This window comes from Entelurus aequoreus, linkage group LG10, assembly GCF_033978785.1.
Source record: "Entelurus aequoreus isolate RoL-2023_Sb linkage group LG10, RoL_Eaeq_v1.1, whole genome shotgun sequence".
In the NCBI taxonomy this organism is placed as follows: Eukaryota; Metazoa; Chordata; class Actinopteri; order Syngnathiformes; family Syngnathidae; genus Entelurus; species Entelurus aequoreus.
In genome coordinates, this window is record NC_084740.1 from 75988440 (window position 1) to 76060528 (window position 72089).

General features: G+C 36.7%; 1 protein-coding gene across 1 annotated transcript; it reads left to right on the forward strand.

Moving 5' to 3' along the window:
* Positions 1-9569: 9569 nt before the first annotated feature.
* Positions 9570-45184, forward strand: shox (shox homeobox). Its single transcript, XM_062061715.1, is given in 7 exon segments — positions 9570-9877; positions 13621-13808; positions 13810-13833; positions 20580-20637; positions 20770-20858; positions 40198-40410; positions 40751-45184. Coding segments are annotated over 7 exon segments (918 nt in total). The 5' UTR covers positions 9570-9624; the 3' UTR covers positions 40844-45184.
* Positions 45185-72089: the final 26905 nt, after the last annotated feature.

Sequence of the window (72089 nt, forward strand, 5' to 3'; positions counted from 1 at the left end):
GCCGATATCCGATATGCCGATATTGTCCAACTCTTTAATTACCGATACCGATATCAACCGATATATACAGTCGTGGAATTAACACATTATTATGCCTAATTTGGACAACCAGGTATGGTGAAGATAAGGTACTTTTAAAAAAAATGAATCAAATAAAATAAGATAAATAAATTAAAAACATTTTCTTGAATAAAAAAGAAAGTAAAACAATATAAAAACAGTTACATAGAAACTAGTAATTAATGAAAATTTGTAAAATTAACTGTTAAAGGTTAGTACTATCAGTGGACCAGCAGCACGCACAATCATGTGTGCTTACGGACTGTATCCCTTGCAGACTGTATTGATATATATTGATATATAATGTAGGAAGCAGAATATTAATAACAGAAAGAAACAACCCTTTTGTGTGAATGAGTGTAAATGGGGGAGGGAGGTTTTTTGGCTTGGTGCACTAATTGTAAGTGTATCTTGTGTTTTTTATGTGGATTTAATAAAAATTAAAAAAACAAAAAATAAAAACGATACTGATAATAAAAAAACCGATAATTTCCGATATTACATTTTAACGCCTTTATCGGCCGATAATATCGGCAGACCGATATTATCGGACATCTCTAATACTTAATGATGTTTTTTTCATTATTTTAACAATAGGCTAATGTACAGTATATTACTTTATATAGATTCTACAAGAGTGATGTGGGCATTTTCTATATGAACAAGTCCAAGGACCGCAAGCAAGGTCGCGGAGAAAATGCGGACTGGATTTTGAGTGATGTGGGCATTTTCTATATGAACAAGTGGAATGGATTGGATACCAACGCACTAAAGGGGCTCTCTACCTTACGCTATGAAGTGAGGGGAAACTCATGAGTGAATAATGACAGGTTATATGATTATTTATTTAAACTCATATTTGGGCCACTTTATAATGAATATGTCGACATGTATTGGTAAAAAAAATAAATAAAAAAAAATATAACACCAAATTATTTAGGGGGGGTTTAAGAATATTTTAGGGGGGCATCATTTTACTGATATATAGAAATAAAAACAATGAATAATACCATTTTTAATGTGTTCATCTTTTTCAGATGGTTACAAATGCTGCTGCTCGATGCGCATGCGCGGCACTAGTCGTGCTGAGGCGCATTCAAAAGATGTCCAAACAACAATTCCAGCCTGCAATTAAGCGCAAAGTAAACCGAGAGGACATTTTGTCAACTTCTTTGCATTTTCCTCAGGAAATCCCTTTTGGCGACGAAGCTGCTGCATGCGCGTCTTTAAAAAGGGGATTTGACGTCGATTGGCAGCGGCGCGCGTCCGTGGTGTTGGCCGCGCGCACGCGCGTCGGTGATGTTGGGCGCGTGCACGCGCGCAGGTTTTGTCGTGCGTGCACGCGCACCGACGTCTTAAAGTGATGTCATTAGAGGGACGTCGCAGCCGCCATGCATGCATGCATGAGCGGGGGGCAGCGCGCCTTTCCCCCCCGGGGGAGAGAGCGCCTCTCCCGGTCTTTTATGTGCTTGTGTGCCGGCCGGTGCTCGGATCATAAAAGTGCTGATTTCAGCTTTATGGACTCCTTTAATTATTGCAAGTTAAATAGAAGAAGCATTTACTGTACGACCACCCCCTTTTCTTTTAATATGACACACATTTAAATAGAAGCATATATCAAATAATTCATTCACTCAAAATAGAAGAGCATTGGTACAGTTTTTTATTATCATAAGGCTCCTATTTAAACATGCAAGTAAATATAAATGCACTGCACATTTGCACTATAAATATTAAAAAGTGATTATGATTGGGTAAGACTCTGATTTTATGTATGAATTTAAAAAAAAAAAGTAATTATTATTATTTTTAATTTATTTATTTTAATTGTACTATATTTTCTGGGGCATTATACAAAAAAAAGTGAAATTAAAGTAAATATAATAAAAAGAGACGTTTTAACCTATATGGTAAAACATTTTTCCATATAATAAGCCCAATAGAAATATGTGTAAGGGTCCACCTGGTGGACAAAAGTGTATTTTAATTGAAAAAAAATAGTCCAATAAATAAATAAATAAGTAGACAAATACAAGACAGTAATATTTAACATAACATGTGAGCATTGGTTTTCTAATAAATGTAAAAAATAGGAATGATTCATATAAATCAATGCATGTTTTTATTTTATTTTTCATAAATGGCTGTGACGATAATGTAATCATTGCTATGTTGGAATTATTATCGATACTGATACTGTTGTTGATATTAGTCATTTGGATTGTTTTGTGTCATGTTTGTGTGTCCTCAATTGCTCTGTTGATCGCTATTCTGAATGTTGCTGGGCATTTTTAAATAAAATAAGCCCAATAAAAATATGTGTAAGGGTCCACCTGGTGGACAAAAGTGTATTTTAGTTGGAAAAAAATAGTCCAATAAATTAATAAACAAGTAGACAAATACAAGACAGTAATATTTAATATAACATGCGAGCATTGGTTTTCTAATAAATGCAAAAAATAGGAATAATTCATATAAATCAATGCATGTTTTTATTTTATTTTTCATAAATGGCTGTGACGATAATGTAACCACTGCTATGTTGGAATTATTATCGATATTGATACTGTTGTTGATATTAGTCATTTGGATTGTTTTGTGTCATGTTTGTGTTTCCTCAATTGCTCTGTTGATCGCTATTCTGAATGTTGCTGGGCATTTTTCCATATAATAAGCCCAATAAAAATATGTGTAAGGGTCCATCTGGTGGACAAAAGTGTATTTTAATTGGGAAAAAATAGTCCAATAAATAAATAAATAAGTAGACAAATAGAAGACAGTAATATTTAATATAACATGCGAGCATTGGTTTTCTAATAAATGCAAAAAATAGGAATAATTCATATAAATCAATGCATGTTTTTATTTTATTTTTCATAAATGGCTGTGACGATAATGTAATCATTGCTATGTTGGAATTATTATCGATACTGACACTGTTGTTGATATTAGTCATTTGGATTGTTTTGTGTCATGTTTGTGTGTCCTCAATTGCTCTGTTGATCGCTATTCTGAATGTTGCTGGGCATTTTTCCATATAATAAGCCCAATAAAAATATGTGTAAGGGTCCATCTGGTGGACAAATGTGTATTTTAATTGGAAAATTTTTTTTCAATAAATAAATAAACAAGTAGACAAATAGAAGACAGTAATATTTAATATAACACGTGAGCATTGGTTTTCTAATAAATGCAAAAAATAGGAATAATTCATATAAATCAATGCATGTTTTTATTTTATTTTTCATAAATGGCTGTGACGATAATGTAATCATTGCTATGTTGGAATTATTATCGATATTGATACTGTTGTTGATATTAGTCATTTGGATTGTTTTGTGTCATGTTTGTGTGTCCTCAATTGCTCTGTTGATCGCTATTCTGAATGTTGCTGGGCATTTTTCCATATAATAAGCCCAATAAAAATATGTGTAAGGGTCCATCTGGTGGACAAAAGTGTATCTTAATTGGGAAAAAATAGTCCAATAAATAAATAAATAAGTAGACAAATAGAAGACAGTAATATTTAATATAACATGTGAGCATTGGTTTTCTAATAAATGCAAAAAATAGGAATAATTCATATAAATCAATGCATGTTTTTATTTTATTTTTCATAAATGGCTGTGACGATAATGTAATCATTACTATGTTGGAATTATTATCGATACTGATACTGTTGTTGATATTAGTCATTTGGATTGTTTCGTGTCATGTTTGTGTGTCCTCAATTGCTCTGTTGATTGCTATTCTAAATGTTGCTGGGCATTCAGCAATATTGCAATCCTTTTGGAATTACAATTGTAATATTAATGTGTATTATTTTGTTGGACTGATTAATAATAAAATAAAATAAAAATTCTTCTTGAAACACTACTGTTAGGCTACATTCTCAAAATAATCTTACCTATCTCATCATATGAAATATAACTTACTTCACCAATTATTTATTTATTTTTATTGTGATTACTTATGGAGTGTATTGTGAATAAAATTGAGAACAGGAAGTGAACAAAGGTTTTGGCAACTGTTATGTAAAAGAAAAGGGGTGGGATTAAATAAGCTCTGCTTCTTCCTACTCAACTCAACTCAACAATATTACAATTAATTGAAAAAAACAAAATTAAGGATATAATTTAGCTTTTTTTAAAAATATATATTTTAATTGTGAAACACTAGATCAAATCAAAGAGTGTAAAAGACATCATTGCTATTGCAGTCAAATGATGTCATTATAAAAATGGTAATGAATGAATATTAAGAGTATAAAGAGAGCACACTTGTAATTAGGGATGTCCGATAATGGCTTTTTGCCGATATCCTGATTTTGTCCAACTCTTAATTACCGATACCGATATCAACCGATACCGTCATATACAGTCGTGGAATTAACACATTATTATGCCTAATTTGGACAACCAGGTATGGTGAAGACAAGGTCCTTTTTAAATAAAAAAATAATAATAAAATAAGATAAAGAAAGTACAACAATATAAAAACAGTTACATAGAAACTAGTAATGAATGAAAATGAGTCAAATTAAGTGTTAAAGGTTAGTACTATTAGTGGAGCAGCAGCACGCACAATCATGTGTGCTTACGGACTGTATCCCTTGCAGACTGTATTGATATATATTGATATATAATGTAGGAAGCAGAATATTAATAACAGAAAGAAACAACGTTTTTGTGTGAATGAGTGTAAATGGGGGGAGGGAGGTTTTTTGTGTTGGTGCACTAATTGTAAGTGTATCTTGGGTTTTTTATGTTGATTTAATAAAAATAAAAAAATATATAAAAAAAATGATACCAATAATAAAAAACCAATACTGATAATTTCCGATATTACATTTTAAAGCTGGAATTATTATTATTATTTTGTTGGACTGATTAATAATTTTTTTTTAAATATTTAAATGAAGGGAGTATTCTTCTTGAAACACTACTCTTAGGCTACAATATTAAAATTAATTTGAAAAAAAAATCAAATTAAGGACATAATTTAGCATTTTTTTAAAATATATATTTTAATTGTGTAAACACTTTAGATCAGGGGTGTCCAAACCTTTTCCACTGAGGGCCGCATTCTGAACAATCAAAGCAAGCGGGGGCCATTTTGATATTTTTTATTTTAAAAACCAATACAATATATGTATAAAAAATATAGCCTCCACTCAGGCTTGATCCCGGGGACCCCAAAGGGTTTTGGTCCAAAAAATATTAAAAATGTGTCATTATTCAGTATTATTATTTTTATTATTATTCAAGTTTTAAATCTCTAGATCAACATTAGGTCTATCTGTCAATATAAATGTTTTAAAGATTTAAGTTGCATGCTCTTTTTGTCAAAGAAAACCCTGTTTTTTTATGGAAAAAATACAAAATATGCAATATTTTCACACAATAAAATTTTTAAGTGGAATATTTGAGATTATATAATAATTGGAGCCTTAAAAAGGTCAATAACTCATAACAACATTGATTTTAATTCATTATTATTTTTTGAGCAATGACACTTAAAAACAAATCACACTAAAATTATCGGGGATCCAAATAATTACAGTGTTGAAAAATCAATTCTATTTTTTTTTTTACTGTTTACTTTTAACACAACAATCTCGAGATCGACTTCAGATCCATCCGTCAATTATACGTTTTATTGTTGTTTATGTTTTTCGTTTGTTCGTTTTAGGCCCTTCTTTATAAAAAAACAGCTCAGTTTTTTATATGGCAAACACAAAATACCGTATTTCCTTGAATAGCCGCAGGGGCGCTAATTAATTTAAAACCTCCTGTCACTCCGGCGTTTACCGGAAGCCTGCGGGATTGCCGTGCATGCGCTAATTATTTTAAAACCTCTTCCCACTCAGGCGTTTACCAAAAGGAATGCGGTAAATTTAGGCGTGCGCTTTGAGTGTGATGTAAGCATACCATCATGAAAAGCACATTTAATAAAAAAAAACGTTATTATGGTCTTACCTGTACTTATAAATGGAGTCCATTTGCAGCTCCTTCTGACCAAAAGCATCGATAACTTGTTTATAGAAGTCTTCCTTATTTTCTTTCTTCAGTTTTAAAAGTCTCTCTGTCTCGATGGAGATATTCCTTTAATTATTACCTCCTGCTTCCATTGAAAGTCCAGTTTAGAAAACTGTTTTATTTTAGATACCGGTATGTAATCCTCCATGTTAAAAGTTCAGGCGAGAGGGAAAAAAAGACGATCTGTTGCTGCTTGTTGTCACTTCTTCTGCAGTACCGGAAGTCGCAAGAAGGATCACTAGCGCCCTCTACCACCAGGAGGCGGGAGTCATTTAATGACTTATACAGTATTTGACACACGCAGCTACGGTATATTAATAAAACATAGCTGCTTACTGTTCTTTTTAGCATACCGTACCGGTATTCAATAGCTTGGACCTTAAATCCTACTGAATAGCTCTTTATCTTTTTTCCTTTGTGCGATTGCAAACTACTGAAATCAGCTTCCTCCATTTTGAAAATGAGGACAGGTAAAGCGTCACTCGTGACGTAACAAATTTGACCCGGCGGAAGTTCTAGCCATATGCTCAATATTTTGTGAAACGAGTTTGACCCGGCAAAAATTATAGACATAATAAAATTAATAGTTTGCGAAACGAATTTGATCCGGCGTTAATAATGAACCGACGATAAGGCCAAGCATGCGTTAATTATTTTGAAAAACGAGTTTGACCCGGCAGTAATTCTAGACGTGCGAATACTATATTCCCTGCGCCAATTCAAGGAAATACGGTATGCAACATTTTCCCCCCAAAATATCTCAGATGTGACGTAATTGGAGCCTTGAATAGGTCAATAATTCATAATGACATTGAAGAGAGAAACCGCCTGCATGGCAGCTTTGTGTTAATAGTAGAGATGTCCGATAATATCGGCCGATAAATGCTTTAAAATGTAATATCGGAAATTATCGGTATCGTTTTTTTTTATTATCGGTATCGTTTTTTTTTTTTTTTAATTTTTTTTTTTTTTATTAAATCCACATAAAAAACACAAGACACACTTACAATTAGTGCACCAACCCAAAAAAACTCCCTCCTCATTCACACAAAAGGGTTGTTTCTTTCTGTTATTAATATTCTGCTTCCTACATTATATATCAATATATATCAATACAGTCTGCAAGGGATACAGTCCGTAAGCACACATGATTGTGCGTGCTGCTGCTCCACTAATAGTACTAACCTTTAACACTTAATTTGACTCATTTTCATTCATTATTTTTTATTTTAAAAACCAATACAATATATGTATAACAAATATACATTTAGGCCTCCACTCAGGCTTGATCCCGGGGACCCCAAAGGGTTTTGGTCCAAAAAAATATTAAAAATGTGTCATTATTCAGTATTATTATTTTTTATTATTATTCAAGTTTTAAATCTAGATCAACACTAAGTCTATCTGTCAATATAAATGTTTTAAAGATTTAAGTTGTATGCTCTTGTTGTCAAAGAAAACCCTGTTTTTTTTAATGGAAAAAAACACAAAACATGCAATATTTCCACACATATGGTTATGTAACTGATTTTACATTGTTTCACTTTCTTTTTTATTCAAGAAAATGTTTTTAATTTATTTATCTTATTTTATTTGATTAATTTTTTAAAAAAAAAAAGGGACCTTATCTTTGTGGGGCGGTATAGCTGGGTTGGTAGAGCGGCCGTGCCAGCAACTTGAGGGTTGCAGGTTCGATCCCCGCTTCCGCCATCCTAGTCACTGCCGTTGTGTCCTTGGGCAAGACACTTTACTCACCTGGTCCCAGTGCCACCCACACTGGTTTGAATGTAACTTAGATATTGGGTTTCACTATGTAAAGCGCTTTGAGTCACTTGAGAAAAAGCGCTATATAAATGTAATTCACTTCACTTCACATCTTCACCATACCTGGTTGTCCAAATTAGGCATAATAATGTGTTAATTCCACAACTGTATATATCAGTATCGGTTGATATCGGTAATTAAAGAGTTGGACAATATCGGCAAAAAGCCATTATCGGACATCCCTAGTTATTAGAGTATACATTGCGACATTTTCTTGTTACATTTCACCTGTTTGCTCTTTTATACCGCTTATGTTTTTAATTGTTTTTAATCGTATTTTTTAAAATGTGCCGTTAAAAAATGACCCGTGGGCCACAAATGCCCCCCACCAGGGCCGCACTTTGGACACCCCTGCTGTAGATCGAGTAAAAGACATCATTGCTGTTGCAGTCAAATGATGTCATTATAAAAATGGTAATGAATGAATATTAAGAGTATAAAGAGAGCACACTTGTAATTAGGGATGTCCGATAATGGCTTTTTGCCGATATCCTGATTTTGTCCAACTCTTAATTACCGATACCGATATCAACCGATACCGTCATATACAGTCGTGGAATTAACACATTATTATGCCTAATTTGGACAACCAGGTATGGTGAAGATAGGGTCCTTTTTAAATAAAAAATAATAATAAAATAAGATAAATAAATGAAAAACATTTTCTTGAATAAAAAAAAGAAAGTAAAACAATATAAAAACAGTTACATAGAAACTAGTAATGAATGAAAATGAGTAAAATGAAGTGTTAAAGGTTAGTACTATTAGTGGAGCAGCAGCACGCACAATCATGTGTGCTTACGGACTGTATCCCTTGCAGACTGTATTGATATATATTGATATATAATGTAGGAAGCAGAATATTAATAACAGAAAGAAACAACCCTTTTGTGTGAATGAGTGTAAATGGGGGAGGGAGGTTTTTTGAGTTGGTGCACTAATTGTAAGTGTATCTTGTGTTTTTTATGTGGATTTAATAAAAAAAAAATAAAAAAATGATACCAATAATAAAAAAACAATACTGATCATTTCATTTCGTATTTTTAAAATGTGCCGTTAAAAAATGACCCGTGGGCCACAAATGGCCCCCCCCCCCCACCCGGGGCCGCACTTTGGACACCCCTGCTGTAGATCGAGTAAAAGACATCATTGCTGTTGCAGTCAAATGATGTCATTATAAAAATGCTAATGATTGAATATTAAGAGTATATAAAGAGAGCACACTTGTAATCCTTTTCATTCATCCAGCAGCCTCCATCAGCCTCCATCAGCCTCCATCATTGATTTGTGGGGGAGAAAGAAGAGAAAAAGATGGAAAAGTGAGGAAGATTGGATGCACCCCCCCCCCCCACCCCCCCACCTCCCCACCATTTTGCTGAAAGTTGAATTGTGCAAAAAGTGCAGCTGAGGCCTTTAATTGCGAGAGACGGCAGCGTGAGGATGAGGAGGAGGAGGAGGAGGAAGAGGAAGAGGAGGAGGCTCTTTTTTTTTTTTTTTTTTTTTTGTGCTGGAGGTGGTGGTGTATAAATAGTCAGCTCTCCTTCACACAACAGCAGGAGTGATCTCACCTCCACTCCTTCACACGCGGAGGCTCCACGCCGGGATTTTTTTTTTTCATTTTTTTCTACATTCTTTATTTTTTTTTTGGTATTAATATAAAGTAAGTGAAAGCGGAGGAGAAGGAGAAGAAGAGGAGGCCGCCATGGAAGAGTTGACGGCGTTCGTGTCCAAGTCGTTCGAGTCGAAGAGCGGCGCGGCGAGCAGCAAGGAGGCCGTCACTTACCGGGAAGTTCTGGAGAGCGGCTTGGCGCGGGCACGCGAGCTGCACAGCCCCGAGCAGGGCGTGCACGACTTCGCCGAGGGCGCGCACTGCCCGCTGCACGTGTTCAAGGAGCACGTGCACGAGCTGGACAAGGACAAGCTCAAGGACTTTAGCGTCACGAGACCCACGGAAGGTAAACCCCAATTTTTTGTCGTTTTTTTTTTAAACATATTATACTTTTTTTTTTATGCTAAAAATCCCTAAATACTACAAAATAAGAGTCCTCGGTGCGTTCAAATTAAATACGTGCAGACAACCTAATTGTTGTTTTTTAACGACATTATTTCCGGACATAACAAATAACCTTAAATATCATTATTTTAAATATGTTCTAATATTTACACACCAATCATTTTTGGGGGGCAATGAAAATATCATTTTCGGAAAAATGCTACAAATTATTGTTTTAGGTGTTTAAATCAATTAAATATTTCCATGGTAATTTAAACAGTAAAATAATGTTATTTCCAGACAAATGTTTTTAATGGTAATTTAAACAATAAAATAATGTTATTTCCAGACAATTTTTTTAATGGTAATTTAAACAATAAAATAATGTTATTTCCAGACAAATGTTTTTAATGGTAATTTAAACTATAAAATAATGTTATTTCCAGACAATTTTTTGAATGGTAATTTAAACAATAAAATAATGTTATTTCCAGACAAATGTTTTTAATGGTAATTTAAACTATAAAATAATGTTATTTCCAGACAATTTTTTTGATGGTAATTTAAATAATAAAATAATGTTATTTCCAGACAAATGTTTTTAATGGTTATTTTAAACAATAAAATAATGCTTTTTCCAGACAATTTTTAATGGTAATTTAAACAATAAAATAATGTTATTTCCAAACAAATGTTTTTAATGGTAATTTAAACAATAAAAAAGTTATTTCCAGACAAATGTTTTTAATGGTATTTTAAACAATAAAATAATGTTATTTCCAGACAATTTTTTTTAATGGTAATTTAAACAATAAAATAATGTTATTTCCAGACAAATGTTTTTTTTTTAATGGTAATTTAAACAATAAAATAATGTTGTTTCCAGACAAATGTTTTTAATGGTAATTTAAACAATAAAAAAAGTTATTTCCAGACAATTTTTTTTATAATGGTAATTTCAATGAAATAATGTTATTTCCAGACAAATTGTTTTTTTAATGGTAATTTAAACAATAAAAAAGTTATTTCCAGACAATTTTTTTAATGGTAATTTAAACAATAAAATGTTATTTCCAGACAAATGTTTTTTTTTTAATAGTGGTAATTTAAACAATTTGCGATGAGGTGGCGACTTGTCCAGGGTGTACCCCGACTTCCACCCGAATGCAGCCCCCCCACGCCCCAGCAACCTCAAAAGGGACAAGCGGTAGAAAAATGGATGGATGGATGGATTTAAACAATTAAATAATGTCATTTCCAGACAAATGCTACAAATTATTATTTTTATAAGGTTTACAACAACAAAATAATATTTCCACACACATTATTATTTTTCGGGTAATTTAAACAATACAATAACGTTATTTCCAGACAAATGCTACAAATTAATCTTTTATAAAGTAATGTAATAATATTTCCACACGTATGGTTATTTTTAAACAATAAAATAATGTTCTTTCCAGACAAATGCTACAAATTCTTATTTTGATAAGGTTTACAACAATGAAATAATATTTCCACACACATTATTATTTTTAGGGTAATTTAAACAACATAATAACGTTATTCCAAGACAAATGCTACAAATTAATCGTTTATAAGGTAATGTAGTAATATTTCCACACATATGGTTATTTTTAAACAATGAAATAATGTCATTTCAGGACAAATGCTACAAATTCATCTTTTACAGGGCATCAGAACAAAGAAACATTTCCACACATGATTATTTTTATGGTAATTTAAACAATGAAATAATGTCATTTCCAGATAAATGCTGCAAATTATTATTTTACAAGGTTTTAGAACAATGAAATATTTCCACACATATATTTGATTATTTTTAAACAAGAACATAATGTTATTTCCAGATAAATGCTACAAATTATTATTTTAAAAGGTATTAAAACCATGAAATATGTCCACACATATGATTATTTCTAAACAACAATATTCTTTTCAGACAAATGCTACAAATTATTCTTTTAGAAGGTACATAAACAATAAAATAATACCTCCAGACGTATATGTTACAAACGATTATTGTTTACTGTATTTAAAAAAATAAAATAACGTTATTTCCAGACATATATAGAAAGAGAGATTTTTAAAGAATGAATCATTTGGAATCAGATTGTACAAAATAACTATCATTAATCATTCAGCATGAACGTTATTACACTTGCACACTCATGTTTCCAGGCACAAAAGCAACATCTTGAACTTTTAACTCTACAAATGTAATACATTTCCAAACATAAACTAGTAATATCTACAATTTCCCTAATTGTGCACAATATTGTCCTTTTAAAATACAAAAACATGTGTTACTCAGCTATAGAGAAGCAACAAAATGATGTTTATTTATTTTGTTTTTTATTTATTTCCTACAGAATAGAATAGAATAGAATAGAAAGTACTTTATTGATCCCTGGGGGAAATTCAGCACCACAGTTTGCTCACAATAAACACTTAGGTATTTTTTTTTTTACATGTGAATAATATAAATACAGTCTATTATACAGCATTATTCACATGTGAATAATATAAATACAATCTATTATACAGCATTATTCACATGTGAATAACATAAATACAGTCTATTATACAGAATTATTCACATGTGAATAATATAAATACAGTCTATTATTATTCACATGTAAATAACATAAACATAGTCTATTATACAGCATTATTCACATGTGAATAATATAAATACGGTCTATTATACAGCATTATTCACATGTAAATAACATAAATATAGTCTATTATACAGCATTATTCACATGTGAATAATATAAATACAGTCTATTATACAGCATTATTCACATGTGAATAATATAAATACAGTCTATTATACATATAAATACAGTCTATTATACATATAAACACAGTCTATTATACAGCATTATTCACATGTAAATAACATAAATATAGTCTATTATACAGCATTATTCACATGTGAATAATATAAATACAGTCTATTATACATATAAATACAGTCTATTATACAGCATTATTCACATGTGAATAATATAAATACAGTCAATTATACATATAAATACAGTCTATTATACAGCATTATTCACATGTGAATAATATAAATACAGTCTATTATACATATAAATACAGTCTATTATACAGCATTATTCACATGTGAATAATATAAATACAGTCTATTATACAGCATTATTCACATGTGAATAATATAAATACAGTCTATTATACATATAAATACAGTCTTTTATACAGCATTATTCACATGTAAATAATATAAATACAGTCTATTATACAGCATTATTCACATGTGAATAATATAAATACAGTCTATTATACAGCATTATTCACATGTGAATACTATAAATACAGTCTATGATTTTAAAATGGACTTTGGTGATATTATCTGGCATGTTATTAATGCATTTGAAAATGTTCTATCAGGCACAATGTGCAACAAAAAAAAACTATACGTGCAAAAACATCCTTAAGATAATATATATATATATATATAATTTTTTTCCCCCATAATTTTTAATATGATTAATAAAAAAAATAGTATGCTTCCATAATGACATATATATTAAAGAATTTGCCAATGATTTTTATGTATGTTGCACACACACATTTTCTCGCACACACACACATTTTCTCGCACACACACACACACACACACACACACTAAAACTGACCTTGTGCTCCGTGCAGGCATCTACGAGTGCAGCAAGGACAAGAAGGAGGAGGTGAAGTCCGAGGACGAGGACGCTCAAAGCAAGCTGAAGCAGCGTCGAAGTCGCACCAACTTCACGCTGGAACAACTCAACGAGCTGGAGAGACTCTTCGACGAGACCCACTACCCTGACGCCTTCATGCGGGAGGAGCTCAGCCAGCGCCTTCGGTCTCTCGGAGGCCCGCGTCCAGGTGGGTCCCGCCTTCCTCCGGGTCTTGCTTCCTGGCTCCCTGTAGGTGCAGAAGGTGGAACAGGTGCAGATAATTGGCATGGAGCTGGACTAAATAAGGCTCAGAGTGGCACCTCTTGGCAAAACAAAGGTTGGTGGATAAATAGACAAAAAAAATAAAAATGAAAAACATAAAATAAAAGAAAAAATATTATCCATCCATCCATTATATACATATTTAATAATTTCATACATGACATATTTTAATTCAAAGAAATTATTCTCAAACAGACCGTTTGGTATTTGGCACTTTTAAAAGGTTATCTAATAATAATGATATATTTTATTTGTAAAAAGCACTTTACATTGAGTAAACAACCTCAAAGTGCTACAGTGTATTAAAAAATAAAAAATAAAATAAAAAGATAATAAAAAAATAAATACAAATAAAAACTATCTGTATTTAATTATACAAAAAAAAAAAATACCGTGAGATATGCAATATGAAGAAAAAAACGAACATTAATTGTGCCCGATAATAAGTGCTCTTGTTAACGAACACGAACGCATCATTATCTGCAATTAAAAGCGAGTGATAGGATTTAATAGGAGTGTTGCGTTCACGTACAGCAGGGAAAAGTGTGTTTATTTTATTTGCTGTGTGTGTGTTGTGCTGTCAATGCGTCGTGTAATTGAAAGTTATGAGCACACTCTCTAATTCACTTAAATGTGTGTGTGTGTGTGTGTGTGTGTGTGTGTGTGTGTGTGTGTGTGTGTGTGTGTGTGTGTGTGTGTGTGTGTGTGTGTGTGTGTGTGTGTGTGTGTGTGTGTGTGTGCCGGCGCGCTGCTAAATTAAATGTCATTATTCACTGTCTCTTGTCAAAAAAGAAAAAAAATTAGATTATGGTCGTTTGTGAAAAACGGTAATGAAGATCTAACATACTCTATAGACACTTTTATCTTACAACTGCGCATCATCCTCATAATAATATTGCTAAAAAGAAATCAATCTGAGGCCACTATTATGACGGCGAGGGACCGTTGTCCGACTCCCTCCCAATGACGTCATCATACCACTAATCCTCATCCTCAACACTAAGCCCTGTGAAGTCCAAACGATCCCTAATTCCTCACCAGTGAGATGATAATCATTCAAAAAAGGACGCTAATATAATAATTATTCACTACAAAAGGAAGCCTGATGATGAGCATTAATGGTCGTGACAACAATTCGTACAATGTCATATGTTCATGAACACGTCATGTAAACAACGTCTAGCACATTTACACGCTGCATACTCATTTTTTGTACATATTTAATTGTCTATTTGTGTTTATGTGCAGAAGCCTTTAGGCTGCATTGAACATGTTTTATTTACATTTGTGCAACTCAATAATGAACACACATAAGGTAAAACACCAACTTATATATTTGGGGGGGGGGGGGGGGGAAACACTTAAATAATAATATGCAATGTTAATAAACTAATATATAGTGCACATTTACACACTTTAACACATTATTTGCACATATTTCAGTAATCCCTCGTTTATCGCTGTTAATTCGGTCGTGGCAAAAAATAATTTCTGAAAGTAGGAATTATTAATTATGGATTTAATATTTTCATAGTTGATGTATAATATAAACGTGTACATATGTTTTATTAATATGAGAATCCTCCAGACATGTAAGTAGAGATCACGGGCCCTGCCAACCTCGGATTAGAAGTGCTAAATGTCAAATAATTTCCATGTGGAAATTTACAGCAAACTTATTCCTAGCCGCTTCCTGCTCTGTCACTGATAAATACAATAACCATCAGTGCGAGTCTTGAAAGGCTTTGAATTCTATAAATTGTAAGTCTTCATGACGTCAACATTAATATTTTTGCACCAATTAACAATCACTGAACGATTTAGTTCCAACAAATTGGTTTTTAGTATAAAACACGCATCAAATAAATGTGAGTTTGATTAAAAAAAGTATAGGAAAAAAATTCACAAAAATAAAAAATGAGAAAAAACATTAATGAGGGATTAATACAATTAATTTAGCCTGCGGAGGCCCTGGAAATACTCACCTTTTATTCAATCCAATTTAGTAATGCTGCCTGAGGCTGAGCCAATCAGTGGCCACGATACTGAGCAGCCAACTCTCCTGTAGTATTCATATTTTGACATCATGTAGCCTTTTTTTAGGCTTAATTTAGGCCCTCATTTTATTTTCTATACTTTTTGGGCTTGATTGTTTTTCCCTGATTGCAGCTTTAACACCTCAAACACTGTCACGACTGTACCGCATTTTTCGGAGTATAAGTCGCACCGGCCGAAAATGCAAAATAAAGAAGGGAAAAATATATATATATAAGTCGCACTGGAGTATAAGTCGCATTTTTGGGGGAAATGTATTTGATAAAAGCCAACAGCAAGAATAGACATTTGAAAGGCAATTTCAAATAAATCAAGAATAGTGAACAACAGGCTGAATAAGTGTACGTTATATGAGGCATAAATAACTAGGGATGATGTTCGAAACCGGTTCTCCCAGTTGTTCGATAAGAAAAGAACCGTTCGATAAGAAAATAACCGATTCCATGGACTCGAATCCCTTTTTGAGAACCGGTTCCCGTTATCGAGGCCACTATAGTAAAGAAAAAGAGTTGGTTCTTTATTCGAATCCCTGGGAACGAATCCCATCCCACAGGAAATGCCCTGTGGGACATCACAGGAAATGACTGAGCTACGTCATTTCCTGTGATGTCACACAAGCAGCAAAAATAATGGATGGGAAAAAAAGGCCTCAATGCATGGCTATTCACCTATAGTGATCACAGAGACAGGTTTGTGTTACTGTATATATTTGTTTTTCTGAAAAGTCCCACTTAATATACTTTGGGTAACAACAGTCGATATTTTTTTTTCTTCTTTTTTTTTTAGGTGGGGTAACAGTCAATATTTATTTATTTTATTTGATCTTTTTCTTATAAAATAAAAGTGAGCTTTTGTTAAACCAAATATTGTGGGTTTTTTTTCCATATACACTACCGTTCAAAAGTTTGGGGTCACATTGAAATGCCCTTATTTTTGAAGGAAAATAACTTTAAACTAGTCTTAACTTGAAAGAAATACACTCTATACATTGCTAATGTGGTAAATGACTATTCTAGCTGCAAATGTCTGCTTTTTGGTGCAATATCTACATAGGTGTATAGAGGCCCATTTCCAGCAACTATCACTCCAGTGTTCTAATGGTACAATGTGTTTGCTCATTGGCTCAGAAGGCTAATTGATGATTAGAAAACCCTTGTGCAATCATGTTCACACATCTGAAAACAGTTTAGCTCGTTACAGAAGCTACAAAACTGACCTTCCGTTGAGCAGATTGAGTTTCTGGCGCATCACATTTGTGGGGTCAATTAAACGCTCAAAATGGCCAGGAAAAGAGAACTTTCATCTGAAACTCGACAGTCTATTCTTGTTCTTAGAAATGAAGGCTATTCCACAAAATTGTTTGGGTGACCCCAAACTTTTGAACGGTAGTGTACAACAACTTATCTGGATTCGATAAGAGAATCGATAAGGAATCGGTTCGATAAGAGGATTCGATAATAGGCTCGAACTCGGTAATTTCTTATCAAACATTCATCCCTAAAAATAACCAACTGAGAAGGTGCCTGGTATGTTAACGTAACATATTATGGTAAGAGTCATTCAAATAACTATAACATATAGAACATGCTATACGTTTACCAAACAATCTGTCACTCCTAATCGCTAAATCCCATGAAATCTTATACGTCTAGTCTCTTACGTGAATGAGATCAATAATATTATTTGATATTTTACGCTAATGTGTTAATCATTTCACACATAAGTCGCTCCTGACCCTGCGACTTATAGTCTGAAAAATACGGTACATGCTTTAATCATTTTCCTGCATATGTTTGAGGGAAGGCTTAGTTCTCCATGCACCTTTATTACCGTATTTTTCGGACTATAAGTCGCAGTTTTTTTCATAGTTTGGCCGGGGGGTGCGACTTATACTCAGGAGCGACTTATGTGTGAAATTATGAACACAAATAATATTATTGATGTCATTCACGTAAGAGACTAGACGTATAAGATTTCATGGGATTTAGCGATTAGGAGTGACAGATTGTTTGGTAAACGTATAGCATGTTCTATATGTTATAGTTATTTGAATGACTCTTACCATAATATGTTACGTTAACATACCAGTTGGTTATTTATGCCTCATATAACGTACACTTATTCAGCCTGTTGTTCACTATTCTTGATTTATTCTAAATTGCCTTTCATATTGTTGGATTTTATGTATTTTATCAAATACATTTCCCCCAAAAAATGTGACTTATACTCCAGTGCGACTTATATATGTTTTTTTTCCTTCTTTATTATGCATTTTCGGCCGGTGCGACTTATACTCCGGAGCGACTTATACTCCGAAAAATACGGTAATAATTGGTCAGAGTGAAAAAGTGCACTTTTTCAAAATAGTTGTATCATTATTAGCAAAATGTTGTCATTTTATTACACAAACGTTTTAGAGAAATGCGAGAGAAGTCTGCTTTCAAGGAAAAACTACGTGAACATTTTTAATCGAGATTAAGGCAAGAGTTGAGTTGGATCACCAAAAAAATAGTAAATAAATAAAAAACTTGAATTGAAGTTGTAGAATGATGTGTAAAAATTATAATTTTTGCAGGAATAAAGTCAGAAGTTTAACCCTTTACATTTTTTTGCAGACAACTGTAGTATTTTTAGGTCAACTCCACAAGAACAAAGTCATAATTTTATGACACAAATATGTAATGTAAAGTTGTAATAAATGAAAAATTAAGTACCGTATTTTTCGGACTATAAGTCGCAGTTTTTTTCATAGCGATTTATACTCAGGAGCGACTTATGTGTGAAATGATGAACACATTAGCGTAAAATATCAAATAATATTATTGATGTCATTGACGTAAGAGACTAGACGTATAAGATTTCATGGGATTTAGCGATTAGGAGTGACAGATTGTTTGGTAAACGTATAGCATGTTCTATATGTTATAGTTATTTGAATGACTCTTACCATAATATGTTACGTTAACATACCAGTTGGTTATTTATGCCTCATATAACGTACACTTATTCAGCCTGTTGTTCACTATTCTTGATTTATTTGAAATTGCCTTTCAAATGTCTATTCTTGCTGTTGGCTTTTATCAAATACATTTCCCCCCAAAAATGCGACTTATACTCCAGTGCGACTTATAAATGTTTTTTTCCTTCTTTATTATGCATTTTCGGCCGGTGCGACTTATACGGTAATTGCTAGTTTTTAAAAAACTTTTTATTATGGCGGTCAGCAAAGAGACATCCATAAATTAGCCGCACCGTCTAATAAGCCGCAGTGTTCAAAGTGTAGGATAAAGTAGCGGCTTATGGTCCGGAATTCCCAATATATAGTAGGCTTTGCATGCAGTTGCAATTCCAAGACATTAAATGGCAGTAGTGTGTAAACTACAGCGTGTTGCCTTAGCCAGGAAGTAGTATTTGCCATTAAGTTGAATGTGCCAGTCTTTTCTTCCGTTCAGCCCTACAAAATGTTTAAACGGTAATTATTGTACCGTATTTTTCGGACTATAAGTCGCAGTTTTTGTTCATAGTTTGGCCGGGGGTGCGACTTATACTCGGGAGCGACTTATGTGTGAAATGATTAACACAAATAATAATATTGATGTCATTCACGTAAGAGACTAGACGTATAAGATTTCATGGGATTTAGCAATTAGGAGTGACAGATTGTTTGGTAAACGTATAGCATGTTCTATATGTTATAGTTATTTGAATGACTCTTACCATAATATGTAGGGATGTCCGATGATGGCTTTTTGCCGATATTTTATATTCCGATATTGTCCAACTCTTTAATTACCGATACCGATATCAACCGATATATGCAGTCGTGGAATTAACACATTATTATGCCTAATTTGGACAACCAGGTATGGTGAAGATAAGGTACTTTTTAAAAAAATTAGTAAAATAAGATAACTAAATTAAAAACATTTTCTTGAATAAAAAAGAAAGTAAAACAATATAAAAACAGTTAAATAGAAACTAGTAATGAATGAAAATGAGTACAATTAAGTGTTAAATGTTAGTACTATTAGTGGAGCAGCAGCACGCACAATCATGTGTGCTTACGGACTGTATCCCTTGCAGACTGTATTGATATATATTGATATATAATGTAGGAACCAGAATATTGATAACAGAAAGAAATGGGGGAGGGAGGTTTTTTGGGTTGGTGCACTAATTGTAAGTGTATCTTGTGTTTTTTATGTTGATTTAATAAAAAATAAAAAAAAAACAAAAAAAAAAACGATACAGATAATAAAAAAAACGATACCGAAAATTTCCGATATTACATTTTAACGCATTTATCGGACATCCCTAATAATATGTTACGTTAACATACCAGGCACGTTCTCAGTTGGTTATTTATGCCTCATATAACGTACACTTATTCAGCCTGTTGTTCACTATTCTTGATTTATTTGAAATTGCCTTTCATCAAATACATTTCCCCAAAAAATGCGACTTATATATCTTTTTTTCTTTCTTTATTATGCATTTTCGGCCGGTGCGTCTCATACTCCGGAGCGACTTATACTCCGGAAAAATACGGTACTCTATTACAAATGACGACTGGAGTATCTAACACGGCGCTATTTTTTCTTCTTCTTCAAATTGCAGGTGTGGTTTCAAAACAGAAGAGCAAAATGTCGGAAACAAGAAAACCAGATGCACAAAGGTAAACGTGGCTTTTTCCACTCTTGTGATTGATTTTTTTCTTGAATATTCTTCTTTTAAAAAAAGCAAACAATCCTTCTGACACAACAACAACTGTCTGGCCGCCTGACAGACATCTTTCCCTTCTCTCCAGGGGTCATCCTGGGCAGCGGCAGCCACCTGGACGCCTGCAGGGTGGCGCCCTACGTCAACATGGGGGCCCTCCGCATGCCCTTCCAGCAGGTAGGCCCCTGACTCTCACTCACGGTGGTGGGGGGGTGGGGTGGGGTGTATGGACTCCGTGGGGGTGAAACGATAAGTCAGCGGTATCTTGGTGCGTCCGGCGCTGCAAAGGCGATGCCCCTTTCGCCCTCCCTCTGCTCCTCCTCGTCCTCCATTTGCTCGCTTCCTCGCTCTTAAAGCCTCCGCCTGCGATGTTGTGACATAGCCGCGGCCTAATTAGGCCAACGGGGCGGCGTGAGGCGTGTACACATGAAAGAGACGATGAAAGGCGGGGAGGGGTGTTGAAAAAAAAAAGAAAAAAAGGGAGCCGGCCCTGATGGATATTCAGGTTGAGCTGGCAGGAGTGTGAGGCCTGCATGCTCAGAGTACAACATGAGTGCAGCTTTCAAACAGCTAGCCTCAAATACACACCACTACTACTACCAGGCCCGGCCCTAACCAATCTGGCGCCCTAGGCAAGATTTTAGGAGGAGTGATATTGCTTAATTAACATTAATGATGTGCACTTTAACAACTAGGCTTACAACTATACCTAATATATAAAGGGGTGGAAAAGTGACTATTACCTGCAGGGCAAACATTAGCTAACCAGAAGGCAATGACAATGTTAAACAAAAAAACACCTGCTTAAAAGATCTAATACAAATGTCCCTGAGGAATGTAAGGTGGGAGTACTGTAATTACCTAACGTTACATTATTATTTTCCATAACAATTTAGCCCCCTCCACAATATCAACCCGACGTTAAAGCAGAACTAGCTATTTGTTGATTAGCAATTGCCGAATCATGTAACATTAGCTTAATGCTAAAAAGCCAGGTTACTATCACATTCTGTAACAGACAAATAATTTCATGGAGGCTAACGTTACCTACCTGCTACCTCTGTCTTTTTCTCGTTTCTCCTCCTCTTCTTTTCTATTTTTTCTTCCCCGGGCACCTGACAGTTTTGGCCGTTTTGACATCTTGTGTTGATTTTTTGATGTGGTGACGTCCAAAAAGAGTCATGATACGGGAGGGGAGGGGGCGCACCGTGCGGGGGAGGGGGGGTGGGGGTCGGCGTAATGTTGTAACAAATAATATTTCTATTAAATAGGCTTTACTTTGCATTTTAATTAACGTGGGATTATTTTTTGTATTTAGAAATAATAGTACCAACTTTTTTTTAAATTAATTAATTAATTTTTTCCCCAACATTTGTGGCACTGGCGTGGCGCCCCCTGATGGACGGCGCCCTTAGAATTTGCCTATACGGCCTATGACATCCATTGTTTATTTTACATAAATAATGTCCATTGTGTATTTTACACAAATAACATCCATTGTGTATTTTACATAAACCACCTCCAATGTGTATTTTACACAAACAACGTCCATTGTGTATGTTACACAAATAACATCCATTGTGTATGTCACATAAATAATGTCCATTGTGTATTTTACATAAATCACGTCCATTGTGTATTTCACATAAATAATGTCCATTGTGTATTTCACATAAATAATGTCCATTGTGTATTTTACATAAATAACGTCCATTGTGTATTTTACATAAATAACATCCATTGTGTATTTACATAAATAATGTCCATTGTTTATTTTACATAAATAATGTCCATTGTGTATTTTACACAAATTACATCCATTGTGTATTTTACATAAATAATGTCCATTGTGTATATCACATAAATAACGTCCATTGTTTATTTTACATAATGTCCATTGTGGATTCTACACAAATAACGTCCATTGTGTATTTCACATAAACAACGTCCATTGTGTATTTTACACAAATAACATCCATTGTGTATGTCACATAAATAATGTCCATTGTGTATTTTACATAAAGTCCATTTGTATTTTACATAAACAATGTCCATTGTGTATTTTACACAAATAACATCCATCGTGTATGTCACATAATGTCCATTGTGTATTTTACATAAATCACGTCCATTGTGTATTTTACATAAATAACGTCCATTGTGTATTTTACACAAATAACATCCATTGTGTATTTTACATTAATAAAGTCCATTGTTTATTTTACATAAATAATGTCCATTGTTTATTTTACATAAATAATGTCCATTGTGTATTTGACACAAATAACATCCATTGTGTATTTTACACAAATAACATCCATTGTGTGTGTTACACAAATAACATCCATTGTGTATTTGACACAAATAACATCCATTGTGTGTGTTACACAAATAACATCCATTGTGTATTTTACATAAATAAAGTCCATTGTTTATTTTACATAAATAATGTCCATTGTGTATTTGACACAAATAACATCCATTGTGTGTGTTACACAAATAACATCCATTGTGTATTTTACACAAATAACATCCATTGTGTGTGTTACACAAATAACATCCATTGTGTGTGTTACACAAATAACATCCATTGTGTGTGTTACACAAATAATGTCCATTGTGTATTTGACACAAATAACGTCCATTGTGTATTTGACACAAATAACATCCATTGTGTATTTGACACAAATAACATCCATTGTGTATTTGACACAAATAACATCCATTGTGTATTTGACACAAATAACATCCATTGTGTATTTGACACAAATAACATCCATTGTGTATTTGACACAAATAACATCCATTGTGTATTTGACACAAATAACATCCATTGTGTATTTGACACAAATAACATCCATTGTGTATTTGACACAAATAACATCCATTGTGTATTTGACACAAATAACATCCATTGTGCATGTTCCATAAATAAAGTAGGTTTAGTGTTTCAGCGTTACAAATATTTAAGAGTTTAAACAGAGTTAAAGAGACAAAAACAACACGGCCACGAACACAAAAGACATCGCAAAGTCAGCAATTTCATACTTTGTTGTCCAGTCGCTGTTAAAAGTCAGATTTTTTCGCGATATATTTGGAATATTTTTAGGGTCAATAGTGTCATCTTCTTCTACTCATTGCGACACGCGGCCACTGCTGCTGCTCACTGCTCCCCTCACCTCCCAGGGGGTGACCAAGGGTGATGGGTCGAATGCAGAGAATAATTTCGCCACACCTAGTGTGTGTGTGTGTGTGTGTGTGTGACAATCATTGGTACTTGAACTTGAACATGTGCTTGGCTGTTGCCCCCTGTGGGGTGGCGGGAGTACTGCATACATCATCAACCCTGTTTTCAATGCTTTCATCAAGCTAATTTGGGTGATGTTGGGCGGGCCAAATTGAAAGCTCTGGCACGCGGGCCACCAGTTGAATAGACCTGCTATAAATAGTTGGGCTGTGACTCTTTGGGCACCACACGATTCGATTCTTGGAGGTAACCATTCAATTTAGAATGAATTTTCGATTGAAAATCTATATTTAAAAAAAACAAACCAAAAACATTAGGTGCCAGTTCTATGATTAACTACATTCCTCCATAAAATAAAACAGCGATGATCTTTTTTTTAAAAGAAAAACTGGTATTGTTTAATAAAATTCTCCCCAAACATTGAATAAAGTCAAATAAAAATAAGGCAACAAGACAAATATCCTCTTTTGTAAAGTAAATGTGTACAGCAGATATGATCGTCTACATCAGGGCTGTCAAACTCATTTTCATTGAGGGCCACATGGCAGTAATGGCTGCTTTCAGAGGGACGTTTTAAAAAAATTAATTGACAATATGTTACCTGTGATTAATCATGATTAATCATAATACATACTGTATGTGTACAGCTCCACTAATGGACATTGGAGTGTTACTTTTCAAAGGCAAAATTAAAGTATTGCTAGAAACATCATTTTAAATGGGACTTTATTGTATTATATGTATAGTACATGTTCCAAAAAAGAAAAAAGCATAAAACACCAGCAGAATTAGAGATATTACAAGTCAAAGTGATGAAGCTTAGTGTTACGCCCATGACTTGGTGTAACTAAACATTACCCTAGAACAGTGGTCACCAACACTTAAATAAATTGCCAGAAATAGCCAATTTTGCTTAATTTACCTTTAACTCTATGTTATTATTAATAATTAATGATATTTACACTTAATTGAACGGTTTAAAAGAGGAGAAAACACGAAAAAAATGACAATTGAATTTTGAAACATAGTTTATCTTCAATTTCGACTCTTTAAAATTGAAAATTCAACCGAAAAAAAGAAGAGAAAAACTAGCTAATTCGAATCTTTTTGAAAAAAATTTAAAAAAGAATTTATGGAACATCATTAGTAATTTTTCCTGATTAAGATTAATTTTAGAATTTTGATGACATGTTTTAAATAGGTTAAAATCCAATCTACACTTTGTTAGAATATATAACAAATTGGACCAAGCTATATTTCTAACAAAGACAAATCATTATTTGTTCTAGATTTTCCAGAACAAAAATTTTAAAAGAAATTCAAAAGACTTTGAAATAAGATTTAAATTTGATTCGACAGATTTTCTAGATTTGCCAGAATAATTTTTTTGAATTTTAATCATAATAGGTTTGAAGAAATATTTCACAAATATTCTTCATCGAAAAAACAGAAGCTAAAATGAAAAATTAAATTAAAATGTATTTATTATTCTTTACAATAAAAAAATAAATTTACTTGAACATTGATTTAAATTGTCAGGAAAGAAGAGGAAGTAATTTAAAAGGTAAAAAGGTATATGTGTTTAAAAATCCTAAAATCATTTTTAAGGTTGTATTTTTTCTTTAAAATTGTCTTTCTGAAAGTTATAAGAAGCAAACTAAAAAAATGAATTAATTTATTTAAACAAGTGAAGACCAAGTCTTTAAAATATTTTCTTGGATTTTCAAATTCTATTTGAGTTTTGTCTCTCTTAGAATTAAAAATGTCGGGCAAAGCGAGACCAGCTTGCTAGTAAATAAATAAAATTTAAAAAATAGAGGCAGCTCACTGGTAAGTGCTGCTATTTGAGCTATTTTTAGAACAGGCCAGCAGGGCGACTCATCTGGTCCTTACGGGCTACCTGGTGCCCGCGGGCACCGCGTTGGTGACCCCTGCCCTAGAAGATGAAGGCAATTGCATTTTATTGATATTTGAAATGTATTCAATGTTTATAAATGAATATTTAAATATACTAAATGTAAAAAAAGGGAATAAATATTCAAAATAAGATCATTAAATGAAATCTAGTTTGGTTACGCCATCATGAGCGCAACACAAGGTTGTAAAAGTTTCAACTACAATTCTAAATAAGATGTCAAAAGCAAACTGAAATCAAATACACACAGCTTAAAGATTGATCAATACCTATTTAAATTTAGTAATACATAAATATGATTTATCAAAATATAAAAGAAATACACCCGAACAGAACGCTCATGATGGTTACACCAAAAAGTAACGCTATGAATCGCGTTTTTCCAAGTTTTTGGGGCATTTTTATGCTATTTCCAAGCATCTCCTTTTTTATTATCGTTGATTTTATATGGTCAAACTAATGAAAAAAAAGAAGTCATATTTATAAAAATGTCATTATTGGCTTTATTTAAACAAATAATCTTGGTGTATATTAAACATATGTTTATTATTGCAAGTTTGTCCTTCAATAAAATAGTGAACATACTAGCCAACTTGTCTTTTAGTAGTAAGTAAACAAACAAAGGCTCCTAATTAGTCTGCTGACATATGCAGTAACATATTGTGTCATTTATACACCTATTATTTTGTCAACATTATGAGGGAAAAACTGTAAAAATTGATTATTAATCTACTTGTTCATTTACTGTTAATATCTGCTTACTTTCTCCTTCAACATGTTCTATCTACACTTCTGTTAAGATGTAATAATCACTTATTCTTCTGTTGTTTGATACTTTACATTAGTTTTGGATGATACCACAAATTTAGGTATCGATCCGATACCAAGTAGTTACAGGATCACACATTGGTCATATTCAAAGTCCTCATGTGTCCAGGGACATATTTCCTGACTTTATAAACATAATATACATTTTGTTGTCATGCCAAAAAATATCGATGTAATCATAGTAGTATCAACTGGATACGCTCTTGTACTTAGTATCAATACAGTGGACGTCGGTGTAGATCCACAAATGGCATTTATTTCCGTTGTGACGCCGGTGAGCTACGGTGTGTAGTGAAGATATTATATTTTAAAGCATTTATCGGCCGATAATATCGGCAGTCCGATATTATCGGACATCTCTAGTTGTGATTAGGGATGTCCGATAATGGCTTTTTGCCGATATCCGATATGCCGATATTGTCCAACTCTTTAATTACCGATACCGATATCAACCGATACCGATATCAACCGATACCGATATCAACCGATATATACAGTCGTGGAATTAACACATTATTATGCCTAATTTGGACAACCAGGTATGGTGAAGATAAGGTACTTTTTAAAAAAATTAATCAAATAAAATAAGATAAATAAATTAAAAACATTTTCTTGAATAAAAAAGAAAGTAAAACAATATAAAAACAGTTACATAGAAACTAGTAATTAATGAAAATTTGTAAAATTAAGTGTTAAAGGTTAGTATTATTAGTGGAGCAGCAGCACGCACAATCATGTGTGCTTACGGACTGTATCCCTTGCAGACTGTATTGATATATATTGATATATAATGTAGGAAGCAGAATATTAATAACAGAAAGAAACAACCCTTTTGTGTGAATGGGGGAGGGAGGTTTTTTGGGTTGGTGCACTAATTGTAAGTGTATCTTGTGTTTTTTATGTGGATTTAATAAAAAAAAAAAAAAAAAAAAAAAAAAAAAAAAAAAAAAACGATACTGATAATAAAAAAAACGATACCGATAATTTCCGATATTACATTTTAACGCATTTATCGGCAGTCCGATATTATCGGACATCTCTAGTTGTGATGATAAAAAAATATCGACATAATCATAGTAGTATTGACTAGATACGCTAATGTACTTGGTATAATTACAGTGGATGTCAGGTGTAGATCCACCCATGGCGTTTGTTTACAGTTTGACGCCGGTGAGCTACGGTGTGTAGTGAAGCATGTTTAGCTATTCCTCGTCCTCCAGTGATAATGATACATGTAAGAAACTTACTTTATTTGTCGCCATGGAGACGAGGATTAGTGATTTAGAAGTAGCTAAAACACTGCCGACTGTGGATGGATGTTAGCCGCTAGCTAGCTAGCCATGTCTTAAAGCACCTCTTCCTGAGGGCGTTTCAGTGTTATAACTTCACCTTTATCTTTACCTTTTAAGCCAAAATGAGTCCGTTCTCCCTTTTCTGTCTACACACTGTGTCTGCTTGTAAGTACTCTGTGATTGTGCACTGCCGAACATGCTCCTCTGCTCGTAAACCCAGCAATGACGACGACAGGGGGCTGGGGGGGATCCGGTGCTTTTTATAGGCGGTATAGTACTGAATATGATTCATTAGTATCGCGGTACCGTACAACCCTACTTGCAACTTGTACAAGCAATGAAGATTTTAATAACTTTCTATGGTGGAATAATAAAAAAAGCTAGAAAAAAAAAGTAAACGTGGAAGTTTTGCCGTCACATAAAAAAATGGTTCAACTTTTGTGTTCTTGGCAACTTGTGAGGAATTTCACCGACTATACATGCAATATTTTAAGTAAGAAAGAACATTCTAGAAGATGCTTCGCATTTGAAGGAAGTCTCAGATCTTTACGTCCAAATTGTGTGCAGTTGTATAACCGGGACATGAATAAACATTCACCTCAGAGGGGGGGCGTGAACAAAAGTGTGACCCCTAGAAAAATGGAACTGAGCAAAGTTCCAAACAGCCACTTTTTGTCAGAGTTTGTTGGTGACGAACCCCAAGATGCAGAGAAAACATGATTTAATTAAAGTCTATAACCAAAAACAAACAAAAGGGTACAAACAAAAGGCGCGCACAAGGCGGAGAACAAACTCAGCTATGAACAGAAACTAGCACCAAAGCTAAACTATGGACAAGAAACAAAAACACTTACTGGGACACCAATAAACAAAACTCTCGTGGCAAGAGACGAGCAGGATGAACTAAGACAGGAGCAGAGTGGACAGAAGTAGACCGAGCAAGTATAAATGGCAACAATCCAGCAGTGACTGGAGGGCAGGGCAGGTATACATAGCAGCTGGCTGATTGGCACCAGGTGTGGCCCGGTGCCAATCAGCCACAGCTGAGGGGACAGCGCTCAGAGAGACAAACAGGGAACTGAACCAAAATAACAGTGCGGACAGGAAATAAAACAAACACAGAGAAAAAACTAAAACTTGACTAAACAATCAGGGACAACCCTGACACTTTTAATGCAGTGCTTCTTAAATAGTGTTGGAAATAGAAGTGGTCTGATCCAGGGTCAAACTGTGGCCCACATGCAACTTGTATTGACTGCACAAGCAATGAAGGCTTTAAATCAGCGGTCCCCAACCACCGGGCCGCGGACCGGATTGGTACCGGGACGCACAAGAATAAAAAAAAAAATATATATATATATATATATATTTTTTTTTTTTATGAAATCAACATAAAAAAACACAATATATACATTCTATATCAATATAGATCAATACAGCCTGCAGGGATACAGTCCGTAAGCACACATGATTGTATTTATTTATGTAAAAAAAATAAAAAATAAAAAATAAAAAAATAAAAATAAATATCCCCCCCCCACATGTTGCACAATGAGATGTAAGCAGGGGATCATGTGTACATTCCTGCAACTTCCTGTTTGTACAAAATATATTTTTATTAGTATTTATTTAATATACTAACAGCATTTCATGATTAATATTTATAAATGAAGATTCCTAATAAATGACACTAGAATAAGCACACGCTTGATTGGTAAATCATAGAGTAACGACCTGGAATGACACTTTATGTGTGGTGTTGGAGTTGTCCCACTTTTTGTGTGGCTGTAAACGCATCACCGGCTAAGTGCCATATGTGCATGTGTTGGCGCAAGTGAGAGAGAGCGAGCGGGTGCTGTTGATATAACAAAGTTGCTTTTGGTCTGGTTTGTACTGCAGAAAATGACCACTTTTGCTAGATATAATTTTCTTTTACTAATGTTTTGGTGATGTGTTTATGGCCGACAATAAAGAGTTTTGCTCAGTGAAGTGATGGATGGAATTCATGTCCTCAAAGCGTCTCGACAGACGTTACAATATTTGAACAATGATGACGAAATCTGTTTTCTCTGTCGTGTCCGTGTGTCGGAAATTTTTATGCGCTTATTTTTTTATTTGATTTTGTGCGCGGCATAGATTTGCCGTGCGCAGAGGACGCTTGAGCAGTGCGCAATTGCACAGGCGCGCACCTTAGAGGGAACGTTGGTGAGGACTTTTATGTTAGAACGGCTTATGTGTTGGGAATGATCTGTTCCAGGGTCAAGCTGTGGCCAGCAGACAACTTGTATTCACTATACCGGTGTTTTTCAACCACTGTGCCGCGGCACACTAGTGTGCTGTGAGAGATACAGTCTGGTGTGCCGTGGGAGATTATCTAATTTCACATATTTGGGTTGAAAACATTTTTTGCAAACCAGTAATTATAGTCTGCAAATGATGTGTTGTTGTTGTTGAGAGTGGGTGCTGTCTAGAGGTCGGCAGAGTAACCGTGTAATACTCTTCCATATCAGTAGGTGGCAGCCGGTAGCTAATTGCTTTGGAAATGCAGGTAAAAATGTGTCTTATGCTTAAACCGAAAATAAACAAAAGGTGAGTGCCCTTAAGAAAAGGCATTGAAGCTTAGGGAAGGCTATGCAGAACAAAACTAAAACTGAACTGGATACAAAGTGAACAAAAACAGAATGCTGGACGACAGCAAAGACTTACTGTGGAGCAAAGACGGCGTCCACAAAGTACATCCGAACATGACATGACAATCAACAATGTCCCCACAAAGAAGGATTAAAAACAACTGAAATATTCTTGATGGCTAAAACAAAGTAGATGCGGGAAATATCGCTCAAAGGAAGACATGAAACTGCTACAGGAAAATACCAAAAAAAAGAGAAAAAGCCACCAAAATAGGAGCGCAAGACAAGAAGTAAAACACGACACACAGGAAAACAGCAAAAAAGTCCAAATAAGTCAGGGCGTGATGTGACAGGTGGTGACAGTACACCTACTTTGAGACAAGAGCTATAGTGATGCATGCTTGGTTATGCTTTAAAGCCCGCTGGCCTGTTCTAAAAATAGCTCAAATAGCAGCACTTACCAGTGAGCTGCCTCTATTTTTTAAATTGTATTTATTTACTAGCAAGCTGGTCTCGCTTTGCTCGACATTTTTAATTCTAAGAGAAACAAAACTCAAATAGAATTTGAAAATCCAAGAAAATATTTTAAAGACTTGGTCTTCACTTGTTTAAATACATTCATTCATTTTTTTACTTTGCTTCTTATAACTTTCAGAAAGACAATTTTAGAGAACAAAAACAACCTTCAAAATGATTTTAGGATTTTTAAACACATATACCTTTTTACCTTTTAAATTCCTTCCTCTTCTTTCCTGACAATTTAAATAAATGTTCAAGTAAATTTTTTTTTTTTATTGTAAAGAATAATAAATACATTTTAATTGAATTCTTCAATTTAGCTTCTGTTTTTTCGACGAAGATTATTTGTGAAATATTTCTTCAAACTTATTATGATTAAAATTCAAAAAAATTATTCTGGCAAATCTAGAAAATCTGTATAATCAAATTTAAATCTTATTTCAAAGTCTTTTGAATTTCTTTTAAAATTTTTGTTCTGGAAAATCTAGAAGAAATAATGATTTGTCCAATTTGTTATACATTCTAACAAAGTGCAGATTGGATTTTAACCTATTTAAAACATGTCATCAAAATTCTAAAATTAATCTTAATCAGGAAAAATGACTAATGATGTTCCATAAATTCTTTTTTAAATTTTTTCAAAAAGATTCGAATTAGCTAGTTTTTCTCTTCTTTTTTTCGGTTGAATTTTGAATTTTAAAGAGTCGAAATTGAAGATAAACTATGTTTCAAAATTCAATTGTCATTTTTTTTCGTGTTTTCTCCTCTTTTAAACCGTTCATATATATATATATATATATATATATATATATATATATATATATATACAACAAAAAAATAATAAATAAATTAAAAAAAAAAAAAAAAAAAAATCTCCTGAGGATTGAGGAAAACCCCTCATGAAACAGGCCTGTAGAGATTAAATAGTCTTGTGATTTTTTCCCACACATACGTATTACGCTCTACCACGGTATCGAGCACTATTTTTTGGATAATCTAACATATATATATATATATATATATATATATATATATATATATATATATATATATATATATATATATATATATATATATATATATATATATATATATATATATATATATATATATATATATATATATATATATATAAAAGCAAAATATGATCCGACGTTTTTTCAAAATATTTTTTTTGCAGTATGTTCTGTTTTCTATGGTTATCATCACACTTCAGTTGTTTTACTATGATGGCCTCACACACACACACACGCACGCACACACACACACACACACACAACCACAAACACACACACACGAAACCCTCAATAAATAAAGATTTGGACGTCCATGTTTTTGATGAATAGTTTCAACACATTTTCCGGTGGTTTCACAATAACTCATGTTGTACTGAGCAGCCAGGACAGAACATGTATTTTTCCTGTGGTGATGGCTTGTGGTTCTATGGTTATCATCACCTATCACTGCTTCACTTCTGTCACAAGCAGGACTCCAGAGGGAAAAGTGAAACAAGTCATCTTGCATGTTTTTGTGTGACTTCTGAGGAATATATATATATATTTTTGGTCAGTTTAAGGTCACATGTTAAGTTTTCTATGGTTATCATCACACTTTTTTCTGTTGTACGAAGGTGAGTGACTGCAAAACAATGCATGTTTTTGCGTGACTTTTGAGGAATAGTCTTAGCCGCTTTTGGGTCATTTTTCTTCCTGGAATAATGCAACTTATAACCGTGTTGTACTGAGCAGCCAGGACAGAACGTGTTATGTCGCCATGTTGTGATCATTTGACGTTCTATGGTTAGCCTCACTGCTATCAGCACAATGCAACGTTTGAAGATTGATTTTTTTGGGGGGGGATATGTATTTGTGATAGGGTTGTACGGTATACCACTATTAGTATAGTACCGCGATACTAATGGATCATATTCCGTACTACACCGCCTCTGAAAAGTCAGCCACATTATTATGCCTAATTTGGACAACCAGGTATGGTGAAGATAAGGTACTTTTTTAAAAAATGAATCAAATAAAATAAGATAAATAAATTAAAAACATTTTCTTGAATAAAAAAGAAAGTAAAACAATATAAAAACAGTTACATAGAAACTAGTAATTAATGAATAGAGATGTGCGTTAAAATGTAATATCGGAAATTATCGGTATCGTTTTTTTTATCAGTATCGTTTTTATTTTTTTTGTTTTTTTAAATTTTTTTTTTATTAAATCCACATAAAAAACACAAGATACACTTACAATTAGTGCACCAAGCCAAAAAACCTCCCTCCCCCATTTACACTCATTCACACAAAAGGGTTGTTTCTTTCTGTTATTAATATTCTGCTTCCTACATTATATATCAATATATATCAATACAGTCTGCAAGGGATACAGTCCGTAAGCACACATGATTGTGCGTGCTGCTGCTCCACTAATAGTACTAACCTTTAACACTTAATTTTACAAATTTTCATTAATTAATTAATGTAACTATTTTTATATTGTTTTACTTTCTTTTTTATTTAAGAATTTTTTTTAAATTTATTTATCTTATTTTTATTTGATTTATTTTTTTAAAAAGTACCTTATCTTCACCACACCTGGTTGTCCAAATTAGGCATAATAATGTGTTAATTCCATGACTGTATATATCGGTTGATATCGGTATCGGTAATTAAAGAGTTGGACAATATCGGCATATCGGATATCGGCAAAAAGCCATTATCGGACATCCCTACTGTTAAAGGTTAGTACTATTAGTGGAGCAGCAGCACGCACAATCATGTGTGCTTACGGACTGTATCCCTTGCAGACTGTATTGATATATATTGATATATAATGTAGGAACCAGAATATTAATAACAGAAAGAAACAACCCTTTTGTGTGAATGAGTGTGAATGGGGGAGGGAGGTTTTTTGGCTTGGTGCACTAATTGTAAGTGTATCTTGTGTTTTTTATGTTGATTTAATAAAAAAAAAAAAAAAAAAAGATACTGATAATAAAAAAAACGATACCGATAATTTCCGATATTACATTTTAACGCATTTATCTCTACAAACATGGACATCTCTACAAACATGTCATTTCATAGTTTTCATATTACGGCTGTCATCACGTTTGTTTGGCCTTGTGTCGCTAGGCAACACTAACTCAGAACATCGTCCAACTTCACTTTCATTTGCATCTTTTCGCACACACACACACACGCACATGCACACACACACGCACACACACACACACACATGCACGCACACACACACACACACACACACACACACACACACACACACACACACACACACACACACACACACACACACACACACACACACACAGAAAAAGGCATGTAGTGAAGTTTTCTTTGCTGGTATTTGGCCTGGAAAAGCCGAGCAGCAAATACTTCCTCGCTTGTTCATGCTTTTTGAGCCACATGAGGAATGGCAAGCGGCTCGGCTCGTCTTCTTTCTGCTCCTCTGAAGTCAGCGCACGCTTAATTTTCACCTCCCGCTTTTTACAAAAATAATTGGCCAGAATGTGAAAATTGATACGGCTTCTCTCTCGCTTTCTTTCGCCGCCGCGTTTGACTCAGGAATATGTCTGGATAAATATTTATAACTCCAAATACCAGCGGATCTTTTCGGTGCAAAATGGTTTATGTATGCAATGGAATACATGGTCAGGATAACAAGGTTCCAAAAGGGCATAAGCGCCTCCGACTGAATTGAACAAAAGTGTTGCCTGAGAAGACTTGGATTGGGCAACACGACATTGAGGGTGAGACTTTGCAGCTTGGGGGAGGTAACATTTAATGGCGTCACAATCAAAGTCCCTTTCTAATCGGGACTGTACGCCTTTTAGTGGGGATCAAAAGCTGAGCCGGCAATTTTCCGGCTTTAGGGGTAGTAGCCCTTTTTTAACTCCTGTAAAAGTTACACTCTTACAACCGTTAGGAAAAGATAACAAAGCTGAATTTACCAGTTTTGGGGATAGTCGCCCTTTTTTACCGTCTGTAAAAGTCAGGAAAAAATGTTCAGCTTCTGGGGGGAGTAGCAATTTTCTAACTTCCTTGCTAGAAAATTCGGACTTTTACAGTAAGTTACAAAGTCTCGTCTTTAGTATCCCACCTTAAATGGTGAAAAATCATTGCTTACAGGAAGTTAGAAAATTGCTACTCCCCCCAGAAGCTGAACATTTCTTGCAGTAAACTGTATTGTCCTGACAAAAATCCTGACTTTTACAGACGGTAAAAAAGGGCGACTATCTCCAAAACTGGAAAATTCAGTTTTATTATCTTTTCCTAACGGTTGTAAGAGCCTAACTTTTACAGAACGTTAAAAAGGGACATCCCAAAAACTGGAAAATCGACGGGTCAGATTTTTTATCGCCCAGAAAAGGTGAAAAGTCCTGACTTTTACAGGAAGTTAGAAAAAGACTACTTCACCCTTAGCCGGAAAATTGTCAGCTCAACTTTATTATCCCACCTTAAATGTAAAAAAATTTGGACTTACAAGAAGTTGAAAGAAAGAAAGTTGAAAGAAGTTTTTTGCAGTAAACTGTATTGTCTTGACAAAAATCCTGACTTTTACAAACGGTAAAAAAGGGCGACTATCCACAAAAACTGGAAAATTCACCTTTATTATCTTTTCCTAATGGTTGTAAGAGTCTAATTTTTACAGACAGTTAGAAAGGGACATCCCAAAAACTGGAAAATCGACGGGTCAGATTTTTTATCGCCCAGAAAAGGTGAAAAGTCCCGACTTTTACAGGAAGTGAGAAAAAGATTACTTCACCCTTAGCCGGAAAATTGTCAGCTCAACTTTATTATCCCACCTTAAATGATAAAAAATCATTGATTACAGAAAGTTAGCAAAGTGCTACTATCCCCTTAGCTGGAACATTTGGGGGTCAACTTCATTATCCTCCCCTCAAGATAGAACATCTTTGGGGAAAAAAAGCCCGGGAAAATTTGGTAAAGGCTAGAAAATTCTCATTTTTACAGTAAGTTACAAAGTCTCGTCTTTATTATCCCACCTTAAATGATGAAAAATCATTGCTTACAGGAAGTTAGAAAATTGCTACTCCCCCCAGAGACTGAATATTTTTTGCAGTAAACTGTATTGTCCTGACAAAAATCCTGATTTTTACAGACGGTAAAAAAGGGCGACTATCCCCAAAACCGGAAAATTCAGCTTTATTATCTTTTCCTAACGGTTGTAAGAGTCTAACTTTTACAGAAAGTTAAAAAGGGACGTCCCAAAAACTGGAAAATCGACGGGTCAGATTTTTTATCACCCAGAAAAGGTGAAAAGTCCCGACTTTTACAGGAAGTTAGAAAAAGATTACTTCACCCTTAGCCGGAAAATTGTCAGCTCAACTTTATTATCCCAACTTAAATGATAAAAAAATTTGGACTTACAAGAAGTTGAAAAAATTGTACTACCTCAAAAGCCGGAAAATTTGGCAACCCCTAAAATATGGAAAATCCTGACTTTTACAGACAGTTAAAAAAGGCTTCTATCCCCAAAGCCAGAAAATTGCCGGGTCAACCTTATTATCCCACCTTAAATGATGAAAAATTGTGACTTACAGGAAGTTAAAACATTGTTACTACCTCAAAAGCTGGAAAATTTGGTAGTCAACTTTATTGTCCCCCTAGAAGATGGAAAAGTCTGACTTTTACAGACAGCTACAACATGGCCATCATTTTATCATCTCCCCTTAAAGGTTGGGAAAATTCTGACTTTTACAAGTTATAAAAAAATTGGAAAATGGTCAGGTCAACTTTATTATTCCACCTTAATGATGAAAACTCCTGACTTACAGGAAGTTAGCAAAGTGCTACTACCACCAGAAGCCAGAACATTTTGCAGTCAACTTTATTGTCCCCTTCTAAAAGTTGGAAATCCTAACTTTTACAGACAGTTAAAAAGGGACATCCCAAAAACTGGAAAATCGACGGGTCAGATTTTTTATCGCCCAGAAAAGGTGAAAAATCCCGACTTTTACAGGAAGTTAGAAAAAGACTACTTCACCCTTAGCCGGAAAATTGTCAGCTCAACTTTATTATCCCACCTTAAATGATAAAAAATCATTGCTTACAGAAAGTTAGCAAAGTGCTACTATCCCCTTAGCTGGAAAATGTGGGGGTCAACTTCATTATCCTCCCCTCAAGATAGAACATCTTTGGGGAAAAAAAGCCCGGGAAAATTTGGTAAAGGCTAGAAAATTCGGACTTTTACAGTAAGTTACAAAGTCTCGTCTTTAGTATCCCATCTTAAATGGTGAAAAATCCTTGCTTACAGGAAGTTAGAAAATTGCTACTCCCCCCAGAAGCTGAACATTTTTTGCAGTAAACTGTATTGTCCTGACAAAAATCCTGACTTTTGTAAGTCAGGATTTTTCATCATTTAAGTAGGGATAATAAACCTGACCTGGCAATTTTCTGGCTTTAAAAGTCAGGTTGTTCCATCTTTTAGGGCGGACAATAAAGTTGACTGCCAAATTTTCCAGCGTTTCTAACTTCTTGCATGTCAGGATTTTTCATCATTTAAGTGGGGATAATAAACCTGACCTGGCAATATTCTGGCTTTAAAAGTTGGGATTTTGCAACTTTTAGGGGTCGCGTAATAAACCTGACCTGGCAATGTTCTGGCTTTAAAAGTCAGGTTGTTTAATCTTTTAGGGGGAAAATAAAAATGACTGTCAAATTATCCAGCGTTTCTAACTTCTTGTAAATCAGGATTTTTCATCATTTAAGTAGGGATAATAAACCTGATCTGGCAATTTTCTGGCTTTAAAAGTCAGGTTGTTCCATCTTTTAGGGCGGACAATAAAGTTGACTACCAAATTTTCCAGCGTTTCTAACTTCTTGTAAGTCAGGATTTTTCATCATTTAAGTGGGGATAATAAACCTGACCTGGCAATTTTCTGGCTTTAAAAGTCAGGTTGTTCCATCTTTTAGGGCGGAAAATAAAGTTGACTACCAAATGTTCCAGCGTTTCTAACTTCTTGTATGTCAGGATTTTTCATCATTGAAGGAGGGATAATAAACCTGACCTGGAAATTTTCTGGCTTTAAAAGTTGGGATTTTGCAACTTTTAGGGGGCGCGTAATAAACCTGACCTGGCAATGTTCTGGCTTTAAAAGTCAGGTTGTTTAATCTTTTAGGGGGGAAAATAAAAATGACTGTCAAATTATCCAGCATTTCTAACTTCTTGTAAGTCAGGATTTTTCATCATTTAAGTGGGGATGATAAACTTGACCTGGCAATTTTCTGGCTTTAAAAGTCAGGTTGTTCCATCTTTTAGGGCGGAAAATAAAGTTGACTACCAAATTTTCCAGCGTTTCTAACTTCTTGTAAGTCAAGATTTTTCATCTTTTAAGTAGGGATAATAAACCTGACCTGGCAATATTCTGGCTTTGGGGGGTATTGTAGCCCTTTTCAGAAGACTTCATGCCTTTTTTGCAAGTTGCTGTTCTGTACAAACAACATAATGTTGGGACTAAGTTGAGCCAAAAATTTTCTGTCTTCGGGGTTAGTAGCTTTCCCTTTCACACAGCTAATAAAAGTAGTTTAGGGTGACAAAGTTGAGATGTCAATTCTCGGCCTTTCCCTTTCACAATGCTGGCAAAAACTGGCTATTATATTGTTATTAACTTCCTGTAAGCAATGATTTTTCACCATTTAAGGTGGGATACTAAAGACGAGCTGGCAATTTTCCCACTTTGTAACTTACTGTAAAAGTCAGAATTTTCTAGCCTTTACCAAATTTTCCCGGCCTTTTTTTCCCCAAAGATGTTCTATCTTGAGGGGAGGATATTGAAGTTGACCCCCAAATTTTCCAGCTAAGGGGATAGTAGCACTTTGCTAACTTTCTGTAAGCAATGATTTTTTTTATCATCTAAAGTGGGATAATAAAGACGAGCTGGCAATTTTCCGACTTTGTAACTTACTGTAAAAGTCAGAATTTTCGATTGTGTTCATAATTCTGCTGGTGTTCTGTGTGAAAGGCACAAAAACTATTGTATTCATAATTCTGCTGGTGTTTCGTGTGAAAGGCACAAAAAAACGATTGTGTTCATAATTCTGCTGGTGTTCTGTGTGAAAGGCACAAAAAGTATTGTGTTCATAATTCTGCTGGTGTTTTTTGCGAAAGGCACAAAAACTATTGTGTTCATAATTCTGCTGGTGTTCTGTGTGAAAGGCACAAAAACAATTGTGTTCATAATTCTGCTGGTGTTCTGTGTGAAATGCACAAAAACTATTGTGTTCATAATTCTGCTGGTGTTCTGTGTTAATGGCACAAAAAAACTACTGTGTTCATAATTCTGCTGGTGTTCTGTGTGAAAGGCACAAAAAAACGATTGTGTTCATAATTCTGCTGGTGTTCTGTGTGAAAGTCACAAAAACTATTGTATTCATAATTCTGCTGGTGTTCTGTGTGAAAGGCACACAAAAACGATTGTGTTCATAATTCTGCTGGTGTTCTGTGTGAAATGCACAAAAACTATTGTGTTCATAATTCTGCTGGTGTTCTGTGTGAAAGGCACAAAAACGCTTGTGTTCATAATTCTGCTGGTGTTCTGTGTGAAAGGCACAAAAACAATTGTGTTTATAATTCTGCTGGTGTTCTGTGTGAAATGCACAAAAACTATTGTGTTCATAATTTTGCAGGTGTTCTGTGTGAAATGCACAAAAACTATTGTGTTCATAATTCTGCAGGTGTTCTGTGTGAAAGGCACAAAAACGATTGTGTTCATAATTCTGCAAGGGTTCTGTGTGAAAGGCACAAAAAACGATTGTGTTCATAATTCTGCTGGTGTTCTGTGTGAAAGGCACAAAAAAACAATTGTTCATATTCTGCTGGTGTTCTGTGTGAAATGCACAAAAACTATTGTGTTCATAATTCTGCTGGTGTTCTGTGTGAAAGGCACAAAAAAACGATTGTGTTCATAATTCTGCTGGTGTTCTGTGTGAAAGGCACAAAAACTATTGTGTTCGTAATTCTGCTGGTGTTCTGTGTGAAAGGCACAAAAAGCAACACTCGGCTAAAACTCGCTTTTTTTTTTGTTTTTGTCCCTCCAGGTCCAAGCGCAGCTCCAGCTGGACGGCGTCGCCCACTCCCACCCGCACCTGCACCCGCACCTGGCCGCCCACGCCCCCTACCTGATGTTCCCGCCCCCTCCCTTCGGACTACCAATCGCCTCGCTGGCCGACTCGGCCTCGGCGGCGGCGGCGGTGGCGGCGGCGGCCAAGAGCAACAGCAAGAACTCCAGCATCGCCGACCTGCGACTCAAGGCAAGGAAACACGCCGAGGCTCTGGGACTCTGACCCCCGAGCCGGGGGGCGCCCAACACCCCACCCTACCACCTCCACCACCACCACCACCCTCCTCGCCCGATAATGGCCTCTCACACAAGCCTGTGACCCTCACAGCTAAAACTAAACACTGAGACGAGCACAGAGAGAAGGGGGGCGTATGTTTTTTGGAGGAAGACATTTTAAAAAAAAAAAAAAAAAAAGGGGGTCAGGGGAGGTTAAATTGTCACAAAAAGAGCAGCTGCCAAAACAAACCACTTTTCCAGCGGAGCGCTAATGAAATACCAATGAAGTCACCTTCTACTTTTCGCCCCAACAGGCAGGACTTCTGCGGGGCCAGTGGCTCAGTCCACTCCAGGCACAGATCACACAGACCCGGGGACCGTACAAACACATGTGGATGTCCGTCTGAGGGCCCGCCACGGGGGTTAGGGGGGACGGGAGGAGGGGAGGAGGGGGGGGGGGACACGCCTTTGACGCCCACCCCTCGTTGCCTCACTGTTGGCTGTAACAAACTTCAAGAAGCGGCCATGTTTGTTTGCAAGCGTGCACGGAGGCCCTCCAGCTCGTCTCCTCCCGAGGACTTTGGCGGGACGGAAGCGACAACCTCCATGACGACCCCCCCCCCCGTCACACCACCCCCCACACCCCCTTCTCAGACCTTCTCCCTTTTCCGTTGGCTAAAGAAGTGAAGACAGCCTTTGCACTTCAGGGTGTTTACAAGAAGCAAGATGCTACTTTATTAGTACATTTTTTTTTTTTTTTTTTTAAAAAGGTACTAATAATAAAGCGGAGGGACATTTGATATCAGCCAAAAAAAGAAGAAGAAGAAAAAAAAAGGATAAAGGGTATAACCGATTTTGTTTCAGTATTTGGGAAAAGAACCATGAAGACGTCAGTCCAACTGAAATGCAAAGTGTGCAGTTTAAGTGCAATACTGTAAATAGTCAGGCAAAAAAAGAAGAGAAGTTAACTTCATTTTGTTCCGCTTTTCTTTGACGCCGTGTATATTTTGTTGGATTCCGGACAAACAAACAGGGTGCCGTGTTTCAGGGGTGTCCAAAGTGTGACGTGTTTGCTATGGGCAGATCTTCTGAAGATGCACTGAGTTCATATTACTAGCTTGCACTAATTTGCTACGTCACTTAGAACATGCCATGTTTTGTTCCCGTAGCTTAGAGAGCTGCCGTCCACTGCGGTGGACGTCTGGGTTTTGCATAACAGGGTTATTTTTCCCGCCAAATGTGCAACTCTGACAAAATAAATAAGCCAGAAACAAATGTCCACTGCAGTAGACGTCTAGGTTTTGCACAACAGGGCTTTTTTCCCCAAAATGTGCAACTCTGACAAAAGAAATAAGCCGGAAACAAATGTCCACTACAGTGGACGTCTGGGTTTTGCATACTAGGGTAATTTTTCCCGCCAAATGTGCAACTCTGATTAAAAAAAATAGGCCGGAAACAAATGTCCACTGCAGTGGACGTCTAGGTTTTGCATAATAGGGTAATTTTTCCCGCCAAATGTGCAACTCTGATTAAAAAAAATAGGCCGGAAACAAATGTCCACTGCAGTGGACGTCTGGGTTTTGCATAACAGGGCTTTTTTCCCCAAAATGTGCAACTCTGACAAAAGAAATAAGCCGGAAACAAATGTCCACTACAGTGGACGTCTGGGTTTTGCATACTAGGGTAATTTTTCCCGCCAAATGTGCAACTCTGACAAAAGAAATAGGCCGGAAACAAAAGTCCACTGCAGTGGACGTCTAGGTTTTGCATAACAGGGCTTTTTTCCCCCAAAATGTGCAACTCTGACAAAATAAATAAGCCGGAAACAAATGTCCACTGCAGTGGACGTCTAGGTTTTGCATAACAAGGCTTTTTTCCCCCAAAATGTGCAACTCTGACAAAATAAATAAGCCGGAAACAAATGTCCACTGCAGTGGACGTCTGGGTTTTGCATAAAAGGCCAAATTTTTTCCCCCGAAATGTGAAGGTTTGTCAAAAGAAATAGACCAAAAACAAATGTCCACTGCAATGGACATTTATAGACATGAATAACAGTGTTAGTTTTCTCCCAAAACAGACCAAAACAAATGTCCACTGCAATGGACATTTATAGACATGAATAACAGGGTTAATTTTCTCCCAAAATAGACCAAAATCAAATGTCCACTGTAGTGGACATTTGTGTTTTGCATAGCAAGACTATTTTCCCCCTTGAATTCCAAAACACTGTTAAAAGAAATAGACCCAAAACAAATGTCCACTACAACGGACATTTATAGACATGAATAAGAGGGCTATTTACCCCCCAAATGTGTAACGTTGACAAAAGACACCAAAACAAATGTCCACTGCAATGGACATTTATAGACATGAATAACAGGGTTAGTTTTCTCCCAAAATAGACCAAAATCAAATGTCCACTGCAGTGGACGTTCGTGTTTTGCATAGCAAGACTATTTCACCCCAGAATTCTAAAACTCTGTTAGAAAGAAACCCCAAAACAAATGTCCACTGCAATGGACATTTCTAGACATAAATAACAGGGCTACTTACCCCCCAAAACAGACCAAAACAAATGTCCACTGCAGTGGACGTTTGTGTTTTGCATAGCAAGACCACCCCCCCCCCCTGAATTCTAAAACACTGTTAAAAGAAATAGACCCAAAACAAATGTCCACTGCAATGGACATTTATAACAGGGTAAGTTGTCCGCCCAAAATGTGTAATTTAGACAAAACAGACCAAAAACAAATGTCCACTGCAGTGGTCTTTTGGATTTTGCACAACAAGGCTATTTTTTCCCCCCTAAATATAAAACGCTGAAAAAAAATATATATACAAATGTCCACTGCAATGGACATTTGTGGACATGAATAACGGGGTTAGTTTTCTCCCAAACTGTGTACGTTTGACAAAATAGACCAAAACAAATGTCCACTGCAATGGACATTTATAGACATGAATAAGAGGGCTATTTACCCCCCAAAATGTGTAACTTTGACAAAATACACCAAAACAAATGTCTACTGCAGTGGACGTTTGTGTTTTCATAGCAAGACCCCCCCTCCTGAATTCTAAAACACTGTAAAAAGAAATAGACCCAAAACAAATGTCCACTACAATGGACATTTATAACAGGGTTAGTTGTCCCCCCAAAATGTGTAACTTTGACAAAACAGACCAAAAACAAATGTCCACTGCAGTGGACTTTTGGATTATGCACAACAAGGCTATTTTTCCCCCCGAAATGCAAAACGCTGACAAAAAAAAATAGACAAATGTCCACTGCAATGGACATTTGTGGACATGAATAACGGGGTTAGTTTTCTCCCAAACTGTGTACGTTTGACAAAATAGACCAAAACAAATGTCCACTGCAATGGACATTTATAGACATGAATAAGAGGGCTATTTACCCCCCAAAATGTGTAACTTTGACAAAATACACCAAAACAAATGTCCACTACAACGGACATTTATAGACATGAATAAGAGGGCTACTTACCCCCCCCCCCCAAAATGTGTCATTTTGACAAAATACACCAAAACAAATGTCTACTGCAGTGGACGTTTGTGTTTTGCATAGCAAGACCACCCCCCCCCCCCCTCCTGAATTCTAAAACACTGTTAAAAGAAATAGACCCAAAACAAATGTCCACTACAATGGACATTTATAGACATAAATAAGAGGGCTATTTACCCCCCAAAATGTGTAACTTTGACAAAAGACAACAAAACAAATGTCCACTGCAGTGGACGTTTGTGTTTTCATAGCAAGACACCCCCCCCCCCCCCTTAATTCTAAAACACTGTTAATAGAAGTAGACCCAAAACAAATGTCCACTACAATGGACATTTATAGACATGAACAAGAGGGCTATTTGGACAGTATAGCTCGGTTGGTAGAGCGGCCGTGCCAGCAACTTGAGGGTCCCAGGTTCGATCCCCGCTTCTGCCATCCTAGTCACTGCCGTTGTGTCCTTGGGCAAGACACTTTACCCACCTGCTCCCAGTGCCACCCACACTGCTTTAAATGGAACTATGTAAAGCGCTTTGAGTCACTTGAGAAAAAGCGCTATATAAATATAATTCACTTCACTATTTACCCCCCAAAATGTGTAAGTTTGGCAAAATAGAGCAAACAATAAATGTCCACTGCAGTGGACGCTAGCTCCCATGTCATACTTCAGTGGGACACCCCTGTTGTACAGGAAGTATTGCAGCTTTCTGAAGAGAATATTCAAAGAGTCGTTCATCCCAACTAAGCCAGCGATTAGCTTTACCTGCATGTTGTGTGTGACACTCATCTCTCTTTTCTCACCCCCATCATCCACACCTTTGTTTTACCCCCAAACTGCTGTGTTGTTGTCCTCGTCCCTCTGGGAGGCCCACAAGCTCCGCCCACTTCCTGTTACTCACCCTCATTATTACCGTGTCTCCATTTTTAAATTAAACATATGCGTGTTTTATTTATTACTATTTTGTCTGAAAGTTTATGAAGTATGAAAGTTTTTTTTTCTTTTTTTTTTTTTACATTGTTTTGTATGTTTTTGAAGTTTTGTTTTGTTTCCTAAAGTGGGAAAGGAAGGAAGGAAACAAAAACAAAGAAGAGAAATGTAGCGTGTCCAAGTTTACAAATGTTTCAGGGATGGTTTGCATTTTTACCGAAGTTCCGTGGAGTTTGTTGTAGCCACGCTTCTCATTTCAAGCATGCTTAAACATCAACCATCGTAACGCTTTGTTTTGCCCCGCCCCTTTTTGGAGTCACAAAACATGAATGTACATCTTGTACAAGTAAACTATCAATAAAGTTATAAATATTTGTACACTTGTGTACTTCTTTCTGTGGTGCGAGCTATGAACTCCAGATGTTGCCACCTCTGGAACACACCCCCCCCCAAATTGCCGCCAAGCGTGCTCGGACTGATAACTGCCAACTTTATGCAATTTATGTGGTCAAACATATGCTGGCGACGTGATGCTGCCCATTTCCTGACTTTGTAGATTATTTCCAGTCATTCTATTTGTGTCTATCACGCAGAAGCGGTGATTATCGTTAACAACTGGCGGTAGAAGCCTCTTTCATTTTTGTTCCTACTCATGCAAGACGAGATTTATCAATAACCGGCGGGAGGAGCGGCCGCCCGAATAAAGTGACTGGCCTACATTTCACGTGTGCATGCGTGGATTATTTTGAGTCTATTTGCTTCTATGTAGCAAGGCGGTGGTTATCATTATCGTTAGAGATGTCCGATAATATAAGTCTGCCGATATTATCGGACGATAAATGCGTTAAAATGTAATATCGGAAATTATCGGTATCGTTTTTTTTATTATCACTATCGTTTTTTTTTGGTTTTTTTAAAGTTTTTTTTATTAAATCCACATAAAAAAAACACAAGATACACTTACAATTAGTGCACCAACTCAAAAAACCTCCCTCCCCCATTTACACTCATTCACACAAAAGGGTTGTTTCTTTCTGTTATTAATATTCTGCTTCCTACATTATATATCAATATATATCAATACAGTCTGCAAAGGATACAGTCCGTAAGCACACATGATTGTGCGTGCTGCTGGTCCACTAATAATACTAACCTTTAAAGGCCTACTGAAAGCCACTACTAGCGACCACGCAGTCTGATAGTTTATATATCAATGATGAAATCTTAACATTGCAACACATGCCAATACGGCCGGGTTAACTTATAAAGTGACATTTTAAATTTGCCGCTAAACTTCCGGTTCGAAACGCCTCTGAGGATGACGTATGCGCGTGACGTAGCCCGGCGAACACGGGTATGCCTTCCACATTGAAGCCAATACGAAAAAGCTCTGTTTTCATTTCATAATTCCACAGTATTCTGGACATCTGTGTTCGTGAATCTGTTGCAATCATGTTCATTGCATTATGGAGAAGGAAGCTGAGCAAGCAAAGAAGAAAGTTGTCGGTGCGAAACGGACGTATTTTTCGAACGAAGTCAGCAACAACAGTACACAGTTTGTATTCTTTGTTTACATTCCCGAAAGATGCAGTCAAGATGGAAGAACTCGGATAACAGAGACTCTAACCAGGAGGACTTTTGACTTCGATACACAGACGCCTGTAGAGAACTGGGACAACACAGACTCTTACCAGGATTACTTTGATTTGGATGACAAAGACGCAGACGTGCTACTGTGAGTATGCAGCTTTGGCTTCTAAACATTTGATCGCTTGACCGTATGTGCGCAACTTTTTTTTTGCGTATGTACGTAACTTTTTAAAAATATATAAGCTTTATGAACCTTGGGTTAGGTGAACGGTCTTTTGGGCTGAGTGATTGTGTGTGTTGATCAGGTGTTTGAATTGTATTGGCGTGTTCTATGGAGCTAGGAGCTAGCAGAGGAGCTAGGAGCTAGCGTAACAAACACGCAGGTGTTTTTATGCAGGATTAATTTGTGGCATATTAAATATAAGCCTGGTTGTGTTGTGGCTAATAGAGTATATATATGTCTTGTGTTTATTTACTGTTGTAGTCATTCCCAGCTGAATATCAGGTCACCCCCGCCTCTCACAGCATCTTCCCTATCTGAATAGCTTCAACTCCCCACTAGTCCTTCACTTGCACTTTACTCATCCACAAATCTTTCATCCTCGCTCAAATTAATGGGGAAATTGTCGCTTTCTCGGTCCGAATCTCTCTCACTTCATGCGGCCATCATTGTAAACAATAGGGAACTTTGCGTATATGTTCAACTGACTACGTCACGCTACTTCCGGTAGGGGCAAGCCTTTTTTTTATCAGATACCAAAAGTTGCGATCTTTATCGTCGTTGTTCTATACTAAATCCTTTCAGCAAAAATATGGCAATATCGCGAAATGATCAAGTATGACACATAGAATAGATCTGCTATTCCCGTTTAAATAAAAAAAATTCATTTCAGTAGGCCTTTAACACTTCATTTTACAAATTTTCATTAATTACTAGTTTCTATGTAACTGTTTTTATATTGTTTTACTTTCTTTTTTATTTAAGAAAATGTTTTTAATTTATTTATCTTATTTTTTTTAAATTTTATTTTTTTTTAAAGTACCTTATCTTCACCATACCTGGTTGTCCAGATTAGGCATAATAATGTGTTAATTCCACGACTGTATATATCGGTTGATATCGGTATCGGTTGATATCGGTATCGGTAATTACAGAGTTCGACAATATCGGAATATCGGCAAAAAGCCATTATCAGACATCCCTAATTATCGTCTAGGTTTTGCATAACAGGGTTATTTTTCCCGCCAAAAGTGCAACTCTGACAAAAGAAATAGGCCGGAAACAAATGTCCACTGCAGTGGACGTGTGGGGTTTTGCATAATAGGGTTATTATGTATGAATAGACTGCAAAGATAAGATACTTAACGTTGGAACTGGTAAACGTTGTTATTTTTTGGCAAATATGAGCTCATTTGGAATTTGATGCCTGCAGCATGTTTCAAAAAAGCTGGCACAAGTGGCAAAAAAGACTGACAAAGTGGAGGAATGCTCATCAAACACTTATTTGGAACCTCCCACAAGGGTTATCATTAATAAGTGGCGGTAGTTTCAATGACATAAATCAAAAGACACATATGTATGGAATGTGCATGAACAAGCCTACCGTAGATTTGAAATATTTGTATTTATCTTCACTGGGCAATGTGGGGGTTATCATCATGAACTTGTGGGAGGAGCAATGACATCAGTCCAATGAGGTGTACAGTATGTAGGGAGTGTGCATGGACAAGACTACTGTGGCTTATGTGGAGTCCTTGTGAGGCAAATGAGGGTTATCATTAATAAGTGGTGGTAGGATCAATTACACATAAAATGACATTTGCATGAACTGTGGGTTTTAACTTTGTGGATTATTTTGAGTCTTTCCATTCGCCTTTATATTAAGCAAAGTGGTGATCATCATTAACGACTGGCGGCAAGAAGAATTGCCTGACTACATCCATCTTAAGCGTTTATGTTTGACTTTGTGTATTACTTTGAGTCTTTCCATTTACCTTTATATTAAGCAAGGTGGTGATCAACAATGACTGGTGGGAAGAAGAATTGACTAACTACATCCATTATAAGTGTGTTCGTTTGACTTTGTGGATTACTTTGAGTCTTTCCATTTCCTTTTATATTAAACACAGTGGTGATGATCATCAACGACTGGCGGGAAGAAAAATTGACTAACTACATCCATTTTAAGCTTGTGCGTTTGACTTTGTGGATTACTTTGAGTCTTTCCATTTACCTTTACATTAAGCAAAGTGGTGATCATCATCAATGACTGGCGGGAACGAGAAGTGACTAACTACATCCATTTTAAGCGTGTGTGTTTGACTTTGTGGATTACTTTAAATCTTTCCATTTACCTTTACATTAAGCAAAGTGGTGATCATCATCAACGACTGGCGGGAAGGAGAAGTGACTAACTCCATCCATTTTAAGCGTGTGTGTTTGATTTTGTGGATTACTTTGAGTCTTTCCATTTACCTTTATATTAAGCAAAGTGGTGATCATCATCAATGACTGGCGGGAAGGAGAAGTGACTAACTACATCCATTTTAAGCGTGTTTGACTTTGTGGATTACTTTGAGTCGACCATACTTATTTCTCTAATGGACAGTTGTTGTTTTCATAAATAACCAGCGAGAGGAACAATGGCCTTGGAGCACTAACTGAAGTGTGTGACATGGCTGAGCGCTCCCACTGGTCAAAGGAAGCTGACTTCAGGTGTGGCGTGTGCCGACTTTAGGTGTGGCGTGTGCCGACTTCAGGTGTAGCGTGTGCTGACTTAGGTGTGGCGTGTGCCGACTTCAGGTGTGGCGTGTGCTGACTTCAGGTGTGGCGTGTGCCGACTTCAGGTGTGGCGTGTGCTGACTTCAGGTGTGGCGTGTGCCGACTTCAGGTGTGGCGTGTGCCGATTTCAGGTGTGGCGTGTGCAGACTTCAGGTGTAGCGTGTGCTGACTTCAGGTGTGGCGTGTGCAGACTTCAGGTGTGGCGTGTGCCGACTGCAGGTGTGGCGTGTGCAGACTTCAGGTGTGGCGTGTGCAGACTTCAGGTGTGGCGTGTGCCGACTTCAGGTGTGGCGTGTGCAGACTTCAGGTGTGGCGTGTGCCCGCTTCAGGTGTGGTGTGTGCCAACTTCAGGTGTGGCGTGTGCTGACTTCAGGTGTGGCGTGTGCAGACTTCAGGTGTGGCGTGTGCCGACTTCAGGTGTGGCGTGTGCCGACTTCAGGTGTGGCGTGTGCAGACTTCAGGTGTGGCGTGTGCCGACTTCAGGTGTGGCGTGTGCAGACTTCAGGTGTGGCGTGTGCAGACTTCAGGTGTGGTGTGTGCTGACTTCAGGTGTGGCGTGTGCAGACTTCAGGTGTGGCGTGTGCCGACTTCAGGTGTGGCGTGTGCCGACTTCAGGTGTGGCGTGTGCCGACTTCAGGTGTGGCTTGTGCCGACTTCAGGTGTGGCGTGTGCTGACTTCAGGTGTGGCTTGTGCCGACTTCAGGTGTGGCGTGTGCTGACTTCAGGTGTGGCGTGTGCTGACTTCAGGTGTGGCGTGTGCCGACTTCAGGTGTGGCGTGTGCTGACTTCAGGTGTAGCGTGTGCTGACTTCAGGTGTGGCGTGTGCCGACTTCAGGTGTGGCGTGTGCTAACTTCAGGTGTGGCTTGTGCTAACTTCAGGTGTGGCTTGTGCTAACTTCAGGTGTGGCGTGTGCTGACTTCAGGTGTGGCTTGTGCTAACTTCAGGTGTGGCTTGTGCTAACTTCAGGTGTGGCGTGTGCTGACTTCAGGTGTGGCTTGTGCTAACTTCAGGTGTGGCTTGTGCTAACTTCAGGTGTGGCTTGTGCTAACTTCAGGTGTGGCTTGTGCTAACTTCAGGTGTGGCTTGTGCTAACTTCAGGTGTGGCTTGTGCTAACTTCAGGTGTGGCGTGTGCTGACTTCAGGTGTGGCTTGTGCTAACTTCAGGTGTGGCTTGTGCTAACTTCAGGTGTGGCGTGTGCTGACTTCAGGTGTGGCTTGTGCTAACTTCAGGTGTGGCTTGTGCTAACTTCAGGTGTGGCATGTGCAGACTTCAGGTGTGGCGTGTGCTGATTTCAAGCCTTCTTTTCCCTTCTTTCACCCAAAAAACAGGTTTTTTTTCTCCTTTTCTTTTCTTCCTTTTCTAGAGGCATGACTTCCCGTGGGAGTTTCCTTCCAGATGTGTGTACACAAAGTCATTACAGCATAGTGGCCTATTGTCCCACCCGGGCGCAAGGAATTAGTCCAAATGGCGTCCTGTTGAGTGCAATACACCCCCCAAGCCCCCCCAAGCCCCCCCCCCTCCAAGAAGGTCGGCGTGCATTTAATTTGTAGCGCGGCGCTCATACATCAAGATGGAGTGATATAGTCGCAGACTGATGGCCGCACGTTTAGCCCGGGCAGCTGGGCCACGTCTGGAAAGAACAGCGTGCCTTCAAGTGTACTAATAATTAGCCCGCCGCCATCCATCCATCCATCCATCCATCCATCCATCCATCCATCCATCCATCCATCCATCCATCACGCCGCGACACGACACCAGTTGGACGCACAATAACGCAAGGATAATAACACAACCGTCATGGTCGCATTGTCACGCAACCTCCGAGCTTGTGTGGGAAAAAACCCGCCTCACATGTCGGAGGTGAATTTGTATTTGTTTACACGCCGCGACAGAAAGTGTGACGATAACCACAGAAGCCAAAGACGATAGGAGGAACACCACAAGCAGAGCAGTGGTAGAAATGATATGCTTCTGTCAGAGGGAGGCGCCTTTTTCCTCGCTCGTGTGGAGATCACTTCTCTGTAGTGGTTACACACAACCTCGCCTGGGATTTGCTGCTATACAAATATATTCAATATTGTGTTAATAACAAACATATTTGCTGCTATACAAATACATTCAATGTTGTGTCAATAACAAACATATTTGCTGCTATAGAAATACAATATTGTGTCAATAACAAACATATTTGCTGCTATAGAAATAGAATATTGTGTCAATAACAAACATATTTGCTGCTATAGAAATAGAATATTGTGTTAATAACAAACATATTTGGTGCTATAGAAATAGAATATTGTGTTAATAACAAACATATTTGGTGCTATAGAAATAGAATATTGTGTCAATAACAAACATATTTGGTGCTATAGAAATAGAAATATTGTGTTAATAACAAACATATTTGCTGCTATAGAAATAGAATATTGTGTTAATAACAAACATATTTGCTGCTATAGAAATAGAATATTGTGTTAATAACAAACATATTTGCTGCTATAGAAATAGAATATTGTGTTAATAACAAACATATTTGGTGCTATAGAAATAGAATATTGTGTTAATAACAAACATATTTGGCGCTATAAAAATAGAATATTGTGTTAATAACAAACATATTTGGTGCTATAGAAATAGAATATTGTGTTAATAACAAACATATTTGGTGCTATAGAAATAGAATATTGTGTCAATAACAAACATATTTGGTGCAATAAAAATACAATATTGTGTCAATAACAAATACATTTGGTCCTATAAAAATACATTCAATATTGTGTCAATAACAAAAAGTAGTTTTACTTTTGCTGTAGTTTTATCATACTGAACTATCATTCTGAACTCTGCTATTATTTCACGTGTAAATAAGTGTTTTAAAATTACAATCAATGGAATATATTAAATCCACAATTATTTGCTAGGGTAAAAAATTGGGTTCACCCTGTGAACCCACACCAAACAAGAATGACAAAAACATTTCGGGAGAACATCCGCACCGTAACACAACAAAAACACAACAGAACAAATACCCAGAACCCCTTGCAGCACTAACTCTTCCGGGATGCTACAATATACACCCCCCGCTACCACCAAACCCCGCCCACCTGAGCCCCGACATGAATGAACTAGCATCCCAGAAAAGATGTCAGGTATCTGGCTTGGGCACATCAGATTAGATGAGTGTGTTGCAAACTGAGCAGTTTAAAGGCCTACTGAAAGCCACTACTAGCGACCACGCAGTCTGATAGTTTATATATCAATGATGAAATCTTAACATTGCAACACATGCCAATACTTAACTTATAAAGTGACATTTTAAATTTCCCGCGAAACTTCCGGTTGAAAATGTCTATGTATGATGACGTTTGCGTGTGACGTCATGACGGCAACGGAAATTCGTACCCAATGTGTCACCATACAAACTGCTCTGTTTTCATCGCAAAATTCCACAGTATTCTGGACATCTGTGTTGGTGAATCTTTTGCAATTTGTTTAATGAACAATGGAGACTGCAAAGAAGAAAGTTGTAGGTGGGATCGATCGGTGTATTAGCGGCGGACTGCAGCAACACAATCAGGAGGTTGTGTTGTGTTTGAGCTGGATAGCAGACGCGCTACCGTGAGTACAGCTTTGGCTTCCAAACATTTGATCGCTTGCCCGTACGTGCGTGTCGCTATGTGCATGTCACGTACGTAACTTTGGGGAAATATATGTTTCTTGCCGACTCTGATGGCGGCCGGGGTGTCGTCGAAAGCTACAACGCCCGCCGCCGCTCCGTAGTTAGCTTCAATTGTTAAGCTTCGCCAAGCTGGAAATTATTAACCGCGTATTTACATGTCCATGGTTTAATAGTATTGTTGATCTTCTGTCTATCCTTCCAGTCAGGGTTTTTTAAAATTTTGTTTCTATCTGCATTTGAGCCTGATGCTATCACGTTAGCTCCGTAGCTAAAGTGCGTCAACGATGTATTGTCGTGGAGATAAAAGTCACTGTGAATGTCCAGTTCGCGTTCTCGACTCTCATTTTCAAGAGGATATAGTATCCGAGGTGGTTTAAAATACAAATCCGTGATCCACAATAGAAAAAGGAGAAAGTGTGGAATCCAATGAGCCAGCTTGTACCTAAGTTACGGTCAGAGCAAAAAAAGATACGTCCTGCACTGCCTCTCTAGTCCTTCACTCTAACGTTTCCTCATCCACGAATCTTTCATCCTGGCTCAAATTAATGGGGTAATCGTCGCTTTCTCGGTCCGAATCTCTCTCGCTGCTGGTGTAAACAATGGGGAAATGTGAGGAGTCCTTCAACCTGTGACGTCACGCTACTTCCGGTACAGGCAAGGCTTTTTTTATCAGCGACCAAAAGTTGTGAACTTCATCGTCAATGTTCTCTACTAAATCCTTTCAGCAAAAATATGGCAATATCGCAAAATTATCAAGTATGACACATAGAATGGATCTGCTATCCCCGTTTGAATAAAACAAATTCATTTCAGTAGGCCTTTAAAGTCCTGAATGGTTGGTTTATTCACTGTTATTTTATTTTCAAATTTATTAGCCGGTGTAAAAAGTTAATGTTGATATTTACCTCAGAAGGCTGCAAATAGAAACGAGGCATTCCATTTTTTATTTAAATTGGATTTAATATGCCATTGATGTTTTTTTGTTTGTTTATTTGAAAGTGGATTTTGCACTATTAAGTTATATAAGCGTTGCTTGTTCCGTATTCAGTGTTAAGGCAAATCAGTGTAGCAAACTGAGCAATAATGAACCTTTTATTAATGCACCTTCTCTTGCTACTTCAAGGCTGGAATGTTTGAATCATTCATTATTGGTATTTTATTTTCAAATGTATTATTAGCCGGTGGAAAAAGTTAATGTTGATATTTACCTCAGAAGGCTGCAAATAGAAAAGAGGCATTCCATTTTTATTTACATTGTATTTGATATGCCATTGATATTTTTTTAATTATTATTTGAAACTGTATTTTGCATGTCACTATAAAGTTACCGTAATTTCCGGACTATAAGCCGCTACTTTTTCCCCTCGTTCTGGTCCCTGCGGCTTATACAAGGGTGCGGCTTATATACGGCCTGTTCTTCCCCGACACCGACGAAGAGGATTTCGGTGGTTTTAGTACGCAGGAGGAAGACGATGACACAATGATTAAAGACTGACTTTTCATATACCGGTAGGCTGGTTATTTTGATAACGTACAGGCGAGCACTTTGTATTACTTTGCACCGTTGTATTATTTGTACTCTGCACGAATGCTGTTCGCCATGTCAAAGATGTGAAAGTTTGATTGAATGATTGAAAGATTTATAGTTAATAAATGGAACGCTTTGCGTTCCCAAACAGTCATCTCTGTCCCGACAATCCCCTCCGTGGTAGCAGGAACCCCTATACACTACGGCAGGGGTCACCAACGCGGTGCCCGCGGGCACCAGGTAGCCCGTAAGGACCAGATGAGTAGCCCGCTGGCCTGTTCTAAAAATAGCTCAAATAGCAGCACTTACCAGTGAGCTGCCTCTATTTTTTAAATGTTATTTATTTACTAGCAAGCTGGTCTCGCTTTGCTCGACATTTTTAATTCTAAGAGAGACAAAACTCAAATAGAATTTGAAAATCCAAGAAAATATTTTAAAGACTTGGTCTTCACTTGTTTAAATACATTCATTATTATTTTTACTTTGCTTCTTATAACTTTCAGAAAGACAATTTTAGAGAAAAAATACAACCTTAAAAATGATTTTAGGATTTTTAAACACATTTACCTTTTAAATTACTTCCTCTTCTTTCCTGACAGTTTAAATCAATGTTCAAGTAAATTTATTTTTTTTATCGTAAAGAATAATAAATACATTTTAAATTAATTCTTCATTTTAGCTTCTGTTTTTTCGACAAAAAATATTTGTGAAATATTTCTTCAAACTTATTATGATTAAAATTCAAAAAAATGATTATCTGGCAAATCTAGAAAATCTGTAAAATCAAATTTAAATCTTATTTCAAAGTCTTTTGAATTTCTTTTAAAATTTTTGTTCTGGAAAATCTAGAAGAAATAATGATTTGTCTTTGTTAGAAATATAGCTTGGTCCAATTTGTTATATATTCTAACAAAGTGTAGATTGGATTTTAACCTATTTAAAACATGTCATCAAAATTCTAAAATTAATCTTAATCAGGAAAAATGACTAATGATGTTCCATAAATTATTTTTTTAATTTTTCCAAAAAGATTCGAATTAGCTAGTTTTTCTCTTCTTTTTTTCGGTTGAATTTTGAATTTTAAAGAGTCGAAATTGAAGATAAACTATGTTTCAAAATTTAATTGTCTTTTTTTTTTCGTGTTTTCTCCTCTTTTAACCGTTCAATTAAGTGTAAATACCATTAATTATTAATAATAACATAGAGTTAAAGGTAAATTGAGCAAATTGGCTATTTCTGGCAATTTATTTAAGTGTGTATCAAACTGGTAGCCCTTCGCATTAATCAGTACCCAAGAAGTAGCTCTTGCTTTCAAAAAGGTTGGTGACCCCCTGCACTACGGTAATTACACATCAAAACCCTGCGGCTTATAGTCGGGTGCGGCTTATATATGGAGCAATCTGTATTTTCCCCGAAATTTAGCTGGTGCGGCTTATAGTCAGGTGCGGCTTATAGTCCGGAAATGACGGTATATAAGCCTTGCTTGTTCAATATTCAATGCAAAACTTGTTTGGGTCCCTATTAGGGATGTCTGATAATGGCTTTTTGCCGATATCCGATATTCCGATATTGTCCAACTCTTTAATTACCGATACCGATATCAACCGATACCGATATCAACCGATATATGCAGTCGTGGAATTAACACATTATTATGCCTAATTTGGACAACCAGGTATGGTGAAGATAAGGTACTTTTAAAAAAAATAAAATAAAATAAGATAACTAAATTAAAAACATTTTCTTGAGTAAAAAAGAAAGTAAAACAATATAAAAACAGTTACATAGAAACTAGTAATTAATGAAAATTTGTTAAATTAACTGTTAAAGGTTAGTATTATTAGTGGAGCAGCAGCACGCACAATCATGTGTGCTTACGGACTGTATCCCTTGCAGACTGTATTGATATATATTGATATATAATGTAGGAAGCAGAATATTGATAACAGAAAGAAATGGGGGGGGGGGGGGGGGGAGGTTTTTTGGGTTGGTGCACTAATTGTAAGTGTATCTTGTGTTTTTTATGTTGATTTAATAATAAAAAATAAAAATAAAAACCCCAAAAAACCCCCGATACAGATAATAAAAAAAACGATACCGATAATTTCCGATATTACATTTTAACGCATTTATCGGCCGATAATATCGGCAGGCTGATATTATCGGACATCCCTATTTAAGACTCCATTAGTGATAATATCGGCCGATAAATGCTTTAAAATGTAATATCGGAAATTATCGGTATCGGTTTCAAAAAGTAAAATTAATGACTTTTTAAAACGCCGCTGTACGGAGCGGTACATATCCGGTACACTGTAAAAAAAAAAATCTGTAAAAAAACGGTCATCTACTGGCAGCTACGGCTGCCAAACGAAAACCATAAAATTCAAGTAAAACATTGTAAACCAAATAATGATCAAAAACATTATATTTACAGAAATTTTCATGAAACGTTTTGCGGAAAAATATCGTAATTTCACAGATTTTTACTAGGGATGTCCGATAATGGCTTTTTGCCGATATCCGATATTGTCCAACTCTTTAATTACTGATACCGATATCAACCGATATATGCAGTCGTGGAATTAACACATTATCATGCCTAATGTGGACAACCAGGTATGGTGAAGATAAGGTACTTTTAAAAAAAAATTAGTAAAATAAGATAAATAAATTAAAAACATTTTCTTGAATAAAAAAGAAAGTAAAACAATATAAAAACAGTTACATAGAAACTAGTAATGAATGAAAATGAGTCAAATGAAGTGTTAAAGGTTAGTACTATTAGTGGAGCAGCAGCACGCACAATCATGTGTGCTTACGGACTGTATCCCTTGCAGACTGTATTGATATATATTGATATATAATGTAGGAAGCAGAATATTGATAACAGAAAGAAATGGGGGGAGGGAGGTTTTTTGGGTTGGTGCACTAATTGTAAGTGTATCTTGTGTTTTTTATGTTGATTTAATTAAAAAAAAAACGATACAGATAATAAAAAAAACGATACCGATAATTTCCGATATTACATTTTAACGCATTTATCGGACATCCCTAGTCCCTATTAAAAGGTTTGAAATTGTGGGCCACTCTGTATTTGAGTGTGACACCTTTGCTGGTCTACACGGTCCTCGGTGGCTAAACCTCGTCTGAGCCTCGGTGCTACGCCGCGATGGCCTTTTCGCCGCTTGGGAGCGGGTCAAGTGCTGCGAGGCGGGGGGGGGGGGGGGGGGGGCGCGAGGCGGGGGTGTCACGTGAAAACACTTTTGAGTCACATCTCGTTGCGGCTAATCCTCCTTGAGACGTCACACACAACTACGGTGAGACGGAATGCCAGGCTGGACCGCTGGTGGATACACGGGGGCGTCTTTAGGGCCTGCGACCACCACTTGAGACGTCTGATTGAGACCCCCCCCTTAAATGACATGTAAATCCTACTCCTGCTGAAGTGAAGCCACCCAGAGAAAGCTCAGCTGAAAACAATCGCGCTCAAGTGGGCGGGTTCAAAGGCCGCATTTCATCCCCCGCCGCCTTCCGTTTATTTGGCCGAGGCTTTGGCTTGGCTCGGCTGCCCCGCGTATCTGAAGTCGTCAATAGCACTGCGCCGTATTAAAGGCAACATTTGAAGTCTGGGTCAACACCTGGTCTCGCAGCCGAGGAGGTGCAAGGTGTCAACAATCGAGGAAATAGAAGAAGTGAGGTCGGTCGGTCGGTCGGTCGGTCGGTCGGTCGGTCGGAGAGGAGAGGAGAGGAGAGGAGAGGAGAGAGGAAAGGGGGCAGGGAGGAACTAAATAGTCGGGCGTTAAGTTCACATTCCACGCCGCCATTTATGTCACTCTCAGTGGGTTAGCTTAGCATTCGTGTTGTTAGTTGTGGTGAGTTCACCTGCATTCATGTGGCCACTGATAACTACACCTGCATTCATGCGGCCACTGATAACTACACCTGCATTCATACGGCCACTGATAACTACACCTGCATTCATGTGGCCACTGATAACTACACCTGCATTCATGTGGCCACTGATAACTACACCTGCATTCATGTGGCCACTGATAACTACACCTGCATTCATGTGGCCACTGATAACTACACCTGCATTCATGTGGCCACTGATAACTACACCTGCATTCATGTGGCCACTGATAACTACACCTGCATTCATGTGGCCACTGATAACTACACCTGCATTCATGTGGCCACTGATACTTACACCTGCATTCATGTGGCCACTGATAACTACACCTGCATTCATGCGGCCACTGATAACTACACCTGCATTCATGTGGCCACTGATAACTACACCTGCATTCATGTGGCCACTGATAACTACACCTGCATTCATGTGGCCACTGATAACTACACCTGCATTCATGTGGCCACTGATAACTACACCTGCATTCATGTGGCCACTGATAACTACACCTGCATTCATGTGGCCACTGATAACTACACCTGCATTCATGTGGCCACTGATAACTACACCTGCATTCATGTGGCCACTGATAACTACACCTGCATTCATGTGGCCACTGATAACTACACCTGCATTCATGTGGCCACTGATAACTACACCTGCATTCATGCGGCCACTGATAACTACACCTGCATTCATGCGGCCACTGATAACTACACCTGCATTCATGCGGCCACTGATAACTACACCTGCATTCATGCGGCCACTGATAACTACACCTGCATTCATGTGGCCACTGATAACTACACCTGCATTCATGAGGCCACTGATAACTACACCTGCATTCATGCGGCCACTGATAACTACACCTGCATTCATGCGGCCACTGATAACTACACCTGCATTCATGTGGCCACTGATAACTACACCTGCATTCATGTGGCCACTGATAACTACACCTGCATTCATGTGGCCACTGATAACTACACCTGCATTCATGTGGCCACTGATAACTACACCTGCATTCATGCGGCCACTGATAACTACACCTGCATTCATGCGGCCACTGATAACTACACCTGCAGTCATGTGGCCACTGATAACTACACCTGCATTCATGTGGCCACTGATAACTACACCTGCATTCATGTGGCCACTGATAACTACACCTGCATTCATGCGGCCACTGATAACTACACCTGCATTCATGTGGCCACTGATAACTACACCTGCATTCATGTGGCCACTGATAACTACACCTGCATTCATGTGGCCACTGATAACTACACCTGCATTCATGTGGCCACTGATAACTACACCTGCATTCATGTGGCCACTGATAACTACACCTGCATTCATGCGGCCACTGATAACTACACCTGCATTCATGCGGCCACTGATAACTACACCTGCAGTCATGTGGCCACTGATAACTACACCTGCATTCATGCGGCCACTGATAACTACACCTGCATTCATGTGGCCACTGATAACTACACCTGCATTCATGTGGCCACTGATAACTACACCTGCATTCATGTGGCCACTGATAACTACACCTGCATTCATGTGGCCACTGATAACTACACCTGCATTCATGTGGCCACTGATAACTACACCTGCATTCATGTGGCCACTGATAACTACACCTGCATTCATGTGGCCACTGATAACTACACCTGCATTCATGTGGCCACTGATAACTACACCTGCATTCATGTGGCCACTGATAACTACACCTGCATTCATGTGGCCACTGATAACTACACCTGCATTCATGTGGCCACTGATAACTACACCTGCATTCATGTGGCCACTGATAACTACACCTGCATTCATGCGGCCACTGATAACTACACCTGCATTCATGTGGCCACTGATAACTACACCTGCATTCATGTGGCCACTGATAACTACACCTGCATTCATGTGGCCACTGATAACTACACCTGCATTCATGTGGCCACTGATAACTACACCTGCATTCATGTGGCCACTGATAACTACACCTGCATTCATGTGGCCACTGATAACTACACCTGCATTCATGCGGCCACTGATAACTACACCTGCATTCATGTGGCCACTGATAACTACACCTGCATTCATGTGGCCACTGATAACTACACCTGCATTCATGTGGCCACTGATAACTACACCTGCATTCATGTGGCCACTGATAACTACACCTGCATTCATGTGGCCACTGATAACTACACCTGCATTCATGTGGCCACTGATAACTACACCTGCATTCATGTGGCCACTGATAACTACACCTGCATTCATGCGGCCACTGATAACTACACCTGCATTCATGCGGCCACTGATAACTACACCTGCATTCATGTGGCCACTGATAACTACACCTGCATTCATGCGGCCACTGATAACTACACCTGCATTCATGTGGCCACTGATAACTACACCTGCATTCATGTGGCCACTGATAACTACACCTGCATTCATGCGGCCACTGATAACTACACCTGCATTCATGCGGCCACTGATAACTAGTCCTACACGGCAAAAAGTGCAATCTAAGTAAATAAATAAATGATAAATGGGTTATACTTGTATAGCGCTTTTCTACCTTCAAGATACTCAAAGCGCTTTGACACTATTTCCACATTCACCCATTCACACACACATTCACACACACATTCACACACTGATGGCGGGAGCTGCCATGCAAGGCGCTAACCAGCAGCCATCAGGAGCAAGGGTGAAGTGTCTTGCCCAAGGACACAACGGACGTGACTAGGATGGTAGAAGGTGGGGATTGAACCCCAGTAACCAGCAACACTCCGATTGCTGGCACGGCCACTCTACCAACCTCGCCACACCGCCCAAATGTCCACTGCAGAGGACACTGGTTCTTAGGAAAACAGGACATACTTTCTCTTATGAATAACCGTCCACTAGAGTGGACATTTAAATTTGGTATTCTTTTATGTCAGAGTTCCACATTTTGAAAAATAGCTGTGTTATGCAAAATACAAATGTCCACTGCAGAGGACACACATTCTTGGAAAAATAGGACATACTTCCTCTTATGAATAAGTGTCCTCTAGAGTGGACATTTAAATTTGGTCTTTTTTAGGACCGAGTTACACATTTGGAAAAATAGCCGTGTTAAGCAAAGTACAAATTTCCACTGCAGTGGACGCTGGTTCCCAGGTAAATAGGACATAATTTTGTTATATCCTACTAAGAATAAGCGTCCACTGGAGTGGACATTTAAATGTGGTATTTTTTTATGTCCAAGTTACACATTTCGAAAAATAGCTGTGTTATGCAAAAATACAAATGTCCACTGCAGAGGACACACGTTCTTGGAAAAATGGGACATATTTCCTCTTATGAATAAGTGTCCACTGGAGTGGACATTTAAATTTGGTATTTTTTTATGACCGAGTTACACATTTTAAAAAATTTCTGTGTTATGCAAAATACAAATGTCCACTGCAGAGGACACACGTTTTTAGGAAGACACAAAGGAAATTGTAAATACTTTAGTTGAAACCTCCTGAGAACCCCTGAAGAATATCATATTCACGTTACACTTTCCTGAGGACCAGCGTCCACTGAAGTGGACATTTGAGTGTCACATTTTGAAATATAGTTGTGTAATGCAAAAACATAAATGTCCACTGCAGAGGACATATTGTAAATAGTACATACTTTAGTTATATTTGAGATATTTTACTTTTTTTTGGCATAACTCGACATGTAAAAACATAACAAAAACAAATGTCCACTGCAGTGGACGCTGAATCTTAGGATATATTTATGTATTAATGTAAAAACAAATGTTTTAATTAATTTGAAGGTTTAAAGAGTTACACATTTTTGGGGAAAGAAACTAGTCCTGTTATATAAAATACAAATGTCCACTGCAGAGGACACTGCTTCTCAGGAGATAATAACTCAAGTATTTTGTATTTCTTTTATTTTCTACATGTAAAGCGACTTTGGGTACTTAGAAAAGCGCTATATAAATCCCAGGTATTATTATTATTATTTATAATATAACCTCCTGAGAATTAGTGAACATTTATAGTTGACATGACTATTCTTTGAATTGTGTAATTCTGACAAAAAAACACCCCAAATAGACCAAATACAAATGTCCACTGCAGAGGACACTGGTTTTCAGTTACAGAACATATTTCCTCCCAAGAAAATGCGTCCACTAGAGTGAACATTTAAATTTGGTCTTTTTTTTATGTCAGAGTTCCACATTTTGAAAAATAGCTGTGTTATGCAAAATACAAACGTCCACTGCAGAGGACACTGGTTCTCAGGTAAATAGGACATACTTTCTCTTATGAATAAACGTCCACTGCAGTGGACATTTAAATGTGGTCTTTTTTTTATGACAGACTTACACATTTTGAAAAATAGCCGCGTTATGCAAATTTAAAATGTCCACTGCAGAGGACACTGGTTTGCAGTTATAGAACATATTTCCTCCCAACAAAATGCGTCCACTAGAGTGAACATTTAAATTTGGTCTTTTTTTAATGTCAGAGTTCCACATTTTGAAAAATAGCTGTGTTATGCAAAATACAAACGTCCACTGCAGAGGACACTGGTTCTCAAGTAAATAGGACATACTTTCTCTTATGAATAAACGTCCACTGCAGTGAACATTTAAATGTGGTCTTTTTTTATGACAGACTTACACATTTTGAAAAATAGCCGCGTTATGAAAATTTAAAATGTCCACTGCAGAGGACACTGGTTTTCAGTTACAGAACATATTTCCTCCCAAGAAAATGCGTCCACTAGAGTGAACATTTAAATTTGGTCTTTTTTATGTCAGAGTTCCACATTTTGAAAAATAGCTGTGTTATGCAAAATACAAATGTCCACTGCAGAGGACACTGGTTCTCAGGTAAATAGCACATACTTTCTCTTATGAATAAACGTCCACTGCAGTGGACATTTAAATGTGATCTTTTTTTATGACAGACTTACACATTTTGAAAAATAGCCACGTTATGAAAATTTAAAATGTCCACTGCAGAGGACACTGGTTCTCAGGTAAATAGGACATACTTTCTCTTATGAATAAACGTCCACTGCAGTGGACATTTAAATGTGGTCTTTTTTTTATGACAGACTTACACATTTTGAAAAATAGCCGCGTTATGAAAATTGAAAATGTCCACTGCAGAGGACACTGGTTTTCAGTTATAGAACATATTTCCTCCCAAGAAAAGGCGTCCACTAGAGTGAACATTTAAATTTGGTCTTTTTTTTATGTCAGAGTTCCACATTTTGAAAAATAGCTGTGTTATGCAAAATACAAACGTCCACTGCAGAGGACACTGGTTCTCAGGTAAATAGGACATACTTTCTCTTATGAATAAACGTCCACTGCAGTGAACATTTAAATGTGGTCTTTTTTTATGACAGACTTACACATTTTGAAAAATAGCCGCGTTATGAAAATTGAAAATGTCCACTGCAGAGGACACTGGTTTTCAGTTATAGAACATATTTCCTCCCAAGAAAAGGCGTCCACTAGAGTGAACATTTAAATTTGGTCTTTTTTTTATGTCAGAGTTCCACATTTTGAAAAATAGCTGTGTTATGCAAAATACAAACGTCCACTGCAGAGGACACTGGTTCTCAGGTAAATAGGACATACTTTCTCTTATGAATAAACGTCCACTGCAGTGAACATTTAAATGTGGTCTTTTTTTATGACAGACTTACACATTTTGAAAAATAGCCGCGTTATGCAAATTTAAAATGTCCACTGCAGAGGACACTGGTTCCCAGGTAAATAGGACATACTTCTTACTAAGAAAATGCGTCCACTAGAGTGAACATTTAATTTGTTTTTTTTTTTATGTCAGAGTTCCCCATTTTGAAAAATAGCTGTGTTATGCAAAACACAAACGTCCACTGCAGAGGACACACGTTCTCAGGTAAATAGGACATACTTTCTCTTATGAATAAACGTCCACTGCAGTGAACATTTAAATGTGGTCTTTTTTTATGACAGACTTACACATTTTGAAAAATAGCCGCGTTATGCAAATTTAAAATGTCCCCTGCAGAGGACACTGGTTCTCAGGTAAATAGGACATACTTCTTACTAAGAAAAGGCGTCCACTACAGTGGACATTTAATTTTTTTTTTTTTTTTCTTATGTCAAAGTTACACATTTCGAAAAATAGCTGTCTTTATTAGCATCCAGGTTTAAAGAAAAAGTAAGTTTTTATTTTTTCAATTTTATTTTTAATGTTATTCATTTATTTTTATATTATCTCATTGTTTTTTTTTCGGGCAATAATAGCAAGTTGTTGCGTAAAACTACTTAGTGATGATTTAATAAAGCATTACACTTTTCATTCTGAGGGTAATATCAAAATAAAGATGTATTTCCTTCTAGTTATTAATATTAATCTTGAAATATTGATATTTTATGAGCAAAAACGTAAATGTTTGACAACTATTGACCAATGGAATCCTCAGTACTTGTTGTACTTAGTCCAAGTGTATTGACATGTACAGTTTCTTCAGCAGTCGGCATGACGATGCGCTCATAAATCAGCTTTTTGGCATGAAGGCGCCGTGTTATGCTAATGTGATGAAATGAGAGGATGGTGTGTTTTCTGCACGCAGAAAAAGGCTCTTGTGTTACCAAAGGTGTCACGGCCGGTCAGGAAATAAAAGCTGTAAAAATAAGAGGTGAATTCAAGCAGGTTTTGTATTTCAAATGATAAAAAGAAAAATATGCGGCCCATAATTGACTCATCAGCGCTTTCTTTACACGTCAAGTTCTAATAATTATACTACTTCACTTCCAAAACTGCTATTTACACAACACAAATGACACATTAATGCGATCAATAATGTGTGTGTGTGTGTGTGTGTGTGTGTGTGTGTGTGTGTGTGTGTGTGTGTGTGTTCACGGCACACTTCAAACACAACACAAGTTTAGCTCCAACATCGCACTGGGACAGTTTTTCTTCAAAAACAAAACAAAATACCGTATTGGAAAAAAGAACCTTCCTGGATTCTTGGGCATGACATCGTTTTTGTCTAAATGATCTCTTTTGTGTGGAGCAGTATCAGTAAGGGTGCCTTTATTAAGTGAGGCATGGCACGTTTTTATAGGGTGTCACTTTGAGGAATAAACTAGGAGTTCTCTGGCTTGCCAAATAGTGAGCCCACATGAACAAAAGAGGCTCCTGCTTGCTAAATAGTGAGCCCAGGTGACCAAAACAAGGCTAAACCAGTGTCATCTAGAGCAGTGGTCCCCAACCACCGGGCCGCGCAAGAAATAAAATAAATTAAAAAAAAAAAAAAAAAAAAAAAAAATTTTTTCAAATTAAATCAACATTAAAACACAATGTATACAATATAGATCAATACAGTCTGCAGGGATACAGTCCATAAGCACACATGATTGTATTTATTTATGAAAAATAAAATAAAAAACATTTTTATTTTTATTTCAACCAAACCACCCCCCCCCCCCCCCACCCCCCGGACCGTGGGACAAATTTTCAAGCGTTGACCGGTTTGCAGCTACAAAAAGGTTGGGGACCACTGATCTAGAGCAGCGGTCCCCAACCACCGGACCGCGGCCCGGTACCGGTCTGTGGATCGATTGGTACAGGGCCGCACAAGAAATTTAGAAAATTAAAAAAAAAAAAAAAAAAAAGTTTTTTTTATTTTTTTAAATTAAATCAACATAAAAAACACAAGATACACTTACAATTAATGCACCAAGCCAAAAAAACTCCCTCCTCATTCACACAAAAGGGTTGTTTCTTTCTGTTATTAATATTCTGCTTCCTACATTATATATCAATATATATCAATACAGTCTGCAAGGGATACAGTCCGTAAGCACACATGATTGTGCGTGCTGCTGCTCCACTAATAGTACTAACCTTTAACAGTTAATTTGACTCATTTTCATTCATTACTAGTTTCTATGTAACTGTTTTTATATTGTTGTACTTTCTTTTTTATCTTATTTTATACATTTTTAAAAAAAAGGACCTTATCTTCACCATACCTGGTTGTCCAAATTAGGCATAATAATTAGAGATGTCCGATAATATCGGTCTGCCGATATTATCGGCCGATAAATGCGTTAAAATGTAATATCGGAAATTATCGGTATCGTTTTTTTAATTATCAGTATCGTTTTTTTTTATTTTTTTTTATTTTTTTTATTAAATCCACATAAAAAACACAAGATACACTTACAATTAGTGCACCAAGCCAAAAAACCTCCCTCCCCCATTTACACTCATTCACACAAAAGGGTTGTTTCTTTCTGTTATTAATATTCTATATCAATATATATCAATACAGTCTGCAAGGGATACAGTCCGTAAGCACACATGATTGTGCGTGCTGCTGCTCCACTAATAATACTAACCTTTAACACTTAATTTTACAAATTTTCATTAATTACTAGTTTCTATGTAACTGTTTTTATATTGTTTTACTTTCTTTTTTATTCAAGAAAATATTTTTAATTTATTTATCTTATTTTATTTGATTCATTTTTTTTAAATGTACCTTATCTTCACCATACCACACCATCATTGTCCAAATTAGACATAATAATGTGTTAATTCCACGACTGCATATATCGGTTGATATCGGTATCGGTTGATATCGGTATCGGTAATTAAAGAGTTGGACAATATCGGCATATCAGATATCGGCAAAAAGCCATTATCGGACATCCCTAATAATAATGTGTTAATTCCACGACTGTATATATCGGTATCGGTTGATATCGGTATCGGTAATTAAAGAGTTGGACAATATCGGCATATCAGATATCGGCAAAAAGCCATTATCGGACATCCCTAATAATAATGTGTTAATTCCACGACTGTATATATCGGTATCGGTTGATATCGGTATCGGTAATTAAAGAGTTGGACAATATCGGCATATCGGATATCGGCAAAAAGCCATTATCGGACATCCCTAATAATAATGTGTTAATTCCACGACTGTATATATCGGTATCGGTTGATATCGGTATCGGTAATTAAAGAGTTGGACAATATCGGCATATTGGATATCGGCAAAAAGCCATTATCGGACATCCCTAATAATAATGTGTTAATTCCACGACTGTATATATCGGTATCGGTTGATATCGGTATCGGTAATGAAAGAGTTGGACAATATCGGCATATCGGATATCGGCAAAAAGCCATTATCGGACATCCCTAATAATAATGTGTTGATTCCACGACTGTATATATCGGTATCGGTTGATATCGGTATCGGTAATTAAAGAGTTGGACAATATCGGAATATCGGATATCAGCAAAAAGCCATTATCGGACATCCCTAATAATAATGTGTTAATTCCACGACTGTATATATCGGTATCGGTTGATATCGGTATCGCTAATTAAAGAGTTGGACAATATCGGCATATCAGATATCGGCAAAAAGCCATTATCGGACATCCCTAATAATAATGTGTTAATTCCACGACTGTACATATCGGTATCGGTTGATATCGGTATCGGTAATTAAAGAGTTGGACAATATCGGCATATCGGATATCGGCAAAAAGCCATTATCGGACATCCCTAATAATAATGTGTTGATTCCACGACTGTATATATCGGTATCGGTTGATATCGGTATCGGTAATTAAAGAGTTGGACAATATCGGCATATCAGATATCGGCAAAAAGCCATTATTAATAATAATTAATAATAATAATAATTATTATCCCTAATAATAATGTGTTAATTCCACGACTGTATATATCGGTATCGGTTGATATCGGTATCGGTAATTAAAGAGTTGGACAATATCGGCATATCGGATATCGGCAAAAAGCCATTATCGGACATCCCTAATAATAATGTGTTAATTCCACGACTGTATATATCGGTATCGGTTGATATCGGTATCGGTAATTAAAGAGTTGGACAATATCGGCATATCGGATATCGGCAAAAAGCCATTATCGGACATCCCTAATAATAATGTGTTGATTCCACAACTGCATATATCGGTATCGGTTGATATCGGTATCGGTAATTAAAGAGTTGGACAATATCGGCATATCGGATATCGGCAAAAAGCCATTATCGGACATCCCTAATAATAATGTGTTAATTCCACGACTGTATATATCGGTTGATATCGGTATCGGTAATTAAAGAGTTGGACAATATCGGCATATCGGATATCGGCAAAAAGCCATTATCGGACATCCCTAATAATAATGTGTTAATTCCACGACTGTATATATCGGTATCGGTTGATATCGGTATCGGTAATTAAAGAGTTGGACAATATCGGCATATTGGATATCGGCAAAAAGCCATTATCGGACATCCCTAATAATAATGTGTTAATTCCACGACTGTATATATCGGTATCGGTTGATATCGGTATCGGTAATGAAAGAGTTGGACAATATCGGCATATCGGATATCGGCAAAAAGCCATTATCGGACATCCCTAATAATAATGTGTTGATTCCACGACTGTATATATCGGTATCGGTTGATATCGGTATCTGTAATTAAAGAGTTGGACAATATCGGCATATCAGATATCGGCAAAAAGCCATTATCGGACATCCCTAATAATAATGTGTTAATTCCACGACTGTATATATCGGTATCGGTTGATATCGGTATCGGTAATTAAAGAGTTGGACAATATCGGCATATCGGATATCGGCAAAAAGCCATTATCGGACATCCCTAATAATAATGTGTTAATTCCACGACTGTATATATCGGTATCGGTTGATATCGGTATCGGTAATTAAAGAGTTGGACAATATCGGCATATTGGATATCGGCAAAAAGCCATTATCGGACATCCCTAATAATAATGTGTTAATTCCACGACTGTATATATCGGTATCGGTTGATATCGGTATCGGTAATGAAAGAGTTGGACAATATCGGCATATCGGATATCGGCAAAAAGCCATTATCGGACATCCCTAATAATAATGTGTTGATTCCACGACTGTATATATCGGTATCGGTTGATATCGGTATCGGTAATTAAAGAGTTGGACAATATCGGAATATCGGATATCAGCAAAAAGCCATTATCGGACATCCCTAATAATAATGTGTTAATTCCACGACTGTATATATCGGTATCGGTTGATATCGGTATCGCTAATTAAAGAGTTGGACAATATCGGCATATCAGATATCGGCAAAAAGCCATTATCGGACATCCCTAATAATAATGTGTTAATTCCACGACTGTACATATCGGTATCGGTTGATATCGGTATCGGTAATTAAAGAGTTGGACAATATCGGCATATCGGATATCGGCAAAAAGCCATTATCGGACATCCCTAATAATAATGTGTTGATTCCACGACTGTATATATCGGTATCGGTTGATATCGGTATCGGTAATTAAAGAGTTGGACAATATCGGCATATCAGATATCGGCAAAAAGCCATTATTAATAATAATTAATAATAATAATAATTATTATCCCTAATAATAATGTGTTAATTCCACGACTGTATATATCGGTATCGGTTGATATCGGTATCGGTAATTAAAGAGTTGGACAATATCGGCATATCGGATATCGGCAAAAAGCCATTATCGGACATCCCTAATAATAATGTGTTAATTCCACGACTGTATATATCGGTATCGGTTGATATCGGTATCGGTAATTAAAGAGTTGGACAATATCGGCATATCGGATATCGGCAAAAAGCCATTATCGGACATCCCTAATAATAATGTGTTGATTCCACAACTGCATATATCGGTATCGGTTGATATCGGTATCGGTAATTAAAGAGTTGGACAATATCGGCATATCGGATATCGGCAAAAAGCCATTATCGGACATCCCTAATAATAATGTGTTAATTCCACGACTGTATATATCGGTTGATATCGGTATCGGTAATTAAAGAGTTGGACAATATCGGCATATCGGATATCGGCAAAAAGCCATTATCGGACATCCCTAATAATAATGTGTTAATTCCACGACTGTATATATCGGTATCGGTTGATATCGGTATCGGTAATTAAAGAGTTGGACAATATCGGCATATTGGATATCGGCAAAAAGCCATTATCGGACATCCCTAATAATAATGTGTTAATTCCACGACTGTATATATCGGTATCGGTTGATATCGGTATCGGTAATGAAAGAGTTGGACAATATCGGCATATCGGATATCGGCAAAAAGCCATTATCGGACATCCCTAATAATAATGTGTTGATTCCACGACTGTATATATCGGTATCGGTTGATATCGGTATCTGTAATTAAAGAGTTGGACAATATCGGAATATCGGATATCAGCAAAAAGCCATTATCGGACATCCCTAATAATAATGTGTTAATTCCACGACTGTATATATCGGTATCGGTTGATATCGGTATCGGTAATTAAAGAGTTGGACAATATCGGCATATCAGATATCGGCAAAAAGCCATTATCGGACATCCCTAATAATAATGTGTTAATTCCACGACTGTATATATCGGTATCGGTTGATATCGGTATCGGTAATTAAAGAGTTGGACAATATCGGCATATCAGATATCGGCAAAAAGCCATTATCGGACATCCCTAATAATAATGTGTTAATTCCACGACTGTATATATCGGTATCGGTTGATATCGGTATCGGTAATTAAAGAGTTGGACAATATCGGCATATCGGATATCAGCAAAAAGCCATTATTGAACATCCCTAACTCCTACAGTACGTATATATTTTGACTACAACCCCCAGGGGGCGCCACAGTCACATCATTTCTGCTTCCATTTCATCACATGATCATTTTAAAGGGCCCTGTATTAGAGCCCTCATTTGATTTGGCAGCAATTTCTCCGAAAGGCGGACATGTTTACAAGCGGGGGTCCTGCAACATTGCGGCCATTGACGCCGACTTAATAAAAAAGCAAACAGCGCCACCACTGCAATTTGCCCAGGAAACCTGAGCAATTGGCGTGTGTACTCTGCAGCTCTACCACAGCTGACAAACAAGCAACACTTGAGGGGGAAAATAATTATCTGTCATTTCCACAAGTCTCGCACGCTTGCGGATGCATTTAGATGCAAATGAAAGCACAACTTCTCTTCTTTCTTTTTTTAAAAGAGTCTTGACTAATGAAATGGAAAGATGCAAAAAAAAAGAAACCTTTTTACTGTGATCAAAACTGTCAGGGGTGACAGACAAGTTAGTAACTTTTTACAACAACGTGGCACATTTACTTGGGAAAAGTCCCATATTATAAAACATTTTCAACAATTCTAAATAAGTCAGAAAAGTGCATGGGAAGTATCAAAAGTAGTGGTTCTGAACCTGGTTGGAGGTTCCGAACCCCAACAGTTTCAAGAACCCTTCTTTAGCGGAAAATTAAATGTTTTTTTTTCAAATTCAAGACAAAGTTATATGTTTTTGGTAACACTTTAGTATGGGGAACATATTCTAAGTAACACAGACTTAATTTAGAGTTATTTGGACACTAGGGGAACATATTCTAAGTAACAAAGACTTAATATAGAGTTATTTGGACACTAGGGGAACATATTCTAAGTAACACAGACTTAATATAGAGTTATTTGGACACTAGGGGAACATATTGTAAGTAACACAGACTTAATTTAGAGTTATTTGGACACTAGGGGAACATATTGTAAGTAACACAGACTTAATT